Raw genomic sequence first — 72,089 nt, 5'->3', positions numbered from 1 at the left:
AATCTTAACAAACTTGAAACACCGAGGAAGGCCATTATAAGAGGTGACATCTCTTACAACCAGTACTTGCACTTACAACCACTATAGCGTCCCCATGGTCACGTGATCAAAATTCAGATGCTTGAGAACTGGCATGCATTTACAATGGTTGCAGCATCCTAGGGTAATATGATCACTATTTACAACCTTTCCAGCCAGCAAAGTCAATGGGAAAATCTAGATTCATTTAGCAACACAACTCTTTTTACAACTGTAGTGATTTCCGTAACAACCATGACAAAAAAGGGCATAAAATTGGGCCAACTCACTTAAGCCTCTTGTTTGTTTGTTTACTTGTGTCAGAAACATCACAATTAAAATAAGGAATACTTTATGTCATTAAACTGATAAAATTGTATGTCACTTTAATTGTATAAAACATAAAAGGAGCGTGCCCAAAGAATGCATGCTATTAACACATTTGGGAGTCCCCTGGACAACTGCTTAATAGTAGGAAATTGCTCATCCTTTCAATTGAGAAGCATCCAAGGTGTGGCAATTTCCAACAATCTTGCTTAGCAATGGAAATTCTGATCCCAACTATGGTTGTAAGTCAAGGACTAACTGTACTACCATAACCTCTTACCCTTTTGTCACAAAGGACAGAAATGGTAATGCTTCTGGAATGCAGAGATGCCACTTACCAAGTGCAGTGCCATAACCAGCAGTGGCCAATGAGCCAGTGTTGCAGTGAGTCAGGACTCTCACTTTGTCCTGCCCTGCATGTTGCAAAAGATGGCAAGCTCCATGTTCCCCAATGCTTTTGTTGTCTTCCAGGTCTTTGTCCAGCAACGCTTCTGTCCAGTTGATCACACTACAATAAGAGGTTATACAAACTTGCATGTTTCTTGCTAACAGTTTGGGGGCAGAAAGAAGATAGGGTCTTGAACCCTCACCTTTCTCGTAAACTATCTGGAGTAGTCCCTTCATGTTTTGCCTCCTGCTGGACAAAATGTTCCAGCTCCTGAGCTGCCCGGGCCATGTTGACAGCAGTAGGTCTGGCACTTATTAAGTAGCTTAGTGAGTCCAACACAAAAGTCTCCAGGTTACCCAAACTCGGTTCTTCATTTCTTTTATTATGCAATTCCACTGCCAAACTCAGACAACCTATAATGGCAATGGCTGGAGCGCCTCGCACCTAAGAAGAGATATTTATTTTCAGTTTAAAATAAACACACATAGAAAGCGAGGAACTTCATATTCAACACAAATAGAATCAGGTAGAAAAGACTGTACATTGGGGTAACACCAAGCCAAAATTAACACCTAATGGCTGTTCTCATAAAATGACTGTCCAAGGACAGGCTTGACTTGCTCATCAAATGAGCACCACAAAGTTGCATTTACTAGAAGGCCAATGGGTAAACTTGCTCCTGGATATCTTTTCAATCCTCCAGCATGCTCTTTTTCATCCCTAGGCTTTCAGTTTACATGTTATCTCCCCCCCGCCACATAGATAAGAATATTTCTTATAAGGTCTTGCCTTCAATATCCACTGATTAAAAATTTTCCAATGAGCCAATGGAATCTATATGAGATCTAGAGACATGAATGTAAATTTAAGAAATACTGCTGTGTCATTTTTTCAATATTTTTTAACTAAAGGAATCTACAACAAAATAATAAGAGAGGGTAGGAAGCTTCATAGGAAACAAGGTAAGTGTATGGTACACAGGGTCAAAACTGTTTATAAATACTGAAATGTTTCTAAAATAATGGAAAAGATTATTTGGAATTATCTGATCCGAATTTTAAAACGACAACTTCAAACATTTAGAAAAATGACCTGATGGAAATTAAGTCCTACTAAGAACACTTGAAAAGAGAAACAGGAGAGATAAGATCACAGTTTGACAGATTGCTAACACAGAAGGTGAAACAGAGTGCTTTTCTATTAAACTTGAAGACCAAACATGAACCAATAGGTGGAAATATTAAAGTAAACTGAAAGCCTAGGGATGAAAAAGAGCATGCTGGAGGATTGAAAAGATATCCAGGAGCAAGTTTACCCATTGGCCTTCTAGGATAAAATTATGATAAATTTTGTTCACACAGTTAATTGAATGGTTTCTTAACCTGATTTTTGTAATTTGCATGTCCCATAAATTAATCAGATTAATTAGGTTTGCAGAAAAAAATAGGCTAAAAAAGATTGTACAATATACTGAACATCCATCTTTTTCTTATGAGGAATTTGCTTAATGCAGGGATGGTTGCCCTCTTCCACTGAGTACGCAGCTTTGGGAGGGACGCACAGGGAGCGGTGAGGGAGGAAGGAGACACCCACCTAGCCAGCCAGATGAGCTGAATTAACCCTGGTGATCAATGGATGTGAGGGTGATCTGGCTGCGACATCTGTCACCCCATTGATCGCCAGGGTTGATTCGCTTAATGCAAGTAATCTAATAGGGAAAGGATTTCCAGGTATTCATCCTGGAAGAGATCAGGAGGGCCAAGACTTTGTAGTAGAAAGAGAGCATGCCAACATTCCAAGAATAATAAAAGTGAGATAGATAGAAATAAATAATTTGTATTGCAACAATGGGTTCATTTATATATTTTGCTGGTTTTGTAAATGTATTTACAGTACCATATTACAGTGGCAATTAATGCAGTTGGAATAGTTCATGATGGACACCTATCTATCACTAGAAGTCAAAAAATCTTGATGGCACATAGTCATCTGTAAATATATTTTACTGATTAATATTTTATTAATATTAAATTTTGTGTTGTAAGATTTCTAGAATCAGAAGAGTAGTTGGCATGTAAAATTAGTTTTATAAATCTGCTAAATCTAGCCATATGAACCCCAATATTTCAATGATTTTGCAGTGGAACGGTATGACTTGAGATGAAGCAGATTCTTTCTGGAAATATTTAGTGAGATAAACTAAACAAAAATATGATTCCCAACATCATGCCTATTAATTTAAGTCTACAAAGCCATACTTTATATAAGTATATATTAAATAAGAATCTATAACTCTTTTTAAGTCCTCACCTATTCTGTTTCTAGAATAGCTAGTGCCTCCAGTTAGATTATTGAAAAACTATTTTTGATGGAAATATTTGTGATGTTTAACACAACATCTTTCCACTGGCCAAATACCAGTGACTTCTCAAAGACCGATCTACTATGACTTAGTTCACATATTACACTAAAATATAGAAATAAGAAGTCTTCAGTTAACAGTAATTGGGACTGGAATTTCCAATGCTAAGTGATGTAGTTGCAAAAAGTGACAGCATTGCTTAACAATGGCAATCCTGCCAATCCCCACTGCTGTCATTAAGCAAGTATCATTAGTCATTAAGCAAGACCCAGGGAGTCTCAAGGAGGTCGGCAAGCAGGTAAGATGTGGCACACAGCGGAGCTGGGATTGGCTGCTGCAAGGCAGGGGAGGGGGTGAGTGGTAACCAGAACCACTTGTATCCTTTTTTACCAGCTTTCCCATTGACTTTTGTTGTGGGTGGCTAGCAGAGAAAGTCACAAATGGTGATCACTTGACCATAGGACGCTGCAACTATCTAAGTGCAGGCCAGTTGCCAAATGATGATCAAATGACCATACTTAGGGTGCCCAAACTTCAAGAACTGGACATAAGCTTTCTTTTTCAACACCTTGGTAAACAATTTGAACAATTGCTAAATAAATGCTTGGTAAGCAAGAATTGCCTGTAAATTGAATTTAACATACACGTGCAGTTACTCACTTAAATTAACTAGTTTTCCACTGCCTCCTGGTGGCCAATGTAATTGAAACCCTTACACAGGATATACATAGGGTAAAAATAGAAAAATCCCCTTTTCCCCCAAAGGTGGTACCGAAGTCATATAAATCTTTGTAAATAAGGATATAACATAACATCTGTATCTCTTTCTGGTCTGAGAGTTAAAAGAAATGGAAAGTAGACTATATTGATACCATTCTAATAATAAACTTGCACAGATTTATAGGATAAGAGATATATACCTTAGTAATGGTACCTGTGAAAAGAGATACTGGGATAGTAATCAATCAACAATACAATCAGCAGCATTGTTTGTTGCAAAAAATGCAAATGCAATTTTAAGGCTGCATCAGGATTTTTAATTCCCAAAAATTTGAACTACTTTTACATTGCTCAAGTCCCATCACAACAGAGGTGGTATTCAGCAGGTTCTGACCAGTTCTGGAGAATCGGTAGCGGAAATTTTGAGTAGTTCGGAGAACCAGCAAATACTACTTCTGACTGGCCCCACCCCTATCTATTCTCTGCCTCCCGAATCTCAGCTGATCAGCTGGGTCTTCTTTTGTTGCCCTGCACAGGATAATGGAGCTGGAAAGCAGGTTAGTGGGGTGGGGAGGGAATGAGATTTTGAAGTAACCTTCCCCCAGGAGTGGGGTAGGAATGGAGATTTTACAGTATCCTTCGCCTGCCTCACCACCAAGTCACGCCCAGAGAACTGGTAGTAAAAAATTTTGAATCCCACCACTGCATCACAAGAATTATATCCACCCAACATAATAAAAAAGTAAAAATACTGTATCAACTGTGGTAAGAATTACCTGTATACAATATCTTATACAATGGCTGAATTTGGATAAAACATGAACCACAATTCAACCCAAAGCCTTATTTAATCCTAGTGTGGTGAACAATCAATAGATAGCAATAGCAATAGCACTTAGATTTGTATACTGCTTCCTAGTGCTTTACACCACTCTCTAAGTGGTTTACACAGTCAGCATATTGCTCCCAACAATCTGGGTCCTCCTAGATGGGATCATAACGTTATTTTTGCTAGCACTACATACTGGCTGTTGGGGTTTTTGTAGCTTAAATTTGGTGCCCCAGATGTGGGTTGAATATGGAGTAAGATAATAGTAAGCATACCTGTGCAAATGATTTAGTCATTGTATGTCATATTAAAACCCAAACATGGATTGTTCACTTTGAATTAGCATGCTTTGTGAAGACTGCCCTTGTGGCTGAAAATACGAATTTTGGCTCACCATAGGAGCCAATTAGGATTGATTCAACACACTGAAAGACTACTTTATCTTTCTAATATGAACACAATCGCGACTCTTTTATCTGTTGTCTGAAATCCTTATGTTCCCTCACTTTTACTCTTAGCTTTGCAGCACTTTTAACTCTGCAGTTAAAAGTGAGTCAATCCTCAAAATCGGAGAGATTCTACAAAGACTTTGTAACACCAACGCCCCTCTGTACTACGTGGCGGTGAGTCCAATTACCGTGCTTTTTAGAGATACACGTGCAACGTTCTTTAGCTGAACTCGGCAATTGCTATCTGGTCCCACCCCCCTGGCAGCACCTTCATAGACCGAATGGCCTCCCAGCCCTGGCGAACGCTGCTTATTTCCTCATAGAGAGTCTGATGAGGCAGCAGAAGCTGGTTGAGAATCTGCAGGGATCCCCTGCGGTAGCGAAGCGCTTCCAAACTCATGGCGATCGCAATTCTGAAGTTGCATCGGTCGGAAGATCCCTGGTCACCTAAGACGCGACTGAATCGGCCCTTTGCCGACGTCTCTGCTGGGTCCTAAGAAACGTCGGCGCAAAATACCTTTTATTTATCTCAGGCTCATTTCATAGCATATCGGGCTACAGAACTCCGGATGATCAAAGGCGGCAGCAAAGCTTTTCTTAATATTTGTATCTGTATTTTGCCAGCGCAGACCTGGCACTCTAACTAAATCAGGATTAATTGTAGAATTTATAACCTTCTGGGGGAAATAGACACTTTCAAGAACATTATGCCTAAAATAAATTTTTGGATTTTTTGCTCAGTTGTCTTAATTACCAAACGTTAATGCAGCATAATAATAATTAATAATTAATAATAATAATAATAATAATAATAATAATAATAATAATAATAATAATAATAATAATAATAATAATTAATAGACTAGAGCTTTTGAGCTACCAACCAACCCCAAAGGCTGAGAATCTTACCAAAGATTCACCAATAATAATAATAACACTTTATAGTCATTGTATGTGTATACACAGTATACACATACAACGAAATTCACATTTTGGCAGTAATTTGGACAAAAACAAATTAACCAGTGGAACAGTTTTCCTTCAGAAGTTGTGGGTGTTCCATCACTGGAGGTTTTTAAGAAGAGATTGGACAGCCATTTGTCTGGAATGATATAGGGTCCTGTTCTGTACAAGTCAATTTACATACTCGTAGCCCCGCCGCGATTGGTTAAGGCGCGCGCGACCGGATTGGTCGAGCGAGCCGCAATGATTGGTCCGCTGCAATCCCCGCGATTGGTGGAAACTAATCGCGGAGATTCAGCGGTGTCATTGGTCGATCCGCCGCGGCTCGAGAATAAAAAGCCGCAGTTTTTTCCCCTCAAGCTTAAGCTGTATCAGGAGCCAATAAAGAGCTGAAACCAAGTCACTGACTCCGAGCTTCCTTTCTCGACGGACACGACACTGGCGACGAAGGTGGGATCCAGAGAATAACCACCGAGCACGTGTCCCGAGGAAGACAAAGGACCGACAAGATGGCCAGCATGACCCACCAGCACCCTTCAACCCCGCTACCGAGGACTGGGAATCGTACACGGATAGATTCCTGATGTTCCTCGAAAGTAGCAATTTGAAGGATGCGAACGGGCAGAAGAAAAGGGCCGTCTTCCTCACACACTGCGGGCCCGCAGTGTTTAAGATGGCCAAAGCCCTCGCGAAGCCAGAGGACGTGAAGGCGATGGACTGGGCCGATCTCGAGCCACTCCTCCTGCGGAACCACTACGCCCCGCTGTGCCCATCCTCATCCGGCGGGATGAGTTCTATCGGCGAAACCAGCGGCAGGACGAGAGCATTAGCGACTTTATAGCCGCCTTGCGAGACCTAGGGGGATGTGCGAGTTCAGGACCTGGACGATGTCCTCCGAGACCGCGTGGTCCTAGGCCTCAGGGATCAGGCACTAAAAAGTCGACTGATGGCGAAAGGCAACATCGACCTCGGGACGCCCTGGCCGAAGCTTCCGCAGCCGAAGCCACCCGGAAGTCAGCAGCCAGACTGGAGGGCAGACAACGGGACCACACTGAAACCCCGAGACAAGCCGACGAGAAACCACCACACACCACGGGGACCTGGACTCGCCTCCGATACTACGGACGAGGAGGAAGACGTCCACCGACTACAAACAGGACGGGACCGGCGAGATCAACGGGTCGTAAGTCGGGAACCAGTGCGCCGGGTGCGGGGAAACCACTTTCGATCCGAGTGCCGTTTTATCGACGCGATCTGCCGGCAGTGCAACAAGAAGGGCCACATCGCCCGAGTCTGCCGACTCAAAAAGACACACAGCCCCGCCGGCGAGAACCAAGCAACCGGGACGAGACACACCCCGAGAACCAGAGATCGCCAAGCCGACTATCGCTGGAACCGAGACAACCGAGGACGACGGAGCGGGAAGGCCGACAGAGAGAAGAAACCCACCAGACGGTCACCATCGGCCATGCCGAAACCACGGATGCCCGGAAGGTCTACGTGGAGGTGAGCATCGAGGGCGAACCATGCCGGATGGAGGTAGACTCCGGATCCTACCTCTCCATGGTCGCCTGGAAAGAACTCAAGCGCCTGGTGCCAAACATCCAGAAAAGAGGACTGGAGAACCAGAAACTGATCATCAAGGACTATCAGGGAACCGCATCCCCGTCATTGGGACCGGACAGTTCGTGGTGACCTTCAAAAACCGCACCGCGAAACTTCCCCTGACTATCGTGGACCGGAACCGACCCAGCCTTTTAGGACTCCAATGGTTCGCGCCACTCGGGATCGAGGTCACGGGAGTAAACCACACCACAGAGGCCGACTGGGAGCAGCAGCTGGCGAGGACTTCCAAGAAGTATTCGACGGCACCCTAGGCAAGTACAAAGGGCCCCTATCTCTTTTAGCCTAGACCCAAATGTCGCCCCCATACGCCTAAAACCCAGACGGGTGCCTTTTGCACTCCGGAAGAAAATAGACGAGCAGATTGACAAACTCGTCAAACAGGGGTTTTGCAGCCAATCGACCACGCCCGGTGGGAGACCCCTATAGTCACCCCAGTCAAACCAGATGGGTCAGTAAGGATCTGCGGGGACTATAAGGCCACCCTCAATTGCGCCCTGCAACAAAGCGCCTACCCCGTCCCAGTAGTGCAACACCTATTACACCTGGGGGCAAGGTCTTCGTCGACCGCGCAAGCCTATCAGCAACGCTGCCGGTCATGAAGTCACTGGGCCGAGGCGCAAGCCTATCAGCAACTGCCGTCGATGAAGAAACCGGAGGCGCAAACAATAGTCACCCACCGGGAGCGTTGTTGTAACCGACTCCAGTTTGGAGTCAGCGTAGCCCCAGGAATTTTCCAGAGCCTCATGGAGAGACTGCTGCGAGGAATCAAGGGGTGGTCCCCTATTTTGACGATGTATTGGTGTCAGCAGCCAACCAGAAGGAACTAGAGGGTCGCCTAAGGGAGGTACTAGAAAAATTCAAAGGGGCCGGGCTAAAGGTGAAGAAAGAGAAATGCCAGCTATACACAGAGCAAGTCGAGTTTCTGGGGTACCTCCTAGACCGACATGGCATCCACCCAACCGGAAGCAAGGTCAAAGCCATAAAGGAAGCCCCCACACCCAAGAACAAAACAGAGCTGCAGGCATTTCTGGGACTGCTAAATTTTTACAATGTGTTCTTGCCCCAAAAGGCGATCACGGCGGAGCCTTTGCATAGGCTCCTGGACAGGACGGCCAAATGGACCTGGGGGAAACGGGAGAACACCGCATTCAAGAATACCAAAGACCTGCTCACCTCGGATGCCGTTCTCATTCAGTATAATGAGACCCTACCCATCGCCGTCACATGCGACGCCACCATTTGGCGTCGGCGCTGTCCTCAGCCATACACTCCCAGACGGAAAGAAGCACCCATCGCTTTCTTTTCAAGAACACTCAGCAAACCCGAAAGAAACTACAGCCAATTAGATAAGGAGGCACTGGCCATCGTCGCAGCAGTAAAAAGTTCCACGAGTACCTCTACGGCCGCCGATTCACCCTCATCACGGACCACAAGCCGCTGCTAGGCATCCTGGCGGGAACAAGGCCACCCCAACATCCTATCCCCCAGGATGACAAGGTGGTCTGAGTTCCTCGCCGCCACGACTTACCGGCTCACACACAGACCGGGTAAGACGATCTCCCATGCAGACGCGTTGAGCCGCTCGCCGCTTCCCGACCTAGACGACGATCCAGCTCCCACGACGACCACCCTCAGCATAGAGACATTGCCAGACCTACCCATAACCGCGTCAGACATTGCCCGAGAGACTAATAAAGACAAGCGTCTGGCGCGGGTATTACATTGGGTAGCAAAGGGATGGCCAGAGAAAGACAGCGATGATGCATTCAGGACATTCCGAAACCGGCAAACAGAACTGTCACTACAGAAAGGTTGTTTGTTATGGGGGGACAGGGTGGTCATACCGGAAAAACTGCAAGGGAAGGTATTACAATTATTACACGAAGGGCACCCGGGATTGTGAGGACTAAAGCTTTAGCCAGAAGCTATGCTTGGTGGCCAGGTATGGACAAGGAGATCGAGGCCTGGGTAGCCAAGTGCTCGCGCTGCAAGAAACCAGACCAAATCCCCCGCAGCACCAATTTTAGAATGGGAAACGCCCAGGGGACCATGGTCGAGACTCCATATAGACTTTGCCGGACCCACAAAAGGGAACACATTCCTCATCACGGTGGATGCTTACTCCAACTGGCTGGAGGTAAGCAACATGAAGACCACCACAACAGATGCGGTAACCAAGGTCTTAAACAAACTCTTCGCAACCCACGGTCTCCCGGATGTCATCGTGTCAGACAACGGACCCCAGTTCACCTCGCTGAATTCGAAGATTCCTAGCGGAACGAGGCATACGACACGCACTGACAGCGACGGCGCATCCGGCGGCCAATGGTAGGCAGAACGGATGGTTCAATTTACAAAAAGAACCCTCCAAAAGATCGAACACGGGACATACAAGAAAAAATAAATAAAATGCTCCTAATACAACATATCACCCCTAACACAACGACTAACAAAAGCCCGGCAGAATTACTAATGGGGAGAAAACTAAGGTCACCACTCGACAGACTACACCCCACATACAACCCGGAAAAACCCCGGACTCATCTAGCAAGCACCGGGTTTTTGCACCAGGCGACGCAGTCTATGCAAAAAACCTTACCGGAGACCCACTATGGGTACCGCAACTATAACCCAACTGACAGGACCCCACTCCTACCGCCTACAGACAACCGACGGACAAACATGGAAACGCCACATCGATCAAATAAGATCAAGAACAAAAACACAACCGACACGCAACCAAACACAGACGACCCCGATAACACAAACCAAGAGGGGAGGGAAGACACAGAGGATCAAATAGGAAATAACCAGCAATACTCACCAGTCAACAGCCAGCCCGAAGTCTCACCAGGAAGGAACAGCCAGGCCAGCTCAACCAGCCCGGAAAGACCAGGCAGGAGCGGCGAAAGTCGCAGCTCGACCAACCCGGGTAGACCGGGAGGGAGCTGCAACAAGAGGCCCAGCGACACCTTCCAGGGGGTTCCATCGACAGGGCCAAGAGAAACAGAAGTCCCGACCGAACCGGCCGGGAACCAAACAACAACTAAGCTGCGCAAGTCAAGTAGACAAGTACGAAGCCCGCCTACCTACGGGACTACGTTACGTAGGACCGAACCAAGAGGGGAGGGGTGTTCTGTACAAGTCAATTTACATACTGTAGCCCGTCGCGATTGGTTAAGGCGCGGCGACCGGATTGGTCGAGCGAGCCGCAATGATTGGTCGCTAGTAATCCCCGCGATTGGTGGAAACTAATCGCGGGAGATTCAGCGGTGTCATTGGTCGCGACCGCCGCGGCTCGAGAATAAAAAGCCGCAGTTTTTTCCCCTCAAGCTTAAGCTGTATCAGGAGCCAATAAAGAGCTGAAACCAAGTCACTGACTCCGAGCTTCCTTTCTCGACGGACACGACAGGTCCCCTGTTTGAGCAGGCGGAGTTGGACTAGAAGACCTCCAAGGTCCCTTCCAATTCTGTTATTCTGTATATACTATTGTCCTCAAGAAATTCATTTGAATATCTTTATAAGGGTTCATACTTGTTACTATGCAAAACTGTTAAAAATAAAGTGATTTATTTTGGAATTACTGTCATAGACAGTAGCCGTTATGTTATTATTTGTAATAACTTTTACATGGCTTGAATATACATTTGTATGAAGAATAGCCAATATTCTGATTGGGTTCATATCTTATGATGAACATAACATTAATTGTCCAGTTTTAACAAGGATAAACCATCATTTGTCCTTTGGCACATTAAAAATGTCTATATTAAGGTACTAAATTGCTTGAGTTGTGTTTCACCATTTTTCTGGTTAAAAGCCCAAATCCTGATTGGCAGATATAATTAAAATGAATGTTGAAATATATAATCTATAAATATATAATCATAATGAATTGTGCAATACTTTATTTCATCGAGAACATGCATTTTAAAAGTCCTGTTGGATTCAATGGGCTTATTTGTAAACAAGCATGTAGAGATTATGGCCTTGTTATTCTTTCATGCTAGAACAGTTAAATTTCTGGATACATATATAGATATAAAAACTTATAATTTCTGAACTTTACTGGTCTTGACTGCTTCGTTCATGAGTTCAGCAGCTGGTCAATGGAATCATTAGCAGATGTGTAATGGAACAGATAGATCACACCAAAATCATAAACTGAAATTCAGGCCAGATTTTTAAAATTACCATCTGCTCAATAAAGAGTTAATGAAGTAGATTAATATATTTTCAACAAAAGCCTCTTGAAGGATAATTGACAGCCAACCCAACATCTATCTGGTTGAAAATCATGACATAAAGATTGTTATCCAAATTGCTCTGTAAAATAAGGAGGACATCCATTTCAGATAATTAAAATCTGTGCAAATAACGTTGGCATGCAATGACAGTGTTGTGTTGGAAGATGATTTATGATCATTCAAAAAGCAAAAATGAATGTACTAAGTTCCCACTGGTTCATAGCTCTCATTTGTTTTTCCTTCAAGCAAAGCCTCTCATTACAAATTCCACTATTTCATCTTAAACTGATACAAAATAATCTTCTGCCTTTTGCTCATTACTGCTACTACAAAAAATTCCTATTTCATTACCCTTTCCAACTGCACTGCACACCAGCAAACCAAATAATGAAATGGAAAACATGCAATAAGGTTTTAACTTAGTTACTTTGTATCAACTATTATCAGTTGACAACTACTTTTTAGACACTGACATGAAATACCCTCTTCATCTCACTACATTTATACTTTCAAAGTCCAAAACCAAATATTGCATGGTATTATTTGTTAAAATTATATTCAGTGTTTCCTCCAAGGGATAAAAGCAACTTATGGGAGATCTCCCTTCATTTTATTTCTCCATTTTATTAATTTCACTGAGTTTGTGAAGTAAGTTGGATTGAGAGAATAACTAGCCTAAAGCCACTCAATGGTTTTCCATTTCTTGGTTCTTCGCAGTAGTAATCCAACAGTTTAATTACTAGTCTTCAATCATTATAGAATTGAATATCGTGAACAGATGACTTTTCTATTTTCCTATGAATCTACCATATGTACTTAATGTACAGTTGTAGACCAGACAGTAAAAAATAACAATGATCACATAAAGCAGTTAACAGATTACAAAGAACAGAGAAAAAAATCAAATGTATTTAAAAAAATTAAGACTAGATTGTGTAGGTGTCAAAAGGCATTCTTTTTTAAATGTTTTATTAGATTTTTATTTTTAATAAATCAATATCAATACATGAACAGTGTTTCCTCAGGTATAATTCATTTTGTTAGACCCAACATTCCTTAATTATAACAGTAGAGAATATTGTGACTTTCTTAGAGATTACAATAAGAAAGCTTCAGAAGGAACTTTCAATTTAAAAAACATGGTTTCTGATTATGTTTCTTCCATATAACTACTGATGTGTAAGGAAGTTAGCTCTAAGCCAGGGGTCTTCAAACTTGACAGCTTTAAGACTTGTGGACTTGAACTCCCAGAATTCCTCTTCCAGTCATGTTAGCTCAGGAATTCTGGGAGTTGAAGTCCACAAGTCTTAAACTTGCCAAGTTTGAAGACCCTTGATTTAACCATTAGGTATGGCACAGAAGACAGCTAAGGAAAATATGTAGTCTGAACAAACGCAAATATGCTCTTGAAAACAGGTATTTTGAATCTCCACCATCACCTTCAATGTATCAAATATTTCTGAGATGAGCACTATTCTGTGTGGGGCAGAGGATGTTGTAAGTGTAGACCAAAGTAAAATAGTGATGACTTAAAGGTGTGGATCTATTGTTTTATACATCTGAATCAAATACACTCTTTTTTTCACAATAGCAGAAGATGAGTTAAAAGTTGGCAGTAAGAATCAAGATGCTTGATTCTTTGAGATCTCTTTATTAGTTAGAATCAACTAGGGCCACAACTGTCAAACTTGATCGTGTCACATGATGTATCATGACGTATCAGATCACGTGACGTATTGCGACTTATCATAAGGTTTTTTGCCTTTGCTGAGCCGTGGTTGGCATCTGGCCTGCAGGCTGTCAGTTTGGCACCCTGTCTATGCTAAGGACTCATTCTCCATTTTCTTGGGGATAAAACACTAATGCAAAAAAATGAAATTTATTGATCATGCATCAGAAGTAGAGGAATAATATCAATAAAGCAGTGACAATGGGAACCTGAACAAAAGACAATCCTATTTTTTTATTATTTTATTTGGTTTGTCAATTGCTTACAAGATAATAGGTATAAGTAAAAACATAGTTATGAATGCATGGATACATATAAGAAAAATAAAAGAAACAATAGGACAGGGACGGTAGGCACATTGGTGCACTTATGCACGCCCCCTACAGACCTCTTAGGAAAGGGGTGAGGTCAATAGTAGAAAGTCTAAGGTTAAAGTTTTTGGGGTTTGGGGAAGAAACCACAGAGTCAGGTAGAGTATGCCAGACATTGACCACTCTGTTGCTGAAGTCTTATTTCCTGCAATCAAGTTTGGTGCGATTAACCTTGAGTTTGTATCCATTGTTTGCTCTTGTATTGTTATGGTTGAAGCTGAAGTATTCATTGACAGGTAGGACATTGCAACGTATGATTTTATATACTATACTTAGATCAACCGAAGGTGGCGTAATTCTAAATTTTCTAGGTCTAGAATTTCGAGTCTGGTGGCATAAGGTATTCTACAAAGAGTAGAGGAGTGGAGAACTCTTCTTGTGAAATATTTCTGGACTTTCTCAACTGTGTTAATATCAGATACGTAATGTGGGTTCCAGACTGATGAGCTGTATTTGAGTATTGGTCTAGCAAATGTTTTGTATGCTCTAGTTAGTAATGTAATATTACCAGAGAAATCCTATAGGATGACATACACAATCTTCAAGTAATTCTAGACTGGGTGGCCATTTCATTTCCATTTTTAAACTTAGGTTATTGCATTTATATTTATTTTACATAACCAATCATTTCATTTTATTTTCTTATATTTAATTATTCCAGTTAAGGCCCGTTTGAGAAAGAAAAATAAGTATCCATATAGAAAAATGCAACTCTTTCATTTTGAACATATTTTTTAAAATCCAATAATTGTTAATCATCAGGAAAAACATGCACAAAGTCTGCAGATTTTTCCAGCCTGGCTTTAAAAGACAGTTCAGTAATTTATTTAAAAGACAGTTCAGGGTTTATTTTATATAGACACAATATGAGCTTTAGCCAGTAAATATGTATGGTATTATATTATAGTACATTTAGTAGTTTCTTGTAAATGCTCTCTTAATAGAGAATGACAAAAGAGTGGAGTAAGCTCCTCTTCACTTTTTCTTATCTCTACCTTTCTTTAATCTCCAAATCCTAGCTCAGAAGGGACGCCGGAAGAGTATTTGCCCGACATTCTCGTTTAGTTTTTGGTTATCGCGAGAACAATTGAAGCCGGAAACTCCACGTCGGTGAATTGAGCTGGGAGCGGACCTCAGCAAGTTGGGTGTCCTGAGCAGCCGACGCCGGAGCCAGCGCTATGGTAAGCCGGGGCCAGTTGAGAGTCTCAAAAACAGGAGTTTTAGTGGAGGCTGCCATATGAATAGTAGGCCCCGGAGGTCAGAGGAACGTAGCTGGATCGAACAAGGGTCGAGTCAGGAATACGTGTGGAAGAGACTCGGTTTGTTTGCTTCCACCTCAATTCATGCAAGAGCCTCCGCGTTGCTCTTCCAAGCAGCTGTTTGTGTAGGTTAGTCGATAGAAGCTCGGCGTGTTCCTGAGCCGTGCAATAAGCAGAAATCCAACCGTGACTTTTATTCCGAATATACTGCGAGAGCAAACCCGTCTTTGATGATTTCTTTGCAAAATCTGTTTTCCGTCGAAAAATGGCAACGCTGTTTAAATGGATAGGGCGAGGAGAACTCTTTTGGTTGATTTGGACCTTGATTTCATTTATTTCTGCCAATTTGCCTTTGCAGTAGATGCTGTTGAATCAAAAGAGCCCGCTTGGGTTCATACGATTTGAATTTTTTCGGTTCTCTTTGTTGTGGGAACCTTGTTAAAATTGTCATCTATGATCTGAGAGGATTTAATTGCTAGGCATTACCTCCTGGTTCAATTTTTTGTCAGTTATTTTACCGGGACTTAGCTCATTATCTGCTCCAAATGTTGCTGGGAAAAGGAGAGGCTTTGAAGTACATGCTCTGTTATAATATGATATATGAACAGTGAACAATGCTGTAATGGTTGCTTTCATTCATGCCCTTTTCAGACTGTATTACTGAGCCTAACCCGACAATCACTATTGGCAGCAAGGAGACTTTTCTGTTTTGTGGTGTTCCATCCAATGGCCCATCCAGATTTTGTCAGTATGGATAATAATTGCCTTAATGTAGAATATTAAATTAGGACTAAAAAATAAGTGCCAGTGCCCCATAGCTAACCCATGGGTTAGGACCTAACCGTTGAGTTATTGGTAAAGTTGCATGATTCTTGTAATGATTCTCCATTATTTGTTCAAAACTAAATCTGTATGTTCCGGAGGTTTAGAGGTAGAAATGCATATGCTTAAATACATTTTTGAACAGAGTGCAGTTGTTTTATCACTGAGAGGAATGAGACTGCCAGGTTGTTTTTAACTGAAATAGTGTCATGACTTGATCCAGTACCATCAGCTCTGATTAGTTCAACCTTTTCAGAGTGTTCCTTTTTTGATTATTGTATTTCATTTTCAGACATGAGTGAAGGACTAGAAATCTGGAACATAAAAAGATAAAATCTTCATGATTTGCCAATGACTTTTGCTCTTAATAGTTATGATTATATTAAAGAGGCATCTCATTAAAAAAAAATTATATTGAAGCTTTTGCTTTCAGTGTTTTACAGTTCTCACAAGTTAGAGGTCTCTTGTTCCATTTGTACAATTGCATTCCTGCCCATTTCTAAGAGCTGTCCAAACTGTTTGTTAATATCACTACTGGGATTATTTTGTATTGCCATAAATCTTATTTTGATTAATTTACATAATAGTCGTTCTCTTTTTACACAATAATGAATGTTTTTGTGAAGTCAATGACAATATTTGTTTACTTACTTTGTTTTATGGTCTGGGGTTCATAAATTCATGAAAAACTTCAAACATCACCTATATGAGAAACTAAACTGACACATTGCAGAAAGAACGATAGTATATTCTTACATAACTATAACCAAGCTTTTATTTTCATTTTTAATAGATCTGTTTGTGTTTGAAATAGCCTAATAAATTTTCCTCTGTTTAGCCTCTCCGACTTGATATAAAGCGGAAACTAACAGCTCGATCTGACCGAGTGAAGAGTGTGGACTTGCATCCCACAGAACCATGGATGTTGGCTAGCCTTTACAATGGCAGTGTTTGTGTTTGGAACCATGAAACACAAGTAAGCCTGATATTAAATATAGTTGGTAAACCTTGTGAAAAGATAATTGTTTTATGGAGATAGATTTATGCAAAAATAATACTCCTTATGTATGTTTTTTTAATTAATTTGATGCAATACATTTTTTACTTAAGTCTCATGTCCTCCCATTAAAGGTTACATTTATAGTATTAGTATTTTTCCTTGTATTCCCCCCCCCTCAATACCAGGTTTATGTAGCATTAGAACAAAATTATTGTAAAATTATAGCTCTAGTCTAGCCTAAGAAGGCAATAATTTACATGACAAATAATAACGCTATTTGCGTGAAAATAATCAAAACTATTTTATTTTCAGACACTAGTGAAAACTTTTGAAGTATGTGACTTACCTGTCAGAGCAGCTAAATTTGTGGCAAGAAAGAACTGGGTTGTTACAGGAGCTGTAAGTTGTTTCTTTGTGTCATATGTATTTCTGAAAGTCTACTGAGATATACTATAGTTTACTGAAGTTAGAGATCCTGACGTTTACATTTAATTGTGATAATTTTTATGTACAATTATACAATATCCACAGTTTAACAATTAAAATTTATTCCCCATCTTAATATGGAAATTTAGGATTTTTAGTTTGCCTGCACTTCTGGATTTTCCCCAAATTAACTATTGACCAGGGTGAGAACGGCTTTGACAATCTATATGCTAGTGAAGCTGTCAGTTTAATAAAGATAAAATGAAGTTGTTTTACATGTATTTTGTTTATAAAATATAGTGTAATATTTTTATTATTTCTAGTGTGTTAATATCCTGAAAAAGGGAAAAATAGAAAAGGCAAATAAAATCATACTGTATTATTGTGTAACAAGTAATTTGGTTAGGTTTTTAAGCATGTCATTATAAAACTTGGTCACATAATAGTATTAATTGAGCTTTCCATGATATTAAGATCAATTGGAGATCAATTCATGAACAGAAAACAATATAAAAAAGAATCATACAATCAAACATCAGACATTTGCACGGAAAAGTACATATTCCTAATCTCTAAAGTCATCACAACATTCCTCGTGTTTTTATTCATGAAACAGTCAAGGGGATAGCATATATTGTTGTCTTACACTCTGTTTGATTTGAATGCTTCATTAAACATTTCATTATTGAATCATTCATCAAATTTATATGGCTGTCTATCTCACAAAAAAGTAACTCTGGGTGGCGTACAACAATCTAGTAATCAATTATCGTGCATGCTTTATTTTTGTTGTATTTCCCTGATCATATTAGCAATCAATATGTTGACTTTTGGTGCCTGGCCTGGAATTTATGTTTTATTATTAGGGCTCATTTTTGTTCTGTTTATTGATCTGTTTATTAGAGTATTTTAGGTTAGTCTGTCTCTCTGATTTGATATTTTCATGGGGGTGCACTGGGTCAACAGATAAAGACACTGAGCTTGTCAGCTGAAAAGCTAACAACCTGCTTCAAGACCTGAGTGTCATGCGATGGGGTGAGCTTCCGTTACTTGCCACAGCTCCTGCCTATCTAGCAGTTCAAAAGCATGCAAATGCAAGTAGATAAATAGATAGCATTTTGGTAGGAAGTTATCAGCATTTCATGTGACTTTGCTGGCCACAACACCACAGAAAGGGTCTTCAGACAATGCTGGCTCCCTCTGCTAAGAAACAGATGAGCACCGCCCCTAGAGTCTGATAGACTGGACAAGGAAAACTTTTATCTTTACCTTTATATTTTTTTTAAATAATTCTGGACTGTTCATTTTGTTATCTTCCCATTGGAGTTGGGCAGCTAAAAATTCAAATAAAATTATTTTGTCAGTATTTTAATAAGTATGCTTTTTTATATATTACAATTCAGATTTTACTACACACAACACTCAGGTTTCCTAATATTTTTTCTCCAACTATCTTCCACATCATCTTCTATTAATGTACACATTTCATTCACTCTTATCAATTTCATCATTTTTTCATAAATCATTTACTTTTGCTAACTGCAGTAACTGTATTCCATTTCTTTCACTCCTCTCATTTCCTTTAATTTCCATTTTCTCCCAAATTCCACTCGATACAACTTCAGTATACTCTTTTATACGTTGAGAACATTTCATCCTCCTTGTATTCTGCACTCATTTTCTCAGTCATTCATCATAACAGTTCAATCGGTGATGCTTTTAATTATTCCTTTGAATTTTTTTCCCCACAGGATGATATGCAAATTAAAGTTTTCAACTATAATACTTTAGAAAGAGTACATATGTTTGAAGCACACTCAGATTATATTCGCTGCATTGCCGTGCATCCTACACAGCCTTTCATTCTAACTAGCAGTGGTAAGTATATTAATACTTTCTTGGCAACTTTCTATTTATTCACTGAGGTCAAAACCTTTTTCTGAAGGTTGAAGCACTTTTTTGTAATTGAATAATTCAATACTATTTCCATCAGTTTTGATGGAAAACTACAGAATGCCAGTATTTATAGTTGTATGCTTGATGTGTTGTCTAGCTTTTATCTTTTTTGTCAAGTAGATTTTATAAATTTGTTTCTAAATTTCAAGACTATTTGACTATTGCAAGGTGGTTAAACATGTATACCGCTTAGTTCCTAAGTTAAATTTTTCATTGTAGTAAAATGTGCATTTTTTGTGAAGTGGGTAATAGTTATGATAGAAGAAATTGCAATGATATATGTTCTTTGTCTCCCGTAGATGACATGCTTATTAAACTATGGGACTGGGATAAAAAATGGGCTTGTTCTCAAGTGTTTGAAGGGCATACTCATTATGTAATGCAGATTGTCATAAATCCTAAGGACAATAACCAGTTTGCTAGTACCTCTCTGGATAGAACAATCAAGGTATGATATATGCATGACTAATTTCATTTTGGAAATAGTAGCTACTATTACTTGGAAAGTCAAAATTATTGATTTAAAATGAAATAATTTCATCACTTTGTAAATGTTTAGCTACTTCTGTGGTAGCATTGACAACTTCCAGGTACCTAGTTAAACTAATATAGATTGCTTATGGTGTAGTGAATTTACAGAAGTTGATTATCAATAATACAAGTCTACTTGGTTGCTTTTAAGTATGTGGGGTTATTAAAACATTTCATTGGAATGCAGTTTTTGCTTTAATTAGCTTTAGCTATTAGTTTTAGCTTTAATTAGCTATTGTTTGAGGGTTCAAGGTATGGACTGTGGAGATTCAGTATGATAGCTAAGATCAGCTCATGATGCAGAAAGTGACAGACTTAAGAAAAAAGTTTTTTATGTTATGCCTTTTGATTAAGCTTGAAATTGTTTCAGCAAGTTCATAATGTATTCAATTTCGTTGTTTATTTGGAAAACTGAACTAACTTCTAATATATTAAGATTTTAAATTCTTCTTAGAATGATCTATTTTTGCTTTCTGATTTAATTTTACTTCAGAATTTGAGCAGAATATTATAAATTTAATGTAGCTGAAGGTTTCAGAATCACTCTGTATTTATTAACTTGTGGCATATCTACTATGCCTACTGTTTTTTAAAGAATCTAATTTCATTTTTTTGCAAGGTGTGGCAGCTTGGCTCTTCTTCACCCAACTTTACTTTAGAAGGACACGAGAAAGGTGTAAATAGTATTGATTATTACAGTGGAGGTGATAAACCTTACCTAATTTCAGGAGCAGATGATCGTCTGGTTAAGATCTGGGATTATCAGGTATGAGATACTGATTTCTAAACCATTTGGGGGTAATACAAAATAGCTGTACGTGTTGAGTTTTAACTGAAAACTGGATTTATGGTTATGTTTTGTTATTCATTTAAAGATTGTTGTTGGAGAATGCTAAACATGTTTCTAAAAACTCACTGTATCATTTAAGAGTCATTGAGAATTGGCCAGCTCAGGACTTTTGGGAGTTGAAGTCCGCAGGTCCTTGAGGGAGGAAGACATAATTTCATGACTAGGTGTCCCCAGGAACAAATGGAAAGCTTGGAAAGTGCAAATGGGGATATGCAACCTGGAGCCCTCAAAGTGAAGACAAACCCTTTTGGAACTTGGCCCAAGTGTCCATGTCAGCAACACCAAAGCAAAACCACACTATTTTTTCCATTTGTTGATGTTGAAGTCACCATGATTTCTTGAAGGGGGGGTTTGGACAGACTGCCTGGACCCATTGCCTTGTCCTAGGCAGAGATCGTGGGCTTCCTTTTGCCGCCAGTGAGTTATCGGTTATTTTTTTCTCTGAATTCTCTCACAGGATTTGCAGCCTGTGGAATGCAAGGGAAAGCTTAAATGTGTGTTGGGAAAGCTTAATCTGCAGGCTCCAGTTGCCTACTTAATAAAGAACTTGTGATGTTCAGTTTTAATGTAAAAAAAAAAAGAGAGAGAATTGGACAGCATATAAATTTAGTAAATTATCATTATTGCCATTATTTTACCAGTGAAATTGAATCTTGATTATGGTAATAATTATGATATGCAATTGAATCTTTTATCAATTATTTTCATTATTTTCTCTTAGAATAAAACATGTGTGCAAATTCTGGAGGGACATGCACAGAACGTTTCTTGTGTCAGTTTTCACCCTGAACTTCCTATTATCATCACTGGCTCTGAAGATGGTAATCTAGATATTCTTCTATGAAACTAATTCAACATTTTGTTTAGAGCAGTATATTATTTACTCCACTCCCATATATTATAACAATAAAAATAGATACGTCTATCACAACCATATTGTATACATTTTTTGCTTTAAGATTATGAGTTATTCAAATCCAGATTTCATAGGAATATTCCTGATTTGATTGGTAAAGAAAACCTAATAATAAATCATGGTATAGGTTTATTTATGGTGTCTTTTTTTAAAAAAAATACAGGAACTGTTCGCATCTGGCATTCGAGCACTTACCGTCTGGAAAGTACTTTGAATTATGGCATGGAACGTGTGTGGTGTGTTGCAAGCTTAAGAGGATCAAACAATGTGGCCCTTGGATATGATGAGGGTAGCATCATTGTCAAAGTATGTTTGTCTTAGAAAACCTATAATTGATATCCACCAGATGAATAATTGGCTATTTTTCATAAGTGAGAAACAGACACTGGTTAAGCATTTCGCATTGGTGATTTTTCTTACTTTTTGTAAATGTCATAGATGTAAGCAAAGTGGTTGGAGAAAGTATAGGATGTTTTATTCTATTTTCATTTTAATTTTCTCCTTACTAGCTTGGTCGGGAAGAGCCAGCCATGTCAATGGATGCAAATGGAAAGATTATTTGGGCCAAGCATTCAGAAATTCAGCAAGCTAATCTCAAAGCAATGGGAGATACAGAAATAAAAGATGGGGAGAGGCTACCGCTTGCAGTGAAAGATATGGGCAGCTGTGAAATATATCCTCAAACTATTCAGCATAATCCGAATGGACGGTAAGGTTCATTTTTCAGAAGGTTTCGGGGGAAAGGTTTGTCTTAAATTATATGTAGAGCTAAAGGCATTTTAGGAAAATACTGTATGGAACTCTGTTAATCTAAATTACGCCATCACTGCCAAGCCAGTTTTGTTGACATTGATAAATAATTTTATGAATAAAAAAAAACTTTATTTTTTTAACAGTGCTATTTGAGTATACCCAGGACTTTGTGCATACAAGACCACTGTTTTATATATATTTTTCTAATACTATTTTGAGTCTTACAGACAAAACATTTTTATATACCTGATTTACTAATGTTTTTGTTATGTTCACTTTTTTCAGATTTGTAGTAGTATGTGGGGATGGTGAATATATCATTTATACTGCTATGGCACTGAGAAACAAAAGCTTTGGCTCCGCTCAGGAGTTTGCCTGGGCACATGATTCTTCTGAGTAAGTACAGTAATCATAGTAAGAGTTTTGCATATTAGCTTATGTGACATATGAAGTAGATCAGTTAAAATGTAAAAACCTATTGTTGCTTGCTTATTATGTGCATTGGCATGTTAAAGTTATATTGAATTCTTTTATGTACAGGTATGCAATCAGGGAAAGCAACAGTAGTGTCAAGATATTTAAAAACTTCAAAGAGAAGAAATCCTTTAAACCTGATTTTGGAGCAGAAGGCAAGCTATGCACTTAATGCTTAGTATTATATTTAGTCAGATGGAGCATTTTCTACTAAAATACTAATTTCTGTATCTTTTTGATGCAGGTATATATGGTGGCTTCTTATTGGGTGTCCGATCTGTCAATGGCTTGGCATATTATGACTGGGAAAATACAGAACTGATACGCAGAATTGAAATACAACCCAAACATGTGAGTTGTTTTTTCATCTGAATCTCATTATCTAAGAATCTCCTAATTTTTAGAACATTGGTGAAAACCTGAAGCCATGGCGGCTAGATTGTTATGAGTTTCCCTCCAGATTAATTTGTTTTATTCTAATGAATGTGAATCTTGGTGTTTATATGTAATTATAATGCACAGCATGATTTTAAATTTTATTATATACCAATGAGTTTTTAATCCCAAATCCTCAGTTAATTGTTTGAAATGAGTATAAGTAAATAAATCTTAATTTTTTATAAAACTAAGCTGGTATAAATTTTAATTCTTTGAAGAAAATATTTAAATTCAATAAATACCGTATTATTTATTAATAATAAATACAGTATTTTTCTTCAAATGCAGAATATTCAGCTCAATATATTTACTTTTCGCCACCCATGGCTTCTGTTGTTTTGATTTAGATTTTTTGGTCTGACTCTGGTGAACTTGTCTGCATTGCTACAGAAGAATCATTCTTCATTCTGAAATACCTTTCTGAAAAAGTTGCAACTGCACAAGATACACATGAGGGAGTCACTGAAGATGGCATTGAAGATGCCTTTGAGGTATTTGTACAGTGGGATCTGATCCCTGCTCAAACGTGTTAATAAATAAAAAATAAACTTGTAATCAGTCGTATTAGTATAGATGAGAGGTGTCAAACTCATGGGCTGCGGGCCAGATGCGTCACATGCTGGCTATACCCACCAAAAAAGTCATGATACATCATGATACGTCATGATACATGACAACAACATGACACCGCAAGTTTGACACGCCTGGTATAGATACATTTTCCTGATAAAATAAGTGAATGTGTAGATCAATATACTTGTGAATTTCTGCTTCATGATAAAATATCAAACTATGTATGGATAGTGAATGTTCGTCTTTTGCTTATTAAGTCACTGTTTTAGCAAAATACTATTCAGTTTGACAAATTCATATTTTAAGAGGTCTTCATTTCAGAGCTTATGAAATAATGCAATCATTTGCCAATATAGCTAAAGTTCTGTTACCATTTTGCTGAATCTATTGGGATATTACAAAGTATAAAATCTTTATTCTTCCACTAGGTCCTTGGTGAAATTCAAGAAATTGTGAAAACAGGACTTTGGGTGGGAGACTGTTTTATTTATACAAGCTCTGTGAACAGACTAAACTACTATGTTGGAGGAGAAATTGTCACTATTGCACACTTGGACCGGTAAGCATTCTGTAGCTCATAAGATATAATTGGTATTGATGTAAAATCATTCTGCCATTCTTCTGGATAGATGGACAGGCATATGGTCTTGTGCCAGAAATTGACAGAAATATAGTCCTCAGGTTACTGTTCAGATTGCAATAATGTTGAGAGGACTCCAGAATGTTGGTAGTAATATGGTGGAGTTCTAATAGGGCTTCAGTAAAGGTCTTGATTGTGGGAGGATTCCATAATCTAACTCTTTATTGTTTGTTCAATGTTATGCATAAGACTCAATATTTTACTCAATTTCTCAGCTTTTTTTCTCAGTATTTTTAAGGTAAAAGAAGAATTATGGAAATTAATGGTTACAGCACAGTTGCTTTTAATTGGTTACTTCGGAAAAACTTTTCCAGTATTGTCAGTGCCTCAGTATGTTTATTATGTTTGATAATACCTCATTGTTCTAGTCATAATTAGGACAGGCTTGCTGATGCAATTTGCCTATTTACGTTAGATAAATATCTACTTTAATCTTATTTCTCAAACCCAACTTTACATCTGTGTTAAAACATACTTTTCTCTGTCTTTTTATTTTCTTAAAGAACAATGTATTTATTAGGGTATATACCCAAAGACAACAGACTTTACCTTGGTGATAAAGAATTAAATATAGTGAGTTACTCCTTACTAGTCTCAGTGCTAGAATATCAGACTGCAGTCATGAGGAGAGACTTCAGTATGGCAGACAAAGTTCTCCCTACAATTCCAAAGGAACAGAGGACCAGAGTTGCACACTTCCTTGAGAAGCAGGTAAAAACTTTTGCCCCAGTCTTTCAATAACAACTAAACATCTAATATGTAGTGGAATTTTATGTTGTGAATAACCAGAGGTTATGTTTAAAATTAAATATCCCAATATTCTTTGCGGGGTGAGAGAGGACCAATTATGAACTCACAAAATATCAGATGTATTAATTAACAAGGAGAAAACCACACTCTGACCAACATTGTCAGAGCAAGCAAGAATGAGATGTCTGCAAGCAAACAGCCAAATGCAGAAAATACCAAGGACTCCATGATGTATTAATAAGCAGGGTTATCAGAATTGTCAACCCTTATTTGTAATCCCTGGGTGTAAAATAGGTGTAATCAGACTACTGTATTGCTTTTTGAAAAGTGAGCTATACTTCAGCAATTTACAGTTGGAGTTTATTAATGCCATCTTGATATTCTTGAGGTGCCAGGAATTATGGGGACGGGGAATAACAGGCACCCTGTATTGCTTAGTCTTATGTTAGTACTACATAGCTGCATATTTAGCAAAATTAAAATTATCAATTAACATTAATTCTTAAATATTTGAAACTATAGCTAATCAGGAAACACCACACTTTTCTATAGGATGTTAAGAAAATTGTGTTAGTAACAAGTTGCTGTTTTAAAAATGTATTTAGGGTTTCAAACAGCAAGCACTTGCCGTATCAACAGATCCAGAACACCGTTTTGAGCTTGCTCTTCAGCTTGGTGAGCTTAAGATTGCATATCAACTTGCGTTGGAAGCAGAGGTATGTTGGTATCATCTTAAAAATATCATAGTATAAATACCCCCATCCTCTGGAACAGAATCCTCAACAATATTAGATTGCCCCAACTCCATTTGCTTTTTGGAAAGCAATGAAGAATGGGTCTCGAGAGTAGAGGTCATTATATTTGTTTCATATGTCTTTCTCAGAAGAGAAGAGACTTCCTCAAAGTTTCAATAATTTACTGTACATTTTGAATTTTGTTTTTATTCTTACTACTGAACTGTTCAGAGTCAATCATAATTATAATTGCATATAAGCCTAGTAACAGAATAAATGTTTATATAAATCAGCACCAGATCTGATTTGTGAAAAAGAAATAGAATTGTGAGTGCCTGGGAATAGAATGAATTCCAGTTATTTTTGTGATGGTTGAACTGAATTTAAAAATCATTCCTATCCAAATTATTGATAAATCATGGTCTAAATGACTTACACTATACTGAAGTAATAGTAAGACACATTTTTCTGAATTGTTTAAAAAGGACACATACTCACCTTGAAAAATTATGAATGATTCAGTTGATTCTTCTCAGATGGGAAATGGTCATGCTTTTAGATAGCTCAAAATCTTCCTAAGTTCTTACTTACCAAGAGTTTATGGTTTAGTGATCATCCGAACGTTGAATTGTCTAGGAATAATTTTCTATAAATCAAACACATTAAACACATCCAAACACTGCTCTTTAGAAAAGGCATATTCATAGCTTTGATATGATAAACAGTTCATAATATTTTTTCTTAAATTTAATCTTTTTCTTTAAATAATATACACAAGAGAAAGTGTAAAAAAGAAATAAAAAAATAGCCCTAGCAGAACCAAATGATCTTCAAAACCATTTAACATGTTTGATACTCAAAAGAGAAAATATTTTGTTTCTATAGTCTGAGCAGAAGTGGAAGCAGCTAGCTGAACTTGCCATCAATAAGTGCCAATTTGGCCTTGCCCAAGAATGTCTGCATCATGCACAAGACTACGGTGGCTTATTGCTTTTAGCCACAGCTTCAGGAAATACTAGTATGGTGAACAAGCTAGCTGAAGGAGCAGAAAAAGATGGCAAAAACAATGTAGCATTTATGAGCTACTTTCTGCAAGGAGAGTAAGTATCAAACGTTCTGTCATATTCAGTAGCATTTCCTAAGTATCCTCAAAAAATAAACATTCCTATGTTGTCTGGGTTATATTTGATATTTATGTTAAAAATTAAATTGATGCGGTCCTGAGTCACTTAATGGCAATTTAATATTCTGTTATTTTTTTCTACATAAGCTGGCAGATTGTTTTAGTGGACCACTGAGAATCATGGGGGACTCCTAGAGTTCCTAGGCCCACATATTAAAAAACACTGTTGTCATCAATGCTCAGCTCTTCTCATTCCTTAGAAGTGACAGACCTGGAGTTTCTCTCTCCTTGCTCTAATAGAACAGGCTTATACAGATGATAGGTGGCAGTGCTACAAGCATCAAGGTGCCAAAGCCTAAAGTACTTAATATATTAAACCTGCATTTTAAATTGTGTCAGGAATTGAATTGGAAACAAGTACAGGCATGTAATATTATTGTTACATAGATCCAATGTCAGGAACACATATTGAACCAATGGTAAATAGGTTTGTTTTGAAGATTTTTATAGCGCTATAGAAATATTGTAGGCACACTTTTCTTTTCACACTTTGTTATATTACTAATTTAAACCCATTTTTTAAAAGAGAACTTGTTTCATTGTAGGCTTGACAATTGTCTTGAACTTTTGATTAAAACTGGACGATTACCAGAAGCAGCTTTCTTAGCACGAACATATTTGCCAAGTCAAGTTTCAAGGTAACTGAACTATGAAATCTATGGTACATAGTATAAATATTTTCTTCAAAATTAAGCTTCTTACAATGGTAATGTGTTTCAGGGTTGTAAAACTATGGAGAGAAAATCTTTCTAAAATCAACCAGAAAGCTGCTGAATCTCTAGCTGATCCCACAGAGTATGAAAATTTGTTTCCTGGATTGAAGGAAGCATTTGTTGCTGAAGAATACATAAAAAATTCCCAAACCATATCACGGCCAGCCAGTGAATACCCTCTAGTTACTGTAAGTTGATGCAAGTTACCAACAGTTTTGGAATTTAGCAGTCGAGAGTCAGTGAAGTACTGCTGATTCATTATTTATTTTTGTTTTTAGCCAAATGAAGAAAGAAATATCATGGAAGAAACCAAAGATTTCACAGTGCAAAACAAAGTATCAGAGGTTAGTATTAATACATTTGAGGAAATCACACTTTTTAGAGAGCACCAAGGAAAGAAGGGCTGGACAAATATCCCCCCAGAAAAAGGCTTTTATGATAAATATTTTTGTAAGCATTGCATGATTTATAAATCCTTTTCCAATTATGTAATTCAGACCTCTGATAAGTGATCATTCTAGTTTTCTAGTAGGAAAAAAATTGTTAAGAGAAAAAAAATATGGAAAAAGTACATGATAAATGGTCTCACCCTTTTTGGTATGGACCCCAAAATTGCATCGCACTGCAGAAAATAATGCCAGTCCCTAGTACAAATAAATACTTTATAGCATTTCAGAGTTTTTGAAAATCCATTTTTATGGATTTATACAGATGATTCTATTTATTTATACAGCATTGTAGAATGCAGAAGATAGTATTTGATAGGCAAGTGTGCATTCTTCATTTATTTTCCTTAGAATTGTTCTAGTTTGAAATATTTTGGCTATTCGTATCAACTCAAAATGATAAATTCATAGTCCAACATTAACTACTTAATGTGAAGATTTTAAAAGTTCTAGTGTAGAAAAAAATGATCATTGGAATGCTCTGTGGAAAAAAATCAGATTTTAATAAACTTTGGAGGCCATAAAAATGAGATTAAAGGCAACTAAACTTAGTACAAAATGTATTTCACGCCATGAAGACAATGTATGAAAAACAATATTTTCTGGCTACAGCTTGAAAGTTTTGTATATTTAAAAATAAATAAAATACTTGATATTGCACTATAAACGTACTAGCTAATGTCCTTTTCCATAGTTTATTTTAACAGATTCAAAAGAGCCAACAAAAGTTGGAGGAAGAGAAAAAAAGTCCTGAAATTTCTCACTAGAACAATTTCTTATCTTGCCTCAGCTAGACCCATCTACTTAGAAAAGAACAGAACTGCTATGACGAGTGTTTTTGATTATCACAGATGGTCCAGGCACAAAACTTCCCCATACAGGTCACAACAGTGATGATCTATAAGAGCAATCACTGCTGTGTTTATCCCATATGGATTGAAAAGCATCTAGATCAGGGGTGTCAAATTCACATCGTCAAAGGACATATTGGGACTTTTTTCTACTTCGCTAAACCGGGCGGGGCCAGCATGTGATGCATCCCGCCTGCAGGCCTCAAGTTTGACATCCCTGATCTAGATGATGAGTACAATTGATGCAAAGTGGATGGATAACATAACAATGAGCCAGTTTGGTATAGTGCACTGGTGGCGAACCTTTTTGTTCTGGTGTGCCGAAAGCGTGCGCACGTGCAATAGCGCACGCACATGCATGCCAGCACCCACAATGCAATGCGCCCTGCCCCCCGCCCATGCGCACATAACACCCCCACCCCCTTATTTACACTGCGCATATGCATGCCTCCCAGCTGATTTTCGGCCTGTTTGAAGCTGTTTTTGCCCTCCCGAGGCTCGAAGGAAGCCTCGGGAGACCGAAAAATGGGCCTTCCAGAAATACCAGAAGTGCCCGTTTTCAGCCTCTGGAGGACCTCTGGAGCTTGGGGGAGGCTGTTTTCGCCCTCCCAGAAGCTCGAGGGAAGCCTCTGGAGCCTCGAAAGGCTGAAAACAGGTCCATTTCGGCACTGCCGGTGTTTCTGGAAGGCCAGTTTTTTGGCCCCCCGAGGCTACAGAGGCTTCCTTCGAGCCTCCAGGGAAGTGAAATCAGCCTCAAACAGGCCAAAAATCAGCTGGGAGGCATGCACATGCGTAGTGCAGGTAAGTTTGGCTGGGGCTCATGTGCCCGCACAAATGGCTCTACGTGCCACCTGTAATAAGGGTGGGATAAATCTTTAAAAAGTAGTAACACAAATTGTTCAGATTACTTTAGAAATAACAAGGTGACAGTAAATTTTTATCTGGTACTTCTAAAGTCCACTGAATGGATGGTCTAAAGAATTGAGGTTTCACTGTAAGTTCAGTTTATGTTAGGAGAACAGAATGTCTCTGGTAGATAGCCATAAGTAATGGAAAAAAATGTGTCAGTAAAATAAATTGATTGGTATACATTATTTATTTATTATAAGTGGGTGCTTTCTTCTCTTTATAAGGAACCAGAAGATGAATCAGTCCCATCTCCTAGTCCTCTAATAATGCCTCCAGTTGCTAGAGAGGTTTCAGATGAGATCAAAGATGAAAAGGTAAATTTACTCAAAAAAAAAAAAGAATTAGCACTTTGGAAGTTCTAATCTACTACATATCTGCAATTTCCTTGTTTCAAGTTTCTATATGATAGTGTCAAAATTAAATTTGTTTTGTAAGCTATGTAGAGCCAAGTCATAGTATACATTGACTGTAAGCAAGTAAACTTTCTTTCATGTAAGTTGTCCCTCGATTTACACTAATACATCAATTTTTTGCCTTAGGACACTTATATCAGTTTTTTGCGTTATTTTCTAAAATACTAATTAACTGCCTTCAAAGAGCAGTGGAAATTAAGATATTATTTTTAAATACAGGCTAACTTCATTGTGTTCAAATGTAGGTCCTAGCATGTAGCTACAATTATTGACTTCTAGCATAATATCTTCCTCTTACATTTTAAGTACTATCTTCCTCATTAATGGTTTTAATCAGCTTTAGGTATGAAACTCACTAATAAAGTATATATTGTTTTTAATTAGTGTTTTTTTCTAAAACATTTGTTTTCCAATTTGTTTCTAAGAAATAAATTGTGAATATGGCTAATCATATCAACAGCTTAATGAGTTTCAGCATTGAGCCAACATGATTAAAAACTTCAATAATTGTAGTTCAAAATATTGTTTTTACTAAAATGGATTATCTTAATTTATTAGGAATTATTTTTTGTATCCCAAGCATGATAGACTGGAGTTTCTTTTACAAGCTCTTTATTACTATATGTACTACTGCACTGTTAATTCCGATACGGATTCTGTGGTAATAGCAATACCAATCCCTTCCACCTACTTATATGTAACTATAGAATTGTGACTCTTGAATAAGGATTGTATACTTATCCTAACAAGTTAACACTTTTAAGTCCCAAAGGTGCTTTTTCAGGAGGCAACTGCACTTTTTTCTTTGAAGATGTTTTGCTTTTCATCTAAGAAGCTTCTTCAGCTGTCTAGATGGTGGGGAATGGAAGGATTCATATTCCTTGCAGAGAGCTGGTCATTTGTATTCTTTTAGAGAGTAGTTGAGGCCACTTGGAGGTTTATCTGTGTCCTCAGGGTCACCTGAGTAGTGCAAATAAGTGTGGAGCCTTGGTTGCAAGATGTTTTCTGCCCTGTGACACAAGATAGAAAACATCCTGCAGCCAAGAAGGCTCCACACCAATTTGCATTACTCAGGTGACCATTACAACTTGCAAAATGATGGTCTACTTTTTTTTTTTTTTTGCAAAGATAACAGATTTTTTTTCTGCCCTAACTACTTATGTCTTGTTTTAGGTTTTATTGGACCTAGATGTAGATCTGGATAACTTGGAATTGGAGGATATTGATACCACCGATATTTTTCTGGATGAAGAAATGTCTGACTGAACTTTTAAGCTGAAGCACATTCTTACACCTAGTTATGCTTGAGTGTAGTCTTCTTGTTGAAAAGTGGCTCTTTTTATATTTAAGATGAAAAATAAATAGGGTCAGTCTTTTACAGTACAGATTTCCCCATTTGTGATGTAGGCCTCCTTAGATACAGTAGCAAGCTCATATCACATGATCAAACAATTCTCTAATAAATGTCTTTCAGATTCCCTCAGTCTCTGGTGTATAAAGGAATAAGATTGATTTAAAAGAAAGAAAAAGTAGGCATGCTGAGGAAATTGTGGAATAATTTTTATCATACATGGTATAAAAATGTTCTTTTAGATATTTATGTACATTTTGTATGGGGTACATATGTACTCCTTTCCCATATATTTGACATTAAATGATTTTATTGATCTAGTCATTTTGTGAAGCTGCAGACTTATGCGAAAGTGCTTGATAAGCCTGTAGGATAAGTTCAATGTAGCTGGCTCTTGATGTTTCTGCCTTTGCAAATGCCTGTAAAAAAATTAAAACAATCATCAAGTATCCAATATGATTTTGAAAATAACATCCTGCACTCAAACGCAAATGGTGAGTTTATGTGACTAAACTTCTAATAAGGATTTGACAGCTATTAGGGCTGAAAAGAATTACACAAAATTGAAAAACAAATTCTGAATATGAATAAACTGCATTTATTTCCAAAGCCACTAGGAAGATGCAATGTTGTGACTCCCAGCGGATGCTGATGTATGCTTTTTCAACTTTTTTACATTCATAAAAAGTATATACTACCTTAATTAAATCTATCCCTTTGATATCTTGTTCTTGTGCCTCTCTTGCTGATTCACAGTCAGGATGGAGCATATGATAAAGGCTAATTAAACTTATAGCATCTTCAAACCTGAAATTCAGAAATTAATTTGTAACAACTCCCAGATAGTTTCATATATTTAATTTGAACATTTTGATAAGAATGTGGGAAGTGGCTTAATGTTACTAGCATACAGTGAAAGGAATATTGATGAATTTTAAATAAGCCACTACTATATAGCACACTTTAGTTAAAAAACGAGCTTGTCTGTAACTAAAGTTACATTTTAAATCCAGTTCTTAAGAACTAAGATACAACATAATAAACCAGGTAATTATTTATGAAATAGTTGTAACAGTAGCAAGAAAAAATTAAAGAGCAATAAAATTCTAATTAAAATTATGAAGTACATTTTTTCTACAAACATAATATGCTCTCAACTGAAATTCAACTCCTAGGGATTACACAGAAATCAGTTTTTCAGCAGCTGTATAGAAGAGACTGCCAATGTCAACCAAAAGAAAAAAAACTTCACAGTCTAGCCCAGAGCAGTGGAATTTCTTGGGAAACTTCCAAAAAATACTAATCAGCTTAGCTTTCAATTTGAATAGATAACATGAATAACATGGGTCATTTTTAATACAATAATGCCAAATGAAATAGTTCAGTGAATTCCTTTCATACAGAAACATTGGCTTACAAAAGTACTTACAAATTTCTTTGAATCATGTCCAGCAGCAATCCTTCTGTTTTCTTTCTACTTACAAGATACCAGACCATCCCACCAAAATATTTTGTTGAACGCAGCAGATCATATTTTCCATTTTTATCAATATCCTCGTATGTCTCATGATGAATCTGTTCAGATATTTAAGCATATTTACAAATCATAATGCATTTGTTTCCAGAAATGTACTGCAAGGCGATCTGCGCTCTCATCTTAGGCCATGAATGAGCTGATTGAACAAGTGTCATCAAAATTTACATTGTATTATGTACTTACTGAAAATATTGAACTCCTGTCTTTCTGATTTGCAAAGCATACTTCAGGAGGTCAGTAATAACCACAGGTACAGCAAATGAATTGCAGGCCACTCATGTTTTCTAATGTTAATGATCATAACTCTTACTACCAGGATTCCTCAGTGTTTTGCCACCACACCTCTTAGTACAATCTTAATGTATATACCTTCCCTATAAACCAAATGTTTCTACACGGTCTAAAGTTATCAGGAGTTGTTGGACTCTCACAGGATATAAATAAAATACATAAAAATAGTGTAGCCAGAATTAATAATGTTTAAATGAAGTTCAGATCCACTACAGTGCTAAAGAGTTCATAAAATTTCTTCTACTCTACAGTACTTTGATGAGCAATTCCTAAGTTCCACCTCTCCACTGAGCAATACTGATAACTCACTCTGATATAGTCAGCTGAATCTGGCTCAAACTGCAGAAGGCAGCGATCAAGGAGTTCTTCATGTCGGTCCTGAAGAAACATAGTCTAAAACAAGACACATTGTACAAAAATGAAAGGTAGCATTTCATGTCAAAAACCTTGGTTTAAATTTTCCATAAAGCTGTTAAAATGCTTAGCCCAGTTCTGCAGTAAGATTACAGGAATAAAAGCTATTCGGGTAAGTAAATCAAGTGTTCAAATGAAGGTAAACTTTCCTAATTCCACCAAAGAATCATTAGTATTCCGGTATTAACGCTACATACCTGTAGTTTTAATATCAACTTACTAATCAAACCCTTAAATAGACTTCAACTTATTTTTAGTCCAGTTATACTAGAACACAAGACTGAGAGGGAACATTTCCCCGTATTCATACTCACATGCTAAATTATGGTTTAACAAGGTGGAGTTAGGTGCCTAATAATTTAAAAGATAATGCTAGACAATTTTCCCCAAATAACAAGCATTTGATAAGCCAACTAAGTCAGTCTAAAGACTATGAAAGGAAAATTAATGTTCTTATATTTACCATTGCACTATTTTTATCACTGAATGAAGGCACAATTTTACGGCCTTCTTTTGGGAAGTAGATCTGTATCATCCTATCCCGTTCTTCCCAAGTGGCCTTGCGTAATACTCCATTTGTTTCTCGAACCACAATGAATCGCTCCTGAAATTGAAAAAGAAAACATAGGTAAGGTACAATTTTATCAAAGTGCCATGAATTCTTTTCACTTTAGACGGGAATTAATATATATTTAAAATATCAACTGGCTTTTGAGAAATTCCTCGCAGCTATTTGAATGAGTAACATATATTGTATTTATATACAATGAAATCATATCCATGATATGTCCAGTCAAAGGACTCACTCATCCTAATGTTATTTCTATGGGAAAATTTAGAAATTTAACTTGCTGGCTCAATTCTTCTATGACAACTTATTTTTGTTTTTAGAAAACTAATGATAAATAAGTTACAAAGAGATCTTATGTAGAATTCAGTAGCCATTTCCAAACTGTTCTGCCAACATTATTACAGATAGTCCCCGATTTACAACAATTCATTTAGTGTCTGTTCAGTTACGTATGACCATTTTTCACACTGATGACCATTGCAGTGTCCCTATGGTCATGTGATCAAAATTCAAATGCTTGGCAACTGACTCAAATTTATGACAGTAGCAGTGTCCCGGGGTCACGTGATCTTTCTGACAAGCAAAGTCAATAGGGAAGCCTGATTCACTTAACAACCATGTTATTAACAACTTCAGTGATTCACTTAACTATGACAAGAAAGGTGACAAAAGTGGGACAAAATTCATTAAAGGTCTCACTTAGCAACAGAAATGGGTTCCATTGTGGTCATAACTCGAGGACCACTTTAGTCCATTTTAAAGCTAACTGTACAAGAGACATAGATTATTTACTGCAGAAAGGGATTCTAAATGTTCATTTGATTTCTTCCAGAATGTTGCAAAGAAAAAATAACAGGCAATTCAGGTCTGAGAAAACGAAAGAAAGAACGAAAGAAAGAAAGAACTCATCTAAAAAGTATGGCTCAACCCGTCAATCTTACATTCAATGGGAACATGTCATGAAGTGGCATGCTTGGAAAAAACTTTGATTTCCCATAAATCTATGAGTGATATCAAAAGCCTCATTCACTGAAATTTAGTCTTAAAAATAAGCTATTAAGCTACTGCTCTGTGTATAACACTGCCTATCAATGAAACAGAAAATAGAATTAAGGTATACATCATTTCAGTGTTATTGCCATGGGTATCTAAAAGACTTACATTGTGTGGGATGTCATACGTTAAATCAGTAAAAACATATTTATAAGGCTCAGATCCATCAATTATCCTGTCTTCAGCTAATACATCATCAATTGGTTCCCGTACATTCAGTACAGGAGGCATTTTGAGATACTTTTTAGCCATCTTAACAGCCTGTTCTGAAGCCTAAGGGGGAAAAAATCATGTAAGTAATCACATAGAAACAAATCAACATATCTTCTATTTATGGTCATAGAACAGTTGAAGTACCTCTTCCAGCTGGGATTCTGTCATGACCTTGTATACAGGAGGATTAAGCTCTTGTTTTCTTGCCTTGAAAATCTTCTGCAAGTCCATCCCTGTCATCTTGGAAAGCAAGTTCTGAACTTTTTCATCCATGAAACAAGGCTTTGGAACATCAGTTTTGGTTTCTTCTGTAAAACAAGTTGTTCACACAAAATACATAAATGCTAGAACACAACAGCAAAACATTAAATTATATCATGACTTTTTTTAAAAAAATTAAGTTAATCAACTGTTAGTTAAAATCTTATATGCAACTGGGGTTAAGCACAAATAAATACATGTATCGTAATTGTACTACAGTGATAGGTTGTTTATGGGTCGAGGAATCATACTGTGAATAAAAGGCAAGAAGCCACGGGGGACAAACAGAAATGCATGGCTTGCAAGGTTCATTCTGGAAAGGCAGGAGAAGATGCAGACACTTTGTATTGCTTAATTTATATTTTCCACCTCACTATTATGCATTATTTCCCATTCTGTCCCATTCTAGTGTTATCTTGGGAGATATAAAGTATACCCTGGCATACCCTCTCTCTTATCTTCCCCATCAAAGTGACAATAGCAGAACTATTGCGATAGAGTTTTCCATCCACCTGGAGATGACACTATATAATCTGTGGTTCTTAGGGTGCTTTCCAAGGATATAAGTCAATCCCAAACAGGTGCTGGCTTGGAAGTTGCAGCTCCCTCACAGCTGAAGGGCACGAGAATGGAGATTTCATATTTCAAGGCTCTTAAGTTAATTCTGTACAGCAAATAAATAGTATGAAAGGGATTTCACACAGATTTTTAATCTTGATTGAAGAAGTGTTCGAGTCCAGGATACTATTAACAAAGTAATTGTTCCCTTAATCTATCCAAGGAGACATGAATCAAAATAGATTTATAAACAGTAAAATATAAAGTAAATCACTATATCACACATGTGGCTGTTACCCATAATTTGTTAGTAGTCACAGAATACTATTCTACTTTATTTTAGTCCTCAATTTACAACCATTTAGTAACTGTTCAAAGTTACAATAGTATCAAAAAATATTGGCTTACAATAGGTCTTTGTGCTTACAACTTATCACAGCATCACCATGATCAAACGATAAAAATTTTCAAGCATTTGGCAGCATCCAAGAATCATTTGGTCATCATTTGCAACCTTCCCAGCCAGTTCCAACAAGTAAAGTTAACGGAGAAAGTCTGATTCACTTAATGCCCAAATGATTAAGTGCTGTGGAAAAAAAGGTTATAAAATCAGGTGCAATTTGCTTAACAACTGCCTTGCTTAGTATCAGAAATTCAGGCCCCAATTGTAGTTGTAAATCGAGAATTACATGTAAAGCAAAAGAAACACGTCTTTGGGAACTAAAATCTGATCTGACTTCAGGCTCATGGACTGTAGGAGCAAATTGCTCAGAGTTAATACTGATGACTAGATGACCATAACATGAGATGACAGAATTTAGGTCTATTGTCCTTTTGCACTACACTTATAAATACATTAGTAAGTCCAGCTGAGCAAAACTGCATTTTTTTTCATTGAGATTTCAGTTAAGCCTTCCCTTTTGGTCTGAGACCCATGAGAGCCACTCACATACAAAATAATCAATCAACATAGTATTTATTATTATGATGGATAAACATAGCCTGAGGAAGCAGCTTCCTGTCTTCGCTGTTAGTTTTTACACTTTTACATCCTACTATCATAAAGTCAGATGTTCCAGTAAAAATCACAAAAAATATTTCCCACAGATATCAATTGAACTGCCAACTTAGCAATGAGATCAAAAAGGATAAACCCAATGAACTGACACTTGATCCCATTGAGATGAATAAGGCTTTAAGGCATATTGGTTTTGAAAGAAATCATTTCAGCTTGGCAAATGAACACTTTCTCCAGTCTGATGCCTTCCAAGGATCATGTGCTTCAATTCCTGTAACCTAGGAGGACCCATATTGAGCTGCCAAAATCCTGATGACTTGTTTTCTTTTGCTTTGCTCACATAGGACCGGTCCAGATGATTTCCAGGAAGCCGATAGGAGTTGTGGATGCCTGAACTAAGCAACTTAGATGGGGTTGCAAAAATCTGGAAAAATCTGGTGAGCAATGACAGCAAAGTTTACGGTATCTCCTTGCTGCTACTTAATGGTCTTTTGGATCTCGCAGCCTGAATCAGGCAAAGCATGAAATCCATGAATTCGAGCGGAGAGGAAAGGACGAGCGTCTATCCCACAACCATAGTTTGTTCGTATCCTTTCAATAAGGTTGCTCCTCCCCTCGGAGTACTCTCCTCTACTCCGCTGTCCGTAACTCTAAGAAACGGCCACTCTACCTGATGCCCCCGCCAACACTCACCTGCACCCGGGCCTTCGCAAAAGCCCCTCCATCTTAGCAGACACCTTGGAAGCAACAAAGCCGCCCTCCCGCTTCTAAAGCAACCGCTTATTGCAAACGAAGCCATGCTAGATTGACCCGGAATGGCTCCAACTACCCGTTCCGGAGAAGACGCAGTGTGTCCTGGGAAATGTAGTCTGAAATGGTCGGACTGTCAGACCTTTCTTAACCGGTTCTGCGACCATCCTCCGCGATCTGAGCGACGTTTTTATGGGGAGTCGCGCCAATTAGTTCGAAATGAATGTAAAATTGCTTTGCTGGACCAAAAAAAAATAATAGACGGAGGATTTAAGTAGGGGGCAACATTCAGAACTGTATTTTTGCAACGCTTACCCAATCGTGGTTTCCTGAACAAACTGGTTTGTAAACCATACTGCGTTCTTCCAACTCCCTAAGCAACCAAAAAAAACCCCAAAACCCCATTAGAATGTTACGAGAATTTTTAAGAAATCAAACGGAAGATAATCGATTTGGCCTGTCTAATTGATTTGTACTAGGCTTTCGAAATTCAAGACAGCAAAATATTGCTCCTTGTCCCCATAATATATTATCTTAGTGGCGGTAGTGACATTGCAAAACAAGGGACACAGATCAGAAAACTGGAAGTAGGTGAAGGAATTAGGAATTCTGCCTCTAGATCAGATTACAACTTCAAAGAGAAAATTTTAGTTACATTGCAGTGAGCCATATTAGGAAGCTTGTGTAAGTCAAATAATTATGTGCCTGCAGATTTGCTGTGCCAATATTTAAATATGATTAATGGATGTATTATAAACATGGTTTATAAACAGGGTGCATTTACCTTAGGCTAAATCAACAATTGCCATGAAATGTGATTTAGTCTGTGTATGTATGTTCTGTAATCTAATTTAAATTAGCAATTTAAATCTTATTCCTGAAAAGCTGCATTAGTTTAAAAGCATACACTTTTACAATGAAATTTGCATAATGCATAAAAATCTTGTTAGGATTCTGTTATGTTCTCAAAGGAGGTTGTTATAAACTGCTTGAACAAGGCCATAAGAATTCCCACCCACACAGGCTCATGGATGATATTGCTAGAAAATATTATGTAATAATGCTGTGGCAATTCTCTTGTTTTTACGACAAAGATCAGGAATTTGGTAGCATCTTTTCCAACTAATGCATTTTATTAAAAGGCATGAGTTTTCAAGCTTATGCCTTTCAATTAAATTTTATTATCTGGAGAAGATGCTAACACACACTTGATTTTTGCACTACTATAGACTAAGACAGCTTTCCTATGTTGGAGGAAGGAACTAATAAAGGAACCAATTCAGAGGTGGTATTCAGCAGGTTCTGACCAGTTCTGGAGAACTTACTAACATGGGCTGCATCCTGCCCATACCCTTTTATCTTTCTTGGTGATTTCAATCTACCTCATATTGACTGGACCCTAAATGATTGTACAACTGAAATCATACACACAACCTTCTACAATGCTACTACAAATCTGGGACTGGAACAACTAGTAACCAACAACACTAGACTAAACAACTGCCTCGATCTCATCTTCTGCAATAGTTTGAATTTAATTTACGGAATACAAACTAAAGAACCCTTTTCCAGTAGCGACCACAATATGATTGACTTTTGTCTCAACATACGTCCACACAAAAATCACCACAATGATGTAATTCCCAATTGTAACTTCAAAAAAGGCAACTATGATCTTATACACAACGATCTCTCATCCCTTGATTGGCAATCTCTATTCACTGGATGCAATACTGTTGAAGACCATTACAACGTATTTTTACTTGAAGTCAAAAGAGTCATCAAACTATATGTACCAACAACAACTCCCAAAACAAAACAAAAAAGCAGATTACCCATATCAATAAGGAAACTTCAATCCAAAAAGAGATCACTCTGGCGGAAAAACAAATCTGGTCACGTTGCCAATTTCAAAAACGCCGATACAAAAATTTATGCCACCAGATAAAGACCGAATGCACCAATTATCACATTAAACAAGAGGAAAACCTTCTAAGCACCAATTCCACTCGTGCTTTTTACAATTTTGTAAACAACAAACTAAAAGACTCAAGGTCCATCCCTCCCTTGATAGGACCTGATGGTAAAGACTGCAACGACGCACACCATTAAAGCCAACATCTTTAACACATTCTTCGGCTCAGTATTTGTAAACAGCAATGGATCATGCCCAGTATTTCCTAGCCGTACCACAGATAACAACAATGATCTAATACATATCGATTTCACAGAAGACAATGTTGAAAAAGCACTACGCAACCTAAAACCATCTCTATCTATTGGACCGGATGGAATATGTGCCTACTTCTTAAGAAAGCTATCCACTGCCATAGCCAAACCTCTAAGCATAATCTTTGAAAAATCTTTCAGAACCAGCTCCTTGCCTAACCTATGGTCACAAGCCACAGTCATCCCCATCTTCAAAAAGGGAGACCCAAGCCTAGTTGAAAATTACAGGCCAATCTCCTTATGCTGCGTCACCTGTAAAGTCATGGAATCAATTATTAACCAATCCATCATCCTTCACTTAGAGACAAATAACCTACTCTCCAATAAACAATTTGGTTTCAGAAAAAAAACTATCCTGTAATCTGCAACTCTTACACTGCAAAAACATATGGACGACACAACTCGACCAGGGCAAAGCAATAGACGCAATCTACATAGACTTCTGTAAAGCCTTTGATTCAGTGGTACACGACAAACTACTCCTAAAAGTAAAATCCTATGGTATCTCTGGACAACTGAATAACTGGATAGAAGCATTCCTGTCAAACAGACAACAAATGGTCAAAATCGGGAGCGTACTATCAAATCCAGTACCTGTCAATAGTGGTGTTCCCCAAGGCAGTGTTCTAGGACCAACTCTCTTCATACTCTACATAAACGACCTCTGTGATCATATTAAGAGCAATTGCGTTCTCTTCGCTGATGATGTAAAGCTGTTCAATACCACAGACAATACTGCTACCCTACAAAAAGATCTTGACTATGTATCAGAGTGGTCAAACAAATGGCAACTTCAAATCTCAACAAATAAATGCTCTGTCTTACATATTGGCAAAAAAAATCAGAAAATAAAATACAAGCTGAATAGTCAAGATCTTGTTGATGACTCAAGCTCTGTAAAGGACCTTGGAATACTCACCTCTAATGATCTAAGTGCTAGAGCCCACTGCAACTACATAGCCAAAAAGGCATTAAGAGTTGTTAACCTAATCCTACGTAGCTTTTTCTCTGGTAATATCACACTACTAACCAGAGCATACAAAACATTTGCTAGACCAATACTCGAATACAGTTCATCAGTCTGGAACCCACACTACGTATCTGATATTAGCACAATTGAGAAAGTCCAGAAATATTTCACAAGAAGAGTTCTCCACTCCTCTACTCGTTGTAGAATACCTTATGCCACCAGACTTGAAATTCTAGAACTTGAAAACCTTGAATTATGCCGTCTTCGGTCTGACTTAAGCATGGTATATAAAAATCATACATTGCAATGTCCTACCTGTCAATGAATACTTCAGCTTCAACCAAAACAACACAAGAGCACACAATAGATACAAACTCAAAGTAAACCGCACCAAACTTGATTGCAGGAAATACGACTTCAGCAATAGAGTGGTCAATGTCTGGAATACTCTACCCGACTCTGTAGTTTCTTCCCCAAACCCCAAAAACTTTAACCTTAGACTGTCTACTATTGACCTCACCCCTTTCCTAAGAGGTCTGTAGGGGGCGTGCATAAGCGCACCAACGTGCCTACCGTCCCTGTCCTATTGTTTCTCTTATTATTTTATTTTTCTTATATGTACCCATTTCATGTATTCACAACTATGTATACATTTATACTTATTATCTTGTAAACAATTGGCAAATCAAATAAATAAATAAATAAATAAATAAATAAATAAATAAATAAATAAATAATAAATTTTTAGTAGTTCGGAGAACTGGTGATAACCCCCGGAGTGGGGTGGGAATGGAGATTTTGCAGTATCCTTCCTCTGCCACGCCCACCAAGCCACACCCACCAAGCCATACCACACCACCAAGCCACACCCTCAGAACTGGTAGTAAAAAATTTTGAATCCCACCAGTGAACCAATTTAATTTACATTTGAATAACTTTTCAATAGTTTATATTATTTTTAGGAATTAAGCAAGCAATTATCTTTTCACTAGAGCAGTGGTCTCCAAAGTTGTGTGTTTGCACCCTGACAATCCATTGGGATGCTGGAAGAAAATATCACAATATTGTTTATTTTACCTTTATTTCATCATGTTTTAGTTTCTATGTTGGGATATATTTTATGTGGTACATGATATGTTAATTGAGTAGCACATATATTTAAATTAGAAGTAAACATGCATATATTATGGATGTATGCACAAATATTTTTTACTATGAAAAAATTGGAAATTAATGTTCTAGAAACTTTAAGCTTCTGTCTTACCCTGCATAGATTGCCACAAGACTGTATCAGAGCAGGATTAGTAGTTTCTGATTTGGGCCATGAAAGAATGGTTTCTCTGCAGTAATAAATTAAATAAATAAAAGTGCCTGTGACTCTCAATTCTGAGAATATGAGGATGCCTGTTACGATTCTGAATTATTTATAATTTTGCTTATATGTTCCTCCATCACTCTCCAGAACAATGTGACCAATGATGCTTTGTTTCTATGATTCATTCAGTTATTAAAGATACAGAGATATAACAAAATAATTTGCATTTCATAAAAAATACAGTAATATTTTTACAAGTTATTTTTACGTATGTATTAATTTCTGCTTTCTGATTACTATATGTTTAGGGAACTTTTGACTTAGAAATGCACAATACCTGATAATCCTGCTGATTTTCAAGTAAATTGGACAACTTACCTATGTAAAGCTATACACATTTTAGATGTTGCAATCACTATGTAGAAGTCAGAAGTGGAAATAATTTAAGGAAACAAAAAAAGAACAATTATGAATTTCAGATACAATGTATCATTAATCAGTAAAGGGAAATTCAAGACTTCATTCTTCTTTGAATTCACAAAAACATATTGGATCACATTAAAATCCTTTCATGGACTTGTTAATAAGCCATTAAGAAAGGATTTAACAACCATTAAATAAATTGTTTGTAATGTAAATCACTATAGAAGTAGTTTTATATTATTTGTTATAACAGTTTTCTGTTATATAAACAGTTTTCTGTAACAGTTTTATATGTATATTATACATTTATATAAATTATATACTATATATATGTACATTATATAATCAATACTATATATATAGTATGTATGTAAGAAGTCCTCCACTTACGACCAAAGTTGAGCCCAAAATTTCTGTTGCTAAGTGAAAAGTTTGTTAAGTGAGCTTTGCCATTTTACAGATTTTCTTGCCACATTTGTTAAGTGAATCCCTGCAGTTGTTAAAGTAGTAACATGGTTGTTAAGTGAATCCGGTTTCCCCATTACTTGTTAGAAGGTCACAAAAGGGGATCACTTAAGCTCAGGACACTGCAACCGTCATAAATATGAGTCAGTTGTCAAGCATCCAAATGTAAATCACAGGACCATGCGGATGCTGCAACAGTCATAAATCACTTTTTTTGAGTGCCATTATAACTTTGAGCAGTCCCTGAGTGAAGTACCTGTGCTGTTTTTCAGATAGGTGCAACCCAGAGAAGTATTAAGTATGTGTGTGGAAAGAGCCATTTGTAACTTAAAAAGTCACCTTGTAACTCTGAAGAATGTTGTAAGTGCTCTGGTGATTTTGAGATGCTTTATACGTGCATCTGTTACACCTTCTTTTGAAGGATTTGGAGTAGTGTTATAAATTAGTAATCAGAGATGATAGGAGGCAAATTGCACATTATTTTTGCTACGGGATCACATTCATGGGCCCTGCGGAGGCCTTTTTGACAAGTCTGGGAGATTTTAAAAAGTTTATAAGAGAAATAGGGAACAGTTTGTTTTTTATCATTTGGTCAAAGGCTTTTCTAGAGGGAGTGTTATATCCCCTATTAGTGAATTGGGAAGATATTTGGCTACATGCCTAAAAGCCACTCCAGTCCTGTATGTGTGCTTATATGTCAACCCTTTAATTCACAGAAGTGCTTAGGAAAACAATAGAATTTATTAGGTTAGATCGAGGTAAATTAAAATCATATTCATTTTGAATTTGAGTGGTAACAGCTGCTGGGAGGATTAGCTTTGCTGGCACGTGAGATAAAGTTAATTCTCTATACATTGATATCATAGATGAAAATATATCTAGTTCAGAGCACTGCCAAAAGATCATGCACTTAAGTCACAAAGCCAGATTTCGTGTTTTTCAGACATTTTTAGAAATAATCAGTGAAGCCCAAGAGATTTATCTCTGGTGGGCATCAAGTAAATTTGATAAGAGAAAACCTGTGAGGATTCTATGAGGCAGCTGTTATCATTTGGAGGAAGTGTCAAAGGTTTCAGTATTTGTACCAATGATACAAAGATGAGAGGTTCTCGATCTTCTGTCCCCTGAATTTATTTATTTATATGTATTTATTTATTAATTATTCATCTAGCCAGCTAGCTATTTCTCCTCATGAACAATATTTTAGCTTCCACTATAATTGTGTATGTATGCATGTATCCTAGAGATTCACTATTTTGACCATATTACTAATGAAGACGTGCTCCAAGTTGACATCATAATCTCCATATGGAACAATTGAATTCCCAAAATGACACCCACTGATATCAAAAAACCAAGAGGACAACCTCGAAATGCATGGCAGAGAATGTTCATGGAAGACTTAAAGACTCTAAACATCACATGGGAAGCCACTGAAGTACTCACCCAAAATCAAAAAGTCTGGAGATCCGAAAACTTCCGGTTTGTTGGCTTCGCGAGTGGCAGGGATTTGCGAAGCTGCGCGATCCCTGCCGCGCTAGCTGTTTTTGGGGCTCCGATCCGGATGGATACGGAGCTAGGCTGCCCTGCAGGGGGCAGCTGAAGGTAGGGGGATCCGGAGAGGGGTTTGGGGGTGTTGCAGACCCCTCCCGGCCGGCAGAACCCCTTTTCCCAGGACGTGCAGCGGCAGTCCGTAATGGCCGCCACAAAGAAGCTGGCAGCCGGGTAAGAATGCGCAGGAGGAAGTGGAGAAAGTGCTTGAAAGGAGAAAGTTTTTCTTCGTTCCTAGGACTCTAAGACATATTTAACAAAATTCCTGAAAAGTATGACTTTCTGAATGATACCTTCGAGAAGAGGAAAAAAGCGGCAGTTTGATGGTGCTGAAAGGATAGCTTACCCTCTTTTCTACGGACTAAAAAGGAATATTAAGAAACCTATTTTTTTAGGTGAAAACTGGCTCTAAGCGATGAGTTGGAAAAGAGAGGGCTAAAAAAATATTTGTATGCTAAGACTTTGTTGGAGGAGATGCCTTAAGGATTGAAAGACTAAAATATATTGCAATAAGATTTTAAGAAATAGATTTGGACTTTCTTTTTTCTGATTGATACTACCCTAGGAGGAGAGAGTGGGAACTCTGTCTTGGTTTGGACTGATTGATAACTTTGGGATTGTTTTATTTTTCCTTTGGAATATTTTGGTTGTTGTAAGAGAAAAGAAAAGAAAAGATTTATAATGGCTCCTTCTATTGAGGAACTGAGAAGGGACTATGAGCAAGCAAAAAAATGGTAAAGCTGGATTGAAAGAAGCCTGCCTTTTTTGGAAATGGCGCTTATTAACTATCAACAAACATTGCAACAGATGAAGACAGCAGAAGAAGAAGAAGGAGAGGAAGCCATCTTTAATAAACCTCAGAACTCGACCAAGAGGGAAGGAAGAGGGAAAGGAAGAGAAATAAAGGACTTAAGATTTAAAAAAACATTTAAGAAAGGGAAAAATAAGGTGCAAAATCAATATAATGATGGTAAACAAAAGGGAAGAGGAATACGACAGAGAAGGGAAGCCAGTAAGGCAGAGGCTAGAAGAAGGGGGTAGAAAGGTTTGTTGGGAGAAGAAAGAAAGGGAAAAGGTGGAGAAAAGCTATAAAGTTTTGAAATTAAATGGGAAAAAAGGAATCTTTTTAGGGATAAAGGATAAGTATAATTTCTGCAAAGAGATTTTGCAAGGTACATAAGATGATATTGTAGTATTGTATTAGAAATAGAAAACTTAAATGGCTTAAGAGTTGATAAGAGATTAAAATGTTGAAATGTTAATAATGATTGGTTTTAAAATTTAATAATATGAGGGGAGATTTAGAATATTGAGCTTTAATTAAAGAGTTTAACAAGATTATGGTATTGATGTTATTATAAAATTTTTATTATAGTATTTGTTTTTAATATTTAGATTTATTATTTAACTATGTATTTAATTATTCTGGATGTATTATTCAGTTAGAATGTACCAAGCAAAATCGGATTGGGTATTGGGTGTTATTTTAAAGATTAACTTGATTAATTTAGTGGGAGATAGAAAGGCATCATACTCTGATTAGTGATTTCAGGAGAAATTTCTTTTTTTTTTTAATAAGGAATGAGACAAAGGTACAATAAAGAATGGACAAAAGATACAAATATAATGACTCAAATTAAGATGATTAATTAAGATAGAATTAAAAAGAGTGAAATATGGGGAGAAGTTAATATAGAAGACTTAGAATGGTAAATAAAATAAGTAATGATATGTAATATGAGCATGAATACAGTGGAAGTCCATGAAGAAAGAGATACCTGGGTCCAAGTTACTTTCCAAAAGATTTTTTATGTTTTGTGTGTTGTGTATATATGTTTTTTTTTTTTTTGGGGGGGAGAATTAATGAAACCTTGCAGAAATATAGAATGAGAATAATGGTAACTAAGTCAGAAAGAAATAGATGAAATAATAATAATAAAATGGAATAAGAGTAAAGAGAAATAAAGAGAAAATGGATAAGAGGTTTTTGTATGTTTATATGGAAATGGTTTAAAACAGAATTATAGTTCATCTGACTGTTAAATTTATAATGGAAAAAGGTTTAAATATGTAATGGATAATGATGACTTGTGTGTTTTGAAAATTAATAAAACTTGTTTTTTTTTTAAAAAAAGTCTGGAGATCCGTTGCTACTCAATATGCTAAACAGCATGGGAGGATCTAATGCTAATACTAAAATGTATGTATCTATTTAAATAACTTTATGGATGCCTATCTTTATGCTATTGATTCTGTCAGATATAAAAATTAAAAACTAGTCCATAGCTCATGACTCCCAAGTTCTCCAATTGTGACTACAATCAACCAATGGAACAGCTTGCCTTCGGAAGTTGTGGGAGCGTCATCACTTGAGACTTTCAAGAAGAGATTGGACTGCCATTTGTCAGAAATGGTATAGGGTCTCCCGCTTGGGTGGTGGGTTGGACTAGATGACCCACAAGGTGCCTTCCAACTCTGATTATCTGTATCTGTATCTGTAAGCTAAATAATACATTCAAATCATAAAACCACATTAACAACAGCTTGCCTGAACTATAGCCAGGTTTTGGAGTCTTATGAAAGGCTAAAGATCATCTCAATATTTGGGGAAATGCTGTTCTTTGAGTCAGAGATGCTGCCAGAAAAAATATGATTTGACCTAGTGAGTCAGTGACAAACTTAGGAGTAATGTTTTCATATGGATAACATTTATGTGAAAACCCTTATATATTAATAAAGATTTATATTCAATTATGTCCCAAAACTTGGAATCTAACTATTTTTGAGGAGTTATAGTTATATTAGATTCGAACAAGTATTTTGAGAAAACAAAAATAAATATTCTTGATACAAAGAACTAAATTCAATAGATACATAATTTATCTATTTTTGAAACTAATAATGATGCAATAGGTTTTCCTTTGGCACAGATTTCATCATATTTTACAATAATAATTATTTATATTGTTTAATTTAGATTTTGAAACTTAGTTGCTGAGTTTAAAGTAAACACAGTAGATATTCAGTTGCAGATATGGAAGTAAGTGGGAGACAGGATGCACAATTAGAACACCACACAACATGATGATAAATGTGTAAGTGAGGGCAGAAAGGGATTTTACCATGTGCCAAAATTATCTATACTAGAATTAACCTCATAATAGCATTTTTATGAAGCAACTTCTCACACAACAATACTCAATTTTACAAGAAAGCATAAATCAAAGGAAACTTTTACCTTGTTTAAAAAGAAAACTAGCCTGTAACTTTTTAATAATAGAGATATATTTTCAAAGAAGACCACTAGGCGGCACTGTCTTCCTTCATGTGTTCACCTGGAGCTCTGGATGAACAAAGTAGTATTATTCCATGCATCACAAAACTTTCAGAAATACAAATTTAGTTTAAAATATTTTAGAGAGCATTGTATTTGCAAAAGTAAGCAATGTTAAACGATTACCGTATATTCTTTTCTTCTAAAAATCGTTCTTATTCTTTGTTGATATTCCTTACTTGTAGTTTTCTAAATACAAAATTTTATTTATTGGATCAGAGCCTCCTTTTTGTCAAAGGAAAGCCCAGGTAACTGCTAGATATTCAGGGTTAAAAAAGACAGGAAAGGAATTTTAAATCCCTGATATCATCAGAACATTCCTTAAAAAACATGAAGGAATGAAATGGTTTCTGCTTGCATATACTTCTGATGATTCATTGACACAAATTTGGGGGTTTTGAAGAAAATCATACCAAAACCTTAAAAGTGGGCATAAAAAGTGTCAAAACATATAACAAAAGTCACTTTTTATTTTTTTTCCCTTCCCTTTTTTCTTCTTTATGTTAGTTTATGTTTTAATGTTTGTTTTTGAAACTGAATAAAGATTTTGTAAAAGTGGAAGTAAAAGTGGATAGAATATTGAATGCAGATTACTAGTATCAGAGCAAAAGAATTTTTAGAAATTTGGATGATGTTTCTACTCCTATTAGCCCAAGGAATGTATTACAATATAGGCAAATTTTTATTAAAAAAATACTGGAAATGAATTCTTTAGTTTAAAAGCACATTGTGTTACTGTTCAAAATTTTAATGCTGGAAGGAATGTAGATTTGGATTTTTGACATAATGTTGATTTCCTGTGGCCGAAGATAACAAGGAGAGTAGTCCACAGTTTAGAACAGAGTAGCTTGAGTACTGAACATTATACATGGGTATTATACATAAGAGTCATACCAAGTGATACAATGATATCATCAGATATATCAGGATGAATGATATAAGGGTGGAAATGTCTTTTATTTCATACAACTTTAACATGCCTATTTCTCCAGTTATTTTGAGATGGGAAAAAAATCAGCTAAAACATGACACTAAAAAAAAAAAGCTGCTGGGGCTTATAAGTGGCTTACAAATCATAGGTTGATTTCAGCTTAGTGTGTTAGAATTAGACACTGATCACTTCTGTATTGCAAAAAAGACAGCAAAGGGTACAGAGATTGCCATTAAAATGCAAATGCTAATGCACAGTTCCTCAACTTTTCTAGCTTTGTGGACTGGGGGGGGGAGGCGATGGTTCCACATGAGCGGCCAGCAAGCGTATGTATGCACGGGCAGCTCCATTTGCCTGAGCAGCATGCACGCGTGCCCGCCTCTCACAGAAATGGAGTGCACATACATGTGCTTGCCTGCTGCCTGGGCAAGTGGGGAGCACGTGCACTCACCCGCCATTTCCAAGATCTGGTAATGGCCCACTAGTGTTAATGTACAGATGTAGGAACACATTTAAAACTAATGACTGTGCATGCACCATATTATTCTGTTTTAGGATAAGCAGCATTTAGCAAAAAGGAAGTAAAAATAATAAGGAAGGGAAAGGGAATACTACATTCAGTTACCGATCTTCAATTCCATAAATGTGCAAAACATTCCATATTTAATTTAATCATATGCTTTCTCTATAACAATTATACAAAAAGTCTTTTATGAATTCTTATACTTTATATGATCTTGCTGAAGGGTAAAAATGTTACAGTATATGGTATCTGCAGCCTGACCATTTTTCAACGTTTCCACATTACTATGTCCTTCTTTTTCATCATTTTTCTTGGACATATATATTTATTGTGTTTCTTAAACAGTTATTTTTTTAACAAATCACTATCAATCTGATACAGTGCTTTAAACTACCTCAGTTCAATTGTGTCCCAGATAATTTCTTAATTCTAATAAGTCATTCCACTTGTGACTCCCTGTTCAATCTTCTTCACCCACTTCCAAAACAGTGTTATATTGTGGAGTCCCTGGTGTTCTCTGAGCCTAGTTGTTTGTTTATAGATGTTTCTTTACCCAATTAGATAACATCTCCAGTGCTACCAGTGAATGGAGCTTGCTTTCTGTTTATATACAGTAGCTTGCCCTGTTCTGACCTTTTTGTTTAGCTTTTTTATTGTCTCTTTTGAATCATGTGTAAATGTAAATTATCTCGATGTGCCTGTAGTTGGCTAATTTGCCTAATTGCTGCTAAGTGTTGTATATACATCCAAATATGCAATACTGTGTATGTTATACATCCAAATTGTTCTGGTTTCCCCTTTTTCTCTTTTGTTCTCTTTAACTATATAATTTGCCACTGTCTTTACTTTAAAGATATTATATATCTTTCATTTTCATTTTTTTTCAGCAGTCATTCACACACACACACACACACACACACACACACACACACACTGTATATTCCTGTTTCATTTGATTCCACCAAGCATCACATTCACAGTTCCCATTGGCATCAGTTCGTACGATTGTGGGATACTCTACATAATTCTTACTCTCTTTTGAGTAGCTTCCATACTCTTTTTCTTTACACACACTTACAATTACTTTTGTTTGAAAATTAATTTATCTTTTAATACTTTTTCAAACAAGATAATTTTTTTTACCCTGCAATTGTTCTGCTTTAATTCTTTTTTCCTTTTGTTTCATGTCTATTCTTGACACTGCCCAAATGGTTATCCTATTCAGAACCTCTCATCACCCTTGTATCCTTCACTAATTCTCAATCATCATAAAAAAGACACCAGGCAACTCTTAGTTTTATACTAATTCCTTTTTCATGTATACAAACAAATGGGAATGTTTGAATTACATATTTGAAACATGTATTTTTCTAAGCATAGACTCACTAGTCAACTTTGACATTCATTCTTTATCCAAGTGACCCATTCCCTGTTTCTTTTTTTTAAATGTGATTTTATTGAAAATGTTAAAAAGAAGTTAAAAACTAATCCAAACTAATATAAGGAAGAAAAAAGAAAAAAAACAAAGAGAACACAAAAAGATCCAGAAAAAAATGTTTAGGAAAAACAGAAGAAAAAAGATACAAAAAAGTGACTTCCAATATTCTTTACAATGATAATAAATATCTTTATCTTTTTAAAACTTTTTTTCTCAAAGATTAAATCATCATAATCTTTTTTCTATAATCTATCCCGTCTAATCATCAAAAATAATCATTATAAATCACAAAATGTGCACAAAAAGTCTATAAGAGACACCAATAAATGTAGATAGTGTCTTTTCTACAGTATAATCAAAGCAACTAGTTTATCTCTCTCTCTCGGCAAGATTTGTCAGTTTCACCAACTATTCTTCCATAGTAGGTAGTGTTGAATCTTTCCATCTCTGTACATATAATAATGTTACCACAGTAATTGTATATTGAAATAATTTTCCTTGGCTTCTTTCTAACTGCTATTCCTTCGTCCAAAGGGGAAAAGTTCTGGCTTCAGTTGAATCTCTCAGTTCCAGTAATGCTAATTGTCCAAACCTTTGTTCTATTTATAACTTCTATCATGTTCCAAATCTTCCACTTTGTGTCCTACTTTGCAGCAAGTTGCCCTATGGAGCCTTCTTCCATTTCATTTTTAAGCATTGTAGTCATCTTTTGCCACATTTTTCAGACATTTTCCTGCAATAAATCTGGAGAAATGCCTTTATCTTTAGGTTGTTCTAGTGAAACCCTGTGTCTTCTAATTTAGCAGCTTTTCTTGTGGTTGCCATGTTGGAAAAATGTGTTTATTTTAATGGTGAAAATAAAAGGCAGGCTTTTTTCTATTTTGTTTTTGTTTTGTTTTTTTGTCTTTAACATGTTAGTCTCAGCTCTGCATAGTTACAGACTCAGAGTTTAGCTAGTACTATTCTTATCTTTTTCTTTTATAAATCCACCAATTGTCTACTGATCAATACTGATCCACCAATTGTCTACTAATCAATCAGCTTTCCCATGAAGGTCTAGTCTGGAAGTCTAATTTGCTATATTTGCTATTTTCAAAGGAAATATTTCTTCTATTTTTTTTTAAATCACTGTCACCTTCATCTGTTTAAAACTTTCTTGGATCACAATCTTGTTAAGCTTTTGTCTTTTAAATTAAAATCCTTTAAGGTAGTGGGTTTTTCCTCTTTCTAATTTCAAAAAGAAGGTACTAAGTGAAAATCTTTGATCTTCACTGTCATTCAGGGTATTTTTCTGTGATTGTAAAATAATTAAACTGTAAATAATTTAAACTCAGTTCCTGTGGTCTCCTTGCAAAAAGCAGATCTTCCCAAGTAAAAGTTAGCAATCCCAGGTATCTCTCCTTATTTTCAGATGGATTTTCATCACCTGGAAACTGGCTTTTGGCCAGTGATTCCACTTCAGTGTTGTCCCCACTTGCAGAGATGCTCACAGGGACACTCAACACATCAACAGAATTTCATTCATTCAGAATGTTATACAATTATTCCCTAAATTCATCTCTGGTTATCTCATTATTACCATTCATTGAAGTGAAATGTCATTGTTGCACAGATTCCTATTTTCTACATGCCCATAGCTACTTAGAATATATACATTTCAACTATTTCATTCACAATTAAGGTTATACCTTCTTTTCTTTCATGTATTATCAACTTCACTCCACAGGATCAATTAACTTCATTCAGATCCTTTCCCTATATTTTATTTTCATCAATAATGTAACCTTTTATTTTCTTTTTCTGGTCATGACTAGATGAGCCCTAATTTCATCATCATGGTTTGGTCATTCAACAGTTTTACACCTGTTATAATTAAATATTTATATATCCAGACTTCCTGTTCATTATAAGGAAATATTGCTCTGTTTTTGCATTTTGGGGGCAATTCCAGTTTACCCAAGCATGCTCAATTCCAGTTTACCCAAGCATGCTCACATTATTTATGGGCAATCTAGTATTTTTAATACAGAGATTATGTTGCAAGATGATGTACTATTGCTGCATCCCATCAGATTAGTATACTGACACATATTCAGAATGCATCACTAATACAGTCTTTCAGAAATGCAGTACATCTCATCAGAAAGGGAAATTAGGTGACATATCTCAGTTTGCTCTTCAGGAATTAAATAATGATGGACAACATTTTGATTTTCCTTTTACAGTTCTTTATCTAACTGAACTTGGATTTGGCAGACTTTCACAGACTATGCTTCTGCCAGTCCCTCAAACAGAAACATAACCATTTAATATATTTTTAGAGAGTAACTTACCCTTATATTTGATTTTTGATTTCTCTGGTGAGTGAAATAAACTTATTCAATTTTTTCACCAATGAACAATCACAAAACTACAGGGCCTTCATACAGGGGTGGGATTCTACCAGTTCGTACCTATTCGCTAGAACCGGTTGTTAACATTCTAAGCAGTTCGGAGAACCAGTTGTTAGAATAAATTACTGGCCTAATCCTGTAAGGAACATTCTGGTGTTGCTTATAGAAACTGCCTCTCCATTAACCCTTATTACATTCTTGGCAGGACTAGACTTCCTGTCTCTGGAACTTCTCTGGGGGTTTTTTCCCCTCCTTTGCTGGTACTTTGCTTGTGTGGAGTGACCATTGAAAAAAGTGACTTATGACCGTTTTTCACACTTATGATTGTTGCAGCATCCCCACAGTCACGAGAGGCCAGGCGAGGAGATGCGTGCCACAATATGACTGATGTTGAGTTGGCCATGCCCAGCCAGTAACATGACCATCAAGCCATGTCCACCCAGTCACATGTCCACCAAGCCACGCCCACCAACTAAGCCACGGCCACAGAACCAGTTGTTAAAAATTTGAATCCCACCCCTGCCTTCATATGACTAAGAAATGCAACGTTAGTGTTGCATCAGATAAAAAACAAGCAGGCACATTTGCCTAACATGATCAGAATTAATTGATTTCCTGAGGTCCATGTGTTAATATAGCCTGTTGATACACAGCCTATAATAATGGATTATACAATATGTATTAATTTGGTAACTAGATTGAATAGTTGTGGATTAAGTCATTTTTAAGGGCATACACATGTGCACATGTGGACACAGAGACACAGAGACACAGACACACACACACACACACACACACACACACACACATATGGGGTTTCCTTAGTGCTATCTGACCTTGATAGTTTTGTTGCAGATGTTTCTTTACCAAACTAGGTAATATCATCAGTGCATTGAGGACCCCACAACTTAACCCTGAACTACAAATTTTCACTTCCATTGATATTCAAATGTGAATACAACAGACACATTTGTCACACATCAATCCCTTTGACTAACATCAATCCCTTTGAGTGACATTTCTGGATTTGCTAGTATATTACATGTGTATAAATTATTTATTTTATTGGTAAAATTTACATCCTGCCTGTCCTCCAGGAAAGTATTGCAATGTACTCCTTTTTGCTCCACACAATCATCCCTGTTACATAGACAGAGCTATCTAACTCACGAGCTGGATATTGATTGACCCAAAGAAACCAGTAGGCTTCCTAACAGAATTATCATCTAATATCTTAACCAGTAATTCTTTATTAAAGTTTTAAATCTTTTTAAGAAATTGAATGTTGCAGTGCCTTAAAGTTTATTCATGGTAATGCTTTGATCATAGTGGACTAAAGCCCTGGAAAATGAAAAGAGAAGAAGTCCAAAAATAAAACAGTACTTTATTTTTAATCTTGCTTTACCAATACAGTAAGTAATAGAGAGATGAAGAATCTGCTCAGGAAGAAGGAAGAAATAGATACAGTTTTACATATGGCAAAAATCAGTTGTTACAATCCTAAAATTACATTATACTTTTTGTTGGGTATTGAGATTTAAACTGAATGCATACAACAACCCCCAGTTTGTTAAATAATTTAAAACAAATTTAAGAACAAGTTTCCCAAATTTTACTACCAAATTTTTAAAATATAAAAATGTCAGAAGAGCTATATTGGTTTATTCAAAGTTTTTTTTCTAATTTAATATCTTGGAAATATTGGAAAATGAATGAAAAACAGCTCCTGATTTCTCAGTAAAATCCTGTGTTGAGACTAGAGTTCAAATTATGTCCATTTACAGATTACACAGCTGATTACATGTTCTTGGTTATAACTAGGCCCATGCCTAATGTTATCCCATCTTCATTAAAGTTCAGTAGTATTTCTTGACACTGGTCTTCACTTCTTATAGTGAACATAGTCTTATTCTATCTTTCCTCCTACAATGAACTACAGTAGAAGTCCAGGGAACACCATTATCTAGATTTATTCTTTCTTATTTAGATCTCCCCACGGCTCCCAAATTAAATCTTTGGATTGTTTTCAGATGTTGTTCAGCCTGTTACCCTCTAGGTGTTGTTAAACAGTAGTTACCGGATACCACAGACCAATGTTGATTGGTATTTCTAATTCTTTTAAATTTATTTTGGTAGTGTGTTCAAGCTTATTTCATACACAGCAACCAACAGTGTTGCTATATCTATTATATATATAAAACCAACACTTTAAGGTCATCTTGTTGTCTCTATTGATAATCTTTCTTTCAGATTTTATTGAAGGGAATTTATCTGAATGGCAAGAGATTGTAGATGGCTATGGAAATAATTATACAATGAGTTGCAGGATTTGTTTACTCACAACCCTTGAACACTTCACAACAAAAGTAAATGCAAAAACTTCATCTTTCATGAAAATGTCATCACTTTTTTCATCTTTGAAAACTAATCAATTTGCCTTTTCTAACTAAAGAAGATAGTGTCATACTAATAATGACAAAGAAAAGGACTTTTTCAGTGATGATACCCCAAATTAAAGAGTTGGTCTTTCTAATATATATTATCTGATATTATCAGCAGATTGAAATGTCTATGGAGATTCTCAGCCATCTAGGTAATGATTGTCCCAAAGGTGCTTTTTCAAGAGGCAACTGGACTTTCTGTTTTTTTTCTTTGAAGATGTTTCGCTTCTCATCCAAGAAGCTTCGGATTTAAACATTTTAGCATAACGTTAATGTTCATTTTACACAAGCCCATTTATCTGTACAGTATAACTCATTATTCTACCACAGTAAGGGAATGTGAAATATGACACTACTACCATTTTTATAATAGTTGAATATTAGTTTTCATTTAAATGATTTTTCCTTAAATAAATTAATATTTATATGGCAAATCCTTCTGAAGTTCCATATAATGAATGTTAAGACAGTCATATTTTAAATAAAGCCGTACCAAACTCAGTACAGAGAGAAAAAGATGGTAACAAACATACAGACATTTGGCCATTCTGAGATATATAGCACAGTCCTGTTCATGTTAATTCAGATGTGAATCCAAGATTACTGATTAAGCTTATTACTCTTTGTAGGTGAACATAGCCTTGCATTGATACCATTTCTATTTTGGATTTTGGATTTTAATTGAACTAAACATGCTTATGTCCAACTTTTTTTGTAAATATGTTGAACATGTTTTTTAATTTGCTCTGTCTCAAAAAAAAAGAAAGAAACTCAGATGGTATAAGAAATGCAGCCAAAATGCGTGTGGTCATGGCTGAAGCTCTTAGCAGTGAGCATTTTTAAAAATATTCTTGGAATGGAAAATGCAACTAGAATGTGTTAAATCAAACCAATAAAGACTTCAACGGCTATTCTATAATGAGTCTTTAATGACAAATGAATCATTCTGGCAAGATAATGAATAAATATAATCAGGAAGTCAAAGTGCAATGAATTAAACAAACAGAGAAATATTTTTCTTTTCAGTCAGGCACTCCTTTAGATTTTTTTTTTCCAAGTTTAAAAAAAATACATTTATTGCTTTTTTTCTGCTACAGAAATTGATTTCTAGCTCATTGTCTCCCTATAATACTGAGGTTGACAAACATTAGACTTGTTTATCAACTGACACAAGCAAACAAACTTAAGACAGCCTCTTAATTGATGTCTTCCAGATCTGCCAATTATAATACAATATATTAAAGGCCACAGCCAATCCATGACCTGATGAATACAGGGACAATGAATAGTGATTAGTTTTATAGAGAATCTTAATTAAATCCTGAAATAAATACAGAGATAATGGTCTATGCACACTTTTTAAAGTAATATTTTAAATTAGTTCATTATCATTGTGTATTTTATTATAAAAATGATGGCATGGTTATAGCCTAGACTGTTCTTAATTTGGGATCTCTGAAAACAAACATCCAGGTTCTGTTTCAAGGAAAAGTGCATTCCATTATACAGAACAGGTCTTGTGCTATAAATATTTCCAGAATAAATATTGTGCATATTATAGTGAATATCTGTGTAATATACACAATGTTTCCCTTTAAGAGTAAAGGGGCATTTTGGTAAAAACTCTAGTTCCATATTTAAATATGAAGTGGTGCTCTATAAATGATTGGCCCCCAAGTTCTGAAATTTTTAAAGGAACATGCATTCAATTTTATACATGTGTGCCCTTTGCACTGGATGGGTGGGATTGTGTATTTTGTGCTGGGGTATACATATCAAATTGCAAAATGCAAATCTGGAATCAGATTGCCCCTCACCCTACCACACACAGTGACAGATATAGCTGAAACACATCAAATTTTATACACATGTGCCCTTCACTTTTGATTATCCATTTTGTACTCTTCTATTTTGTGCTCTGATATCTGTACAAAAGTAAACAAAAATGTGAAGTAGAATTGATGTTGATGAGTGTTCAAGTCTGGACCTTCATCAGTATTCCAGGACATACTACCATAGCTTTCCAGCTTTGCAGTATGTCTATCTGCCTCTTATCATATCAAAGAATATACACAGAGCACCTGCATATCATCTAACAACTTTGTATGGTTTTGTCTTCATTTTTTTTTTAAACAAGTTTTATTAGCTGTTATTTTTCTATTTTATTAAATTAATTTTGTAAAGTTAGGTTAAGGCATCCTAAAAAGATTTGGAATGAGACAATTTACCTTTTAATTCCAGCATCAGACTGATGACCAATAAAAATGAAAGTTATGAAATTGTTGTTAAGTGCCATGAGAATAGAAAAGCATTGTAAGGATTCGATCTGCAGTATGAAAGTCTTCATTAGGTTCCCAGTAGTTTGACCATGTCATTTAAATGTCATACCATGGGTCACATTTCTTCAGGAGAGACATTTAGGGTTAACTCCCAGGTCTTGGTTTGGCTGTGAACTTTTGAAGTAGCCTCTGGGGCACATGAGTAGTTAGCTTTCTGCTAGCTTGTCATTTTTTTATGCATTTCATTTCCCTCAAAGTCAATTTTGATTAGAGAGTGTTTCATCTAAGTTTGAAAATACTTCCAGAGATCTGGTAGAGATTAATGCAGAGAATCTTTTTATAGTTGTCAAGTTGTGGCAATATATATATATATATATATATATATATATATATATATATATATATATATATATATATATATATTATATATGTGTGTGTATGTATGTATGTATGTATGTATGTATGTGGCATTCGGCTTTGTTCGGGTATTTTCCCACGTCATTGTAGTTGTTCTTTTAAAGTTGTAGCAACGTTTCAGCAGAATCTCATCTGCCATCATCAGGCTTTGAGATTCTGCTGAAACGTTGCTACAACTTTAAAAGAACAACTACAATGACGTGGGAAAATACCCGAACAAAGCCAACCATGGAATATATATATATATATATATAATATAAATATATATATATTATAGATATATATATATATATATATATATATATATCCTTGAATATTGAGTCATCTTTCAAGATATTGCCTAGTATATGGCAAGATTTATTGCATTAAAAATTGCTTAATTTTGTGACAGTATACATTTTAAGGTCAACATCATCTTCAGTTTTCATATTCTAAATAGCTGCTTAATAGGTGTGATTATATAGCATTTCATCAACTCAGTACACACCCAACCTCCTAATTGGATATTTAGTCACATCACAATTATTGAGTACAACATCAGCACCCAATTAGTTTCTATTAATCCAGTCAACAATAAGAAACTTTAGGTCCCAATAATGTTATCGGAAGAAAGTATTGATTTATAATGACAAGATTTAGCACATAGTTTCTAATGGAAGCCTATCTCATTTCATTATAGACAACCTTCTGGAAGTTAGTAAAGATCTTCCCTTGAAACAGGGAAATAAATTTTGGTTGATGGTGACATATTTTTAATGACCTCTGACGGTAGCAGGAGATTTACTAATGATAAGGTGACTTTACTGGAGATCTGAATTCTTCAACTTTTTTTTTTTTACAGTGTCAGGAGCTAAAGTAAAATAAAATCTGAACCTGTGGCAGGCTTGAACCTGGCAAGACCAAAAACAAGTAGCTTAGGTCCAGATAAACTGATCTGTAAACTCAGACCAGGTGCTGAAGCTTGTGAGAATGTGAGAAACAGGTTGCAAGCAGTCCATCACAAAAAGTGGAAAAGAAGCTCAGAATTAAACCATACATTATCTACATATAGAAATCTATGTAGAAGCTGTCCTTAGTCTTCACTAGTATCTATAATAAAGTACCTGGGTTTTTCAAACGCTGTTCCTGTTTTCCCATGAGAGTTCTAAATTCAAAATAGAGAATTATTATGAAGATCAGTAGCACCCTATGACACCTGTTTACTGCAAACAAGAAAGATACTATTTAGCCTTCAGTGTTATGAAATGCAATTTTTTAGGATTCCATACCTCAGAGAAAGAAAGTTACAGCTTTTCCATTCTTGCAATTCAGCTGCTCTTTTGCATTTTATTTTTTTATTTAATATTTAATTACCATTGTCTAGAATTATATGAATGAATGTCAAATGTTTACTATCCATAAAATATTTTGTTATTCGAGATATTCAGTAGAACCTAAAGAGATATTTGCTTAATATGGAAGTGATCTTGTTTGGAAATTGATCAGAATTTAAATTTAAAAGGAATTATGTTTGTTTATTTCTATTATGCACATTATAACTCTGATTAAATTCAGATGAGAGTGCCATTACACTTATTATTGTTTTCCATTATCAAGAAATTGATCTTTTATGATCTGAGATATTGAACAACTTCATCTAGCCAATCTGAGTTAATGCTAAGTTAACAGTTTTAAGATGATGTAAGATGATTGGTTCAAATCCAACAAAGAAAGAAATTGTTTTATTATGATGACTCACTCAGTTGTATGGCTGTGGCCCAGTCTGTATTGTCAGCTGATTTATAAAATATGTACTAGATTATTTCTCAATCTTACCAGGAAAGCAGAACTATGAATTTAAACATTGCAGGAATCCTTTACTTTTAAAGGAATACTTTTACTCTATAGTCTTAGTAGCTCATTAACTGGATGGTAATACACAAGTCAGTGATCGTAGTTATAATCTAAGCAGTCTTTGAAAAATGTTTGAAAAAAAATACTATTCCATCTTTTTCTAGTACTCAGATGTTGAGCGCTAATGCTGATATAATCAAAATAAAACCATCCAGGCTCAAGCCACTTTGTTAAACTTCAGGTTTTTAGAAAAATAAACCATAAATTGAAAAGTTAAAACAGCCCACTGAAGACTGACAGTCTAATCCTGGGAGGTAATAGCTGGTGCAGGACAAGAGGTTCCCACATTGCAACATTGTTCTCTAAGGCTGCACACAAAATTCAATTTGTGTAATAAATATTTCTCTATACAAATCTGCATGCATAGCAATGGAATCGATAGAATGAACAGTTGGGGTTAACCATGGATAAACTATTTGCCAAACATTGCTGTGCCAGGTAATACAACAAACTAAGTCCAGATGATTTACTGGTCAACAGCCATTTCAATTGGCATCCCAATAGCTGCATTTTTGTAGTTTATTAACAAATACTTCTTGATTTACATTAGTTTCATTTTTAAAAAATATATGGCTTGCTCATAACTGAACTTTCAGCTGATAACTCAGAATTAATCTGAGATAATATGGAGAGTCATTGCAAAAATATTGGTTTCAAGTTCTCCAAGAGTTCTTAGAAACCAAGAATATTTCTAGATCATTTAGAGGATTTGAAACCCATGCTTCAAGTAAGTTAACTCTTCTCTTCCCCAACACCTCAAGTTTCTCTTGGTCTCCATATGTAGTATTTGTTGAAACAATATTTGCTTATTCAGCCTAAGACAGAGGACTTGTTTTTATCCCTCCTTCTGCAATATTTGTTGTTGAAAAAGCTGCACCTTTTGGGGCAATCTTGCCCATCAATATTCTGAGGGTTCCTCTTTAAAATGAAAGCTGACGTTTAGCTATTTGTAAGTCATGTATTTCGATTCAGTAATCCTGTCAGTAGCTTGCAAAACAATTATTCACACATAGTTGCTCTGTGATGGATCTTGCATTGCTTCAGTGGTGGGTTTCAAATTTTTTTACTACCAGTTCTGTGAGCGTGGCTTGGTGGGCGTGGCAGGGTAAGGATACTGGAAAATCTCCAGTCAGAGGTGGTATTTGCCAATTCTCTGAACTACTCAAAATTTCTGCTACTGGTTCTCCAGAACTGGTCAGAACCTGCTGAATACCATCTCTGATCTGCTTCTACTTTTCTGTTGTGGCAAATCCAACAGCATGAAAGAGGCTGGTGGATTTCTCCAAAGCACCAAACTGTTCAATATTCTGATGAAGGATCTATATGACTTTGTGTGAATGCATTAGAACATGTTGTTATCTACTTTACATCTCAGGGCAAATGTAGTAACATGTATGGAACATCTGAGGTCTGTGACAGAGAATGGTAAAAAGTAAGGAGTAATAGGAACACTCTCAAAAGTGAGCTGGAAAACATGATACCAGATATCTGTCTAGCTCAGAGGTTGATAACTTGAAGGCTATAATATGGTCCAGCAACAGACATTCTGCCCAGCTCCAATGCTATCCTCACATCATTTGTTTTGGAGGTTTGAGTCTTTCTCCCTTCAAATTACATACAGGAAACAAACAAACATTCACCCCACTGATTTGAGTATATCATAAGCCAATTGTAAGTTGCCCTTCCCTATTGTGGGATAAGAAAATGATTCATTTGAAATATAGTTTTTCATCCAAGGTGCTTATTATAGCTCATCAAAGATCCAGATATATAGAAACATGGAGGTAGTTCATATAATAAAAAGAATTATTTCATGAGTTTTGTTTAAATATTTTTGTTTTAAAATTGTTATCCAAACTATAGTTGGTTAAAGATGTGCTAAATAATATTTTAATTAATAAGTTTGTTTAACATTTGTTTTTATTTTAATAAGCTAATTCAGTAAATCCTATTTCAGCTGGCTGCAGTTGCTGAAATAGGCTGTTGTTATTTAGATTATCTTAATTTAATGATATGGTTGGCTGGTAGGATTGAGGATCATGATGTGTTGCTCCTTTCCGTGCAGCTAATTCAACTAATGTTTTACTAACAGTGATTAAAGTTGAAACCTGCCTTCATGGTTACTTGAAAATTGTGTATACTGTGTTTTGTTAAGTAGATTGGAAGATTGGGTAAGGAATTCAGAATTCAGCATGTCCCAAATTCAGTATTTGTACTGTTGTTATATGGTAATCACATTAACTCACTATGTTAAAAATGCATTCATGTGACAAATTAGGAACAAACAATTGTCGGAAATAGGCATGGCTCATCTATACTTGTAAATATGAAACCTGCATTTTTCTAGTGATAGCAAATGATACAACTTGAAATATAATTCTTTTCCACAGCTCTTAACCTACCACATACATGGACATTGCTAGCCATACCAAATTTGTATCATCATAATATATCCAGTAAATTCAGCTATTTTACATTAACCACGCATATTGAATCCATGGATAACTGCTGCTTTTCCTGCCAATAATGTAGTTCCATCTATATTTGCTTAATTTAGTTGACATACTGTGGAGAAATTTGGTATGAATCATTTCATAACTGGCTGTGCTAAATTCAACAGTGGTCCTTTGGTTTCATGCAGCAGAGACATTTAGAGGGGTTATCTGCAACAATTTCTGGTATAAAATATTGATGCCTCCCCTTCATTATTTCTTCCTTCTTCATGTGGCAGACTTCTTTGAACCAATAGTCACAGCTAATACAAAATGTGTGTGTTGCTGCAATAGTTTTGGGATCATGCCACAGGAATGTTGGAGGGGGTGGGGACGGATCTGGATAAATTAACCAATACTTTGATTTATTTTAGTATAAGATATCTAAGATATCTTGAGAGCCAATCCTTCAAATATATAAGGATCTATGGCTGATCCTTTAAAGGTAAGTTTGCCTCTAGCTTCAGCTTTAATCATTTTCATTCTGTGCTGCTCAATTTGCTCTCATATGTTTTTCCTTTAGATAAAGTTACTTGTACAAATTCCAACCTAAGCTGAACTGGTAAGACTCAGAAGGATTTTCTGGCATTTCTTATGCAACAAAGCTTAGCGTACCTTTTTGTGCATTGCATTTGAGTTTTACAAAGTGCATTGCCCTGTCTGTGACTATCCAGGATTTTTGAATCTTAAGCAATCATCTTGGAATCAAATAAAGATTAGTTGCTGCTTTATGGGACACACTGTGGTAACTGAGAGCAGCAGACCTCTTATATACATGCATTTGAATAAAACAGACAATCAGGAAATACAATGGCAAACAGCAGTACCCAAGTAGATTCTTGTCCTTTTCTGTCATTAGATGCATTGTAATGTTTCCCTGACTTTACATGACAATGTGGTTGCTACTTTATGGAAATATTGCACTGGTCAATATATTCTTTATTAGCTTTGAATCTGGACCTATAATTGGCTTAGAGCCTAGATATCAGATCTTCCTCCAAATGAGCAACTATCTGGAATTTAAGCTAGCAGTCATGGTGATGGTGACATTACAGCTAGCATATATATAGATTGCTTTCTTCCTTCTCCTATTCCTGAAAAATGTCGTGGCTAATGTGAAATGAATACTGTGAATGCCCCATTTGATCCTGGATACCTTCAATTAATTTGTTTTCTTAATAGCATTGTTTTCCTTTGTTTTATTTTTCCATATCAAATATGAATGTTTGGACATTCCTTTGAGTAGCCTTATTTATGTGCATATCCAAGTATCGGTTAAGAACTACAGTATTTGAAATAGCAAAAAATAATATTCACCAGTGATTAGCAATACTATACTTCTTTTCTGTCTTTCATAGAAGCCATGAACAACTCTGGCTGCTGAGCATAAGTTACCTAAAATGAGAGCTCCTATTTCTCAACCTTGGAAATCTTAAGAAGCATGAACTCCCAGAATTCCCCAATCAGAATGGCTGGCTGAAGAATTCTGGGAGTTAAAGTTCACATATCTCAAAGTTCCCAATTTGAGGAACACTGACTCTCTGGAACATCCTTATGTATTACTTGGATGGTTATGTTTCTGTGGGTCTTCAACTATTTCTGGATGAAACCTGGAAACAAACTTTATGCAGTTTGTACCATCTCAGGACAAGCTGATAATGTCTGTATTCTTTTTCATTAGGCACATTATGGGTTTGCTTCTTTTGTATAGAACTTATGCAGGTGCTAATGAGAACTCTTTGAACACGATTCTATACTATAGTGCAGTATTTCTCAAACTCTTACAGTTTTAAAATGTGTGGACTTGAACTCCCAGAATTCTTCAGCTGGCTGAGAATTCTGACAGTTGAAATTCACACATCTTAAAGTTGTGAAAGTTGAGAAACACTGCTCCAGTGGGAGAAAAGCTTTTCTCTGACACAGATTATTAATACTTATCAGCATCCCAAGGCTGGTAACTCCCTGTGCTTGTAATATCTTGCAGCTTCTTTCAGATAACTGGATTGTTAGCCACACCTGCACACACAGATGCCGCCAAAAATATTCTTTTTTGTCAATTCCATGGTTAATTTTAAATATTTCTAATTAATCCAAGAATTTCAAAAATATATTTGACTCTGAGTTTGATGTAAATTTTGTAACACTCCAGTTATTTATATTCGGTTTAAAAATTGTTTTAATTTTTTAAATTTCCTTTAAAAATTGATCATGTCTATATAAATTAAATTAGATAAGCATGTAAATTAGGCTTACACTGTATTTTTATATAATTTTAGAAGTTAGAACACTATTTTTGCAAGATTTCTTTCCCTTTCCCTATGAAATTTGAGTTATTCTACTCAAATTACATAGCATAATAATTCCTTTACCTCAGATATATAGGCTAAAAATGTGTGTGTTGTTCTTTTTAATAATCCAGCTGGTACTCATGCATAAAAAAGATCTAACGACCATCTCAGAGAAACCTAAAAATACTAGGGGAGTAGCAACAGTAAATGAGAACTGAAGATGCTCACTGACTACAGATTAATGACTGGAGAGAGAATGAGTGGGCGTAAGGAGAATGGAATGTAAGATGTGGAAAAGGAAATGTCTGTCTGGCAAGAACCCTAAATAGAAGAATTTGATTTTAGCTGTTGTTGTTGTTGCAGGCTACTTATTATTTAATTTTCTCTTTTAGAGCCTTTTACTCAAGAAACATTTAAACCCTTTGAAAAGTAACAACGTCTGAAGCCTTGCAAGATGGATGCTGTCCATTATTCACTGCTGAGTGGAGAGTTCCTATGAACATATAGATGTACATGCATAATGTTTTTCCATATAAAAGTAGATGTTCTCAATAATCAAAATCTCTTCATATCCATCTACATCTTTTCAATTCTGTTTTGTCCATTGGTGAGTTGTTAAGAACTAACCTTACACATTGGTTGTTATTTCATCTTTCATTTTAGTCAATGGTATTATTTGGAGCAATGATACTTTATTTTCCTAATAGACTCATGATATCATAATATAGCATGAACAAACAGTAATAACATAAAAACACACAGATATTTTTTAAATGATCCATTTGTTTCTTAAATCTCTTGCTGACAATTAAGGAAGTGAAGTAAGCTTCAGGTCAATTTTAGTTTGTCAAATTACCCAAAATACCCAATTAAACATAACCTCGTTCCTTCCCTCCCTCCCTCCCTCCCTCCCCCCTTCTCTCTCTCTCTCTCTCTCTCTCTGTCTGACACACACACACACACACACACACACACACACACACGTATTAAATCTGAAAAAGAGCCAGTTCACTGAAACAAAGAAACAATATATATCTGAAGAAGAACTAGACATAGTAGACCATTACCTTGGCCAACAGATCTCAATGGAAGATCATACAATAAAGAAAATTGAATGGCGTGTTAAATGTGGTTGGCAGGCATTCAGCAAGCTAAGCATTATTTTCCAAGAACAACCTTCTCATATGTCTGAAAAGAACAAAATTACATCAGTGTGTGCTACCTGCTCTTAATATATGCTGGTGAAACATGGGCACTAACTTCAAATAGCCATGGAAAGATACAGGCTCGGTATTACAAGACAGAAAGACCTGCACATGGATTAGAGAACAAACAAAAGTATACAATATCATCAAGACAGTAAAAGAATTGAAATGGAAATGGGCGGGTCACATAACAAGAAGAACTGATGACAGGTGGACAAGCCAGTCATAGAAGGGATCCCACTTGATAAAAAGCATCCACAAAAAAGACCTAAAACAAGATGGATTGATAACATCAGCAAGTATTGTGGATCCAATTGGCAGAAGAAAGCTCAGGACCACATAGGATGGAAACATGTGGAAGAGGCCTTCATCCTGCATGGATAGACAATGATGATGATGATGATGATGATGATGACAAATATGTAAACACACACACATACATTGTTAATTACGGCACATTTAAAATGAATGCTCAAGTCCTCACATATTTTGCAAGCCTAAATTAAACAATTCACAATCAGATTTAGCACATTGGTTGAACTCCAGAATCTAATATAGATAAACACATAAGCCACTCTATGGAAGAAAAGGGAATACAAATATGATGGATACATAAAAGTCAATGATAAGAATATCTATTTAGATGTTGCTCCAAATCTTTGGAAAAATCTGAAATCATTCTAGTATTCATATGGAGGGTAATAAACAGAATGGTATCTCAGGAAGCATTTATTTCTAATATAACTAAACTTTGACATAACTAGAAAAGTCCTTGTTAACAGCTGGGAACACCTGGTACATCCTTTTTCTCTCCAAATAATCTCTTGCTCCTTTTTAAATTGGCACATTTTTCTTTTAACTTTCAAAAACATTATTTTCTAAACTATTTCAGGCATAGAGATATAAATTCAGTGAGCACTTCTTTTATTCAATTTCTTTCTAAAAATATTAAGAACTGAACTCTATCCTTTAAGTGTAAAGAAATGTACAATTGTGCTTTGATTTTCCAATAAATGAAGAAAAGGGAGAAATGGTGTAAATTACTCTGGGCTATGTAAAAAATTATGTGTCAGTAGATAATCACTTGCTTTGTTAAAAGTTTTCCACTGAATTGTGTCAAGGTTTGTTTGGCTATAATAATTAAATAAACATACTTTAACAAAAGGTGTGCTGATCTTTTTTAATTTTCTTGACACTATTTGCTGTTCAACGGGAAGAGAGCCTTGGCAACTTCAAAAAGATGGGCAGATAATTAAGAATTTAATGGGCAATTTTAAAGCAAAGTAACTTTTTTTTTTACTTTTTTAACGTGAACTTTAACAATTGTTGAAAATGCTTTGTGCATTTTCTGCATTATCTTTTTATTATCAGCACTCTTTGAGCATTGTTTTATTTAAATATCCTAAAATTAACTAAAGAACAAACCCAGCTGATTTATTTAATCATACTTTATTTGCTAACCATTGTATATTAAATAATAAGGAAGACAAACTCAGGGATCTCATGGATAAAAAAATGTGCTCGATGGTCAACTTTGTTACTGGCTCCTGGGGCATGTGTTGGCTCTTCATTTCCCATATGTTATTTTAATTCTGTTTTCCTTTCATATCATGTATTCATTTTGCACATAGCATGGATATTGTAATGTTGGAGCAAGATTTTGTCTCCTTGCATCTAATGACCTTATTCCAACCTTAGTGCTTTTATAACGGATATTGACCCCAGGGATGAATGTGTTAGCTTTGTATGTTCTATACAATATACAAGTATGGGTACACACCTTTTATCTCTTGTAAATGAAAGAGCATAGAATTTAAGGGAAAAGCCATAATATTGTACTTTCATATATTGAGTGAATGTGGGAAGAAGAAAGAAAAGAGAAAAGAACATTTTCTTATTGATTTCTTATAGAATACTCATACAGTTACTTACAGAATACTCATACAGCTCGAAAGCTGACAGCCCAGGTTTGATACCCAAGCTCCATGCAGTAGAGTGAGCTCCTACCACCCAGCAGTTCAAATGCATGCAAATGCAAGTAGATTAATAGGTACCAATACAGTGGGAAGGTAACAGCATTCCATGCACCTTTGGTGTATGGCCTCATTGGCCACAGGACAATGGAAATTGTCTTGATTCCTTGGTCAAGAAACAGATGAGGACCTAGAGTTGGACACAACTGACAGGGAAACCTTTAAATTTTGACTCATACAGTTCAGTGGTAGTCATTAAGAACTGGACCAGCTTTCATCTTCATAGCACCCCTATAAACTATAATCATGATTCTGGGTTTTGTTTCTTGGTCCCATACTATCTTGTAATGGAATTTTGAGTTTTATGCAAATGAAGTCCTATTAGTCATAATGTTTGCAAGCTACCAGGATCAGTGGCAGCACTAGCAATTATACTGTAGCCACACATGGCACTGCTGCCATGTTCATAATGTCTTCATAATGTGTAGAATGGGAAAAGCCATTATTTTGCTTTGAGTTCATGATTTAAGTTAAATAAAATGTGTGCTTCCCAGTTCTGGCAAAAAAAGTTTGGACATTTCAAAGGGTTTGATAAACAGCAATAGCTTCTCCTCCCACACATTAAAGCTTCATCAGTGACATTATGTGAAAAGAAGAAAAAGCTGGCAACACAGCAAAGCAAAGGGTAAGGTGTTCCTTGGATGGGTCAAGGTGCTCTAAATTCTCTTTTCAGCACTGAAATAACAGCAGTGTTTCTGGCAGGAGATCATCTCTAATCTTTGTCTAGTCCGAAGAGCCACATCTGTTCACAGTTATGGGTCAGTGCCCATACAGGAAATGCAAAGTTCTGCACACAGAAAAGACTCTGGACTCTGGATTCAGGATATAGAGAACAAAAAAAATTGTAAAGTGAATTGGATAATAAAATGAACCCTGAAGAAATCCATAAAAGAGTTAAAGTCCTCCAATTTGATAAACATCTATAAAATGTTACAGGCAAGGGAATCAAGGATCTACATCAAGTTTCTGGTTTTTCTTTTGTTCATCTTATTTTAGTATGAATCTGCTAAAATCCAGACTACAGAAAGCAAATCATTAATGCTTAGGAACTGATTTAGATAACTCTAGCATTTGAAGAACACAGCTACATTCCCATAACTTCATTGTACTTTCAAAGGCCTCTATAGTAGATTTCCCCCAGTTATTGGTCTCCTTTGCAAAATTGTTCCCTTCATTTAAAATCCCACAATCCCAAATTGAAGGCCTCCTCTGAAGATAGTTATATGTATGTAGGTTTTAGTTATTTGTTATATCATATTTATGTGAATGCAGAAGAAATGGCACCAAGGAAAAAGCATTTTTAAAAGAACCAAGTGGCAATGAATAAGGCACTTTATTTTACAAGGTAACGTATAGTTTAGTTTTCTTAATTTATTGGTTTCATATACAATGGAGAAAGATGGCTGTCACTTGGTGATAGTTCTAACAATATCATTAGTTGTCTTTCCTGTGTCAATGTCTTTCACAGTTGGGAATTATGAGCACCAAAGAACAACCTATTTGAAGGACATCCCTTTTATACATACTACAATGACATCATGCATGTACAAGCAGAACTTGTATTTGTGATGCTTTTGTGATGCAATCATTTGCCCTAGTTTCTGCCCCGACTCTCCCTCACAAACACCATAAATAGTGATGGATGGGTATAATAATATGAGGGGTCAGACAACAGTAAGACATTATTATTGCTCATGCTGCATACAGCCATAAGAATACATCACTACATCACTGAGACCAGCTACTGGTATATTTAGTTCAATAGTGTCCAGTTATTGTGGAGCTAAACTTTTATCAGTCTCAGTTAGCATGGCCAGTGGGAAAGGATGGAGGAGGTATAATCAATATATCTGGACAGAACAAGATAGCAATAAAGCAAATATTTGTAGCTCAGGATTGAAATGAGGGATCCTTAGTGCTCTCTGAGCTTTCTTGATTTCTTGCAGATCAACTGTTAGGTAACAGTTGGTAACTAGGTAACATCAACTGTTACCTAGTTAGGATAATGAAACAGCTTTAAGAAAACTAGCAAGCTCAGAGAGCATCAAGGACACTTCAGAACCAGATAACAATCTGTATCAGAATTCCCTGATTTGATGAGCGCTAGCTATTGGGCTGAAATTTTATCATGTCAACCATAAGATAGTATGTAAAAATAGAAATGTTATTGTCCAACACATCTGGAGAGTACTAGATTGGGAATACTGTTACATTGACTTGCAGATGTTCTTCAGTGATCTATAGCATTTTCTTAGTCCCAAAATCCTGGGCAAACTTCCTATTTGGTCCTTTAACAGAGAGCTAAGGGGCCTGTTTCAGTTGTCTAAACATTCAACTGGATGTTCACATTTATTTGTCATACAGTATGCCTGATCTCAGGTCAGATAGATTTTGCTAGATACCAAGATCCTTTAATGCAGAGAATATGGAGCCCTGGTTGGTTTCCTTACTCCAGGTTATCCTATGGATATAAGATTAAACCTCTCTAAATCATAAGTTAACATTACAGTAGAAAAAGTAGAAAGCAGATGCTTGCAGCTACAGACTCCAGGAGTTGCAACTCAAGTGAATGATTAAAAATATATATTCAGAGTTAAAGACTTCATGCAGTTGAAAAGGAACTAGGTCATATAGGCAATTCACCTCTGTCACAATACATGATTTCATAAATCTTGTTCCAGACTCAATATTGAATCAAGATTTTAAGAAGAAAAAACCCTTTCCCCAACTCTTTAGTTTTTACCAATAATTACATGGTCAGGTTCTGACAGCATTAACTCATTTCA

General features: G+C 36.2%; 3 protein-coding genes and 1 long non-coding RNA gene across 6 annotated transcripts in view; 2 read left to right on the top strand and 2 right to left on the bottom strand.

Moving 5' to 3' along the window:
* Positions 1–5,583, bottom strand: part of MRI1 (methylthioribose-1-phosphate isomerase 1) — a 7,887-nt gene extending 2,304 nt beyond the window's left edge. Inside the window, exons 1-3 of the mRNA XM_026663981.2 lie at positions 5,362–5,583; positions 936–1,177; positions 684–853 (exon numbers count right to left, since the gene is read on the bottom strand). Of these exons, the coding sequence (XP_026519766.1) occupies positions 684–853; positions 936–1,177; positions 5,362–5,493 (544 nt within the window). The 5' untranslated portion in view covers positions 5,494–5,583. The remainder of the gene's footprint in view (positions 1–683; positions 854–935; positions 1,178–5,361) is intronic.
* A 9,433-nt stretch (positions 5,584–15,016) lies between these two features.
* Positions 15,017–32,738, top strand: COPB2 (coat protein complex I subunit beta 2). The gene is made up of 22 exons (XM_026663953.2): positions 15,017–15,210; positions 16,949–17,086; positions 17,423–17,509; positions 19,288–19,414; positions 19,792–19,940; positions 20,643–20,789; positions 21,595–21,694; positions 21,953–22,095; positions 22,299–22,498; positions 22,828–22,938; positions 23,083–23,171; positions 23,261–23,367; positions 23,802–23,945; positions 24,456–24,586; positions 25,171–25,378; positions 26,023–26,133; positions 27,037–27,251; positions 27,880–27,972; positions 28,055–28,235; positions 28,326–28,391; positions 30,478–30,567; positions 31,840–32,738. Exons 1-22 carry the CDS (start codon positions 15,208–15,210, stop codon positions 31,930–31,932), a joined length of 2,733 nt encoding a protein of 910 aa, XP_026519738.1. The 5' UTR covers positions 15,017–15,207; the 3' UTR covers positions 31,933–32,738.
* Positions 32,210–38,758, bottom strand: MRPS22 (mitochondrial ribosomal protein S22). 3 transcript variants are annotated; one of them, XM_087964994.1, is made up of 9 exons: positions 38,627–38,740; positions 37,324–37,501; positions 36,241–36,404; positions 35,992–36,156; positions 34,723–34,863; positions 34,155–34,238; positions 33,447–33,592; positions 32,716–32,824; positions 32,210–32,436 (listed from the first exon to the last, which is right to left on the bottom strand). In XM_087964994.1, the coding sequence occupies exons 3-9, from the start codon at positions 36,367–36,369 to the stop codon at positions 32,335–32,337; spliced, it is 876 nt and encodes a 291-aa protein (XP_087821120.1). In that variant the 5' UTR covers positions 36,370–36,404; positions 37,324–37,501; positions 38,627–38,740; the 3' UTR covers positions 32,210–32,334. The 3 variants fall into 3 exon arrangements, with proteins under 3 accessions (XP_087821120.1, XP_026519753.1, XP_087821118.1); XM_026663968.2 differs by lacking the exon at positions 37,324–37,501 and having other exon boundaries at positions 38,627–38,758; XM_087964992.1 differs by lacking the exons at positions 32,210–32,436; positions 37,324–37,501 and having other exon boundaries at positions 32,518–32,824; positions 38,627–38,758.
* On the top strand, positions 34,756–35,711 carry LOC148130918 (uncharacterized). The gene is made up of 2 exons (XR_015749467.1): positions 34,756–34,887; positions 35,663–35,711. It is a non-coding gene; the product is annotated as an uncharacterized LOC148130918 (long non-coding RNA).
* Positions 38,759–72,089: the final 33,331 nt, after the last annotated feature.

The sequence above is a fragment of the Notechis scutatus genome, chromosome 4 (genome assembly GCF_049901735.1).
Source record: "Notechis scutatus isolate UNSWTSFEM ecotype Mainland chromosome 4, rNotScu1.2, whole genome shotgun sequence".
Lineage (NCBI taxonomy): Eukaryota > Metazoa > Chordata > Lepidosauria > Squamata > Elapidae > Notechis > Notechis scutatus.
Note: the sequence above shows the minus strand (reverse complement) of the source record. Positions and strands in the feature narration are given on the sequence as shown.

Excerpts from the sequence above, each read along its gene's own strand:
- COPB2 (XM_026663953.2), top strand. Across the intron at positions 21,695-21,952 it reads CATCACTGGCTCTGAAGATG|GAACTGTTCGCATCTGGCAT; the intron begins GTAATCTAGATA and ends AAAAAAATACAG. Across the intron at positions 22,096-22,298 it reads AGGGTAGCATCATTGTCAAA|CTTGGTCGGGAAGAGCCAGC; the intron begins GTATGTTTGTCT and ends TCTCCTTACTAG.
- MRPS22 (XM_087964992.1), bottom strand. The coding sequence starts at position 38,732 with ATGGCTTCGTTTGCAATAAGCGGTTGCTTTAGAAGCGGGAGGGCGGCT. Across the intron at positions 36,405-38,626 it reads TTGCGAAGGCCCGGGTGCAG|AAGAAACCAAAACTGATGTT; the intron begins GTGAGTGTTGGC and ends CTTGTTTTACAG. Across the intron at positions 33,593-34,154 it reads ATTCAGCTGACTATATCAGA|ATTCATCATGAGACATACGA; the intron begins GTGAGTTATCAG and ends ATATCTGAACAG.